The sequence below is a fragment of the Gymnoscopelus microlampas genome (genome assembly GCF_963454915.1).
Source record: "Gymnoscopelus microlampas genome assembly, chromosome: 17".
In the NCBI taxonomy this organism is placed as follows: Eukaryota; Metazoa; Chordata; class Actinopteri; order Myctophiformes; family Myctophidae; genus Gymnoscopelus; species Gymnoscopelus microlampas.
The window spans coordinates 13,974,328-14,046,416 of NC_139954.1; the positions used below are offsets into that span (position 1 = coordinate 13,974,328).

A 72,089-nucleotide genomic window follows, 5' to 3' on the forward strand; every position below is an offset into this window, starting at 1 on the left:
TTTTTATTTATTTATTTATATAATCTGATTTTAATTGATTAGTTTTATTAACAGTTGCACCTCTACTATGTTGTTCTATAAAAATCCAAACTATATTTCTTCCTAAGTTTTCTCTGTTTGTATTTTTTGCACAGGAGGTCCAATCCCTGCTGAATAGAGGGGCTGACATCACACTGTGTAACTATAGCAACCAGACAGCTCTGCATGTGAGTCCTCCTCACCTCCAGGGAGCAGTGTTGGGGTGGATTTCCAGGCCTAATCTGCCTCCCCAGGCTCAGCTACTGCAGGCAGCCTGGCAGGGAGACCTTCACACCATACAATACTTTTTGGTGAGGCCAAATATAACATGTCTACAAAATAGGATATATTATGAAAGAGCTTAGTACTCTGTGAGTGTCTGTGTGTCTTCTTGGTTGATCTTGGTCAAATGTGTTAATCCTTGTTCAGTTAAGGTGTAACTCCAATTAGGGATGGGCGATATGAGTTCAAAACTATATCACGATTATTTAAAACTTTTGCCTCGATTAAGATTAATGAACAAAAATAAATGTAAATAAGACCTAGTGAAAATAGATCTACAAGCTCACAACACGGCACATTGTGACCTTATAGATCGGCAATTATTGCTATATTTGCATGCCACCATTGTTCAATGACAGGTGTCCCGTCGCTCCAACTCTTTAGTAAACAGAATTCCTTTTTAGGTCAGGATACCAATTTCATCTAAACAGGAGTGAAAATCCATACAGGATACAGGATAAAAATTGGAAGCGATGAAACAAATAAATGAGCAGACAAAATTGGAACCCGGAACACAAGCTGATAAATGATCTTTGTGGGGTTCTCCTGATTGGATAAAATGTGTCAATTGTAGCCCACATGAGAATGCATTTTGTTTAGGGAAATCGGAATATAGAGCTTTAACTTTTTAACAATAAACGTTTTGTTTTAAAAGTATCACACGTTTTATGAGCCTGGGGCAAGGCATTATTCTCTTATTTTGAAACATATGTTTTGAAAGCAATGTAGCCTATTTATGACACTGGTATGTGCAGGTTACGGGTCTATTTGGTTACATCTGTACTCTCGTGAACACTGTGGATTTTACTGTGTATACGTTGGCCTGGTCAACCTAGCCAACAGAAAGTCTTATCCAGCTCATTGTTTCCTCCCAGCGTTGTGTATCAGGAAATGTGATACACATCATCAGGTGCGTTTCGTACAATGGGCTGAGTCTAAATGGCAGGCTCTGTGTGTGAATGCTGTCTGTGTGTGTTTGCCTCCCACCTGTGGCTCTCTGTTGAATGCAGTGAAGAGTTGTGTTCATTTCTAATGGAGACAGTTTTCTTCTCTTTGTTTTACTCAAGTACCCTAAAAGTACCAATACCACAATGTAGACATTTTGTTACAAGTGTTAAGTCCTGTAAGGTATTGGCATCAAGACATACTCACACAGTAACAAAGGTAAAATTAGGTACTCTTTATGCATTAGCAATGCATTAATGTGTTCATCACTTTAATGTTGCAGTTGGTGAAGGTGGGACTGATTTTAATTACTTCATGTACTGCTGGCTGGGTAACTTACCCTATTATAAGAAATCATAATTTATTAGTCAAGTAAAAAGTACAATATTTGCCTCTGAGAGGTGGTAGAGTAGTATAAATTATCCCCCCCCAAAAAAAAATATATATATTTGTCACTCACTCATACGGATGGACAGACGGACAGACAGACAGACTATCCATTAAAGAGGTGGTGCCATGGTTTTGCACTTTTTCTGTTTTTCATGTGTCTATGAGGTTGACAGAACTTGATTAAGCCCCCTGGTGGTGTTTTTATTGTGTTTTATGTCTTCTCTGACTATTTTGAGTTTCTACCTGGAGGCTGAAACCTTTAGGGTCAAACGTGCCAATAGAAAAACAGCCCTTTAGTGACATAGTAAAAATATACCCTCCCCCTCATTATCATAACACAACAGGTGTGGGCATGAGGAGGAGGAGGGACTAGGACAGGTGGGTGGTGCTAAGGTGGTGGAGGAGGTTCTAAGGTGAGAACCAGGTATACTTAATGAACGTGGCGTGTCCACATAAAAACATAATTTTAACAATTTCTGTACACTTTTTTGAAAAAAATCTTCCTCCTAGTATAACCATAATACCTGATGATTATGTTTTTGGGGGGGGGGATCACTGAAAATCACGGCACCCCATCTTTAACTAAAATTACAATCCTGGCCAACATGAACATCGCATGTCATTTGTGTGTGTATGTGTGTATAAAGTATAAAGTGTATAAATGTGTTTGTCCTATAGGCCGAGGCAGACATGGTTGATGTGAATGTTTGTAACGGTGACGGGGTGACACCTGTGATGCTCGCTGTCAGGGACATTGACCTGTTTGAGGGCCTCGCAACGTCGTTGCCTTGGGAACACAGACCTGTGGAGGTGGTCAAGGAACTGTTGGCTCTCTCAGCGTAAGATTATGCATACAGAATACATACATTGACATGAATGTGCATTATCCACTTAAAAACCCTATAATTAGTTGACTGGATTACAAGGGCTTTATACTAATAGGCCTCCTCGTGCTTTCGCCAGTGTGAATGCAGCATCAGAGTCAGAGTTATCTCTCTGTTCCCAGTGACCTGCTGAGTATGCAAGACCACAGGGGGTGTTCACCTCTCCACTATGCCCTTAACATCAACAGTTCCCTGAAGGAAGAGATCATTCAAATGATGATTGGAGCCCTCAAGCACACAGGTAGGAAACACACACACACACACTCACACACGCACGCGCACACGCACACGCACACGCACACGCACACGCACACGCACACGCACACACGCACATACACACACACACACACACACACACACACACACATGCGCGCGCACGCACACACACACACACACACACACACACACACACACACACACACACACGCGCGCGCGTGCAGGCACACGTACACATGCATGCACACGTTCACATGCATGCATGTGCGCACACACACAGCCGGATATGACTCAGGCAAGCACTTGTACAATACTACATTTTTAAAACTCTTACATGAGCAAAGAGATACATAATATTCAGTAGAGCGGAGGAATCATACAATAAAATAACCATAAATAACCATTTAAAAAAGAATGCATAATTTGACACATTGTCAAATATTTGCATTATCCTATCTTTCTTCTTTCTTATATTAAAATTAAAATATACTAAAATTGGCTTAAAGGAGGACCGGCCAGTGGGCCGGCCAGTTGGCCGGCGGACCACTCGACGCACACACAGCAAGGACTCGAGGGTGTGCGGTGCCCGACATCGAGTAGTTCGGATATCCAGTTGTGCAGAACCACTGATATGATTCAACCAATATCCCCATATGTCGACATTCCAATGGGCATATACTGATGCCATTAGGGATCTCCATATATGGGCATAAAAGGGACACAGACAGACAGAAACAGACATCTCCATATTCTGTATGGGCACAAAAGGCACACAGACATGTGGATGCATACGTGTACGTGTTCTGTCCTTACACTGTAAATAATTGGGTTGCTCTTGATGTAAAAATGAAAAAATCACATAAAAACTTTGGTCACAATAAAAGGGACACAGACGGGTACAGTGGGAACTCTGACAAAGCCCCCAACACTATGACTCAGACATATTGGTCAGATCAGCGGGGCAACGAAGGTGTGAGGGCCACATAGCAGACCGAACCTCTAGTTTACTTAAAACCACTTAAGCCCTGTATACTTAGTTGACTGGGGTCCCCCAGAGGTCTATACATGGTCCCCTCCTTTTTTCTCTCTATACCAAATCTCTTTGCCGAAAATAGACGATAGACAGTATGACATCTTTAACTAGCTGCATATTGCTGTAGAGCTACTATTTCCGCTGGATTTCTGCCCCACAATAGGGACACTACATGAACATGAGGTTAACTCAATCACCTCACATATGTCTTAAGTGTCGTTAACTTGGTTATCGATTCTTCTCCTTATGGTGTTGTTAACTGTTAGCTTGGTTACTGATTCATATTGATTGAGTTACTCATTAAGCCATGCATAGTGAATGCAAATCACACACACACACACGCACACGCACACGCGCACGCGCACGCGCACACACACGCACACACACACACACACACACACGTGCGCGCGCGCGCGCGCACACGCACGCACACACGCACACACGCACACACGCGCGCGATCACAATCTCAAGCAAGCATAGATAATTCCCAGTTCATTCATAACCATGTTTTTCATAAGAAACCTCTGCAGTCGCCATCAAAGCCTGCACTTGTAAGGCCAGAAGGGGGTGTGGATGTGTGAGAAGGCCTTGTTTGTGTGACTGACCATGCCTCAATAAGAGCCTTCTAAAGTCAGTGTGCTTATGTGCATAATGTCAGTTCAGGTGGAGGTTTGTGTTACAAAAAGACAGACAGGAGAGGTAGCTTGTCATGTGACATCTTTACCTAGCTGCATATAGTGCTGCTGTTAGACTTTACCCTTGTTTTTCGTGTTTTCATCAGTTAACTATTTTTCTTTTTTTGCGTTTGTTTTACCCCAGAAACCAATACAAAAGGAATGACAGGCACACTGAGTGGCTTGGGGAACACCTTATTTTCTTCCACAGTTCTTTTCCTCATTCTATCCTGGGTAAACAGCTTATTTCCACACTTCTGGTCCACGTGCGCCTAATGCTTCATTTACACAGGGTTTAACTCTTGACCTGGTACGTTCATGAGTATCAGCAGTGGAAAACCAGATAGTCTGTTTTTGTCCCCGGTAGCAGCAGGGCTCTAAGGACGGCAATGTTGGTCGCTTTGGTCCATCCAACACTTTATTCACAAACAAGATATCTTGAAAACTATGGGCCATAATTAATGATAAATAGACCTATTTCAAGAAAAAGCGTTTTAATTTCTAGGCCCAGTAGTGAGGATAAACTGCCACTGGATTACATCTAAATAGGGACCTTAGTCTTGTTTACCCATGTTTAGGGATCAACATGAAGTGTGTATATGTGCTACAAAGGTTTACGATCCAAATTTGTTTTGTGTGTGCATGTGTGTGTGCGTGCGTGTGTTTGTGGATACAGCCTCAGTCCCACCCCTAGCTTTGGTAAGAGAACCAGACTCAGAGCTTGGAGACCTGGAGATGGAGTTGGATCTGGACAGCTTTCATCCCACTCAGTTGTCAGCTGACAACCCCAGCCCAAATCATCACCACTTTCTGCTACTCAACCACAATAAGGTAAAGGGGTCATATACACTCAGTGGTGACACACTGTGACTTAATCAGACTGTCACATGTACACACACACACACACACACACACACACACACACACACACACACACACACACACACACACACACACACACACACACACACACACACACACACACACACACACACACACACTAAAATCCTCAGTGAGACACATGAATTGCAATTTTTGTTTACAAAGCCCCAAAGCCAAACAGAAAAACACAATGAAATCGTTAATCGCAATTATTTGTATGACAATTAATCATCGAGTAAAATGTCATGAGCGTAATAGCCCAATCAATACAGTCCTCAGAGAACCGTAATCGTCCCAAAGAGCTTGGTTCTTTAGAGACCACTCTGTCCTGAATCAATGGACCCTGTTGACCTATGGCCTGGGTATTTACTGTAATTAGTGTAGTATATAGTCATGTGTCTCTGTGTGGTTGCATACAAACAAACAAACAAGCAAACACACACACACACACACACACACACACACACACACACACACACACACACACACACACACACACACACACACACACACACACACACACACACACACACACACACACACACACACACACACACACACACACACACACACACACACACACACACACACGCACACACGTACCCAGCCTGAGCCTGACTGTGTGTAGGCACAATTTGTTAATCACAAAGACAATTACTCAAATACACAAACAAACAAAGGACATGCAGACAAACTGGCCACCCACCCACTAGCCAAACATGAATGTAACGTATAGCTGGCTATGTTGAAAGTGTGTGTGTGTGTGTGTGTGTGTGTGTGTGTGTGTGTGTGTGTGTGTGTGTGTGTGTGTGTGTGTGTGTGTGTGTGTGTGTGTGTGTGTGTGTGTGTGTGTGTGTGTGTGTGTGTGTGGTTTAGCGTGGAGGAGGGGTGTTTTGTGGGGCTGACTCCTAGTTATAGCCTGGCTATCACACTATACTATACTACATCTACATGTGGCACACAAGCAGGGCAGCTGGCTAACTGACTTAATGGCCCTACTGCCTCTGATTGAATACGAAGGAAAGGGCAGATGGTCTATAGAGGCAAGCTGTATCTCAAAGAGCTCACACAAGGACATGAGATACAAGAACATACATAGTAAACGCTGGTCCATATGGTTCATTTGTACACTCTCAGAGTTACTACTGTGTATGGGGTGTTAACATACATATGCATGCAAATAGGGATGCTTCCATCTTGCACTGCAGAAATGTCCATGGCGATACACTTATACCTAACAAATATAACAGGTATATTGAGGCAGTATTTTGTTCATGTGTACCATTCAGGACGTACTGGAGTCTTCAGAGAGTGTCCCTCAATTGGAACATCGTAGAGTCACCAGCCAAGGTAAAACTCCCAGAATGCTTTTGCTGGGCGGTGGAGGGGAGTGGTGTAGGGTGTTCTTAACCATTTTCTCCCAAATCCGGTGACCGGACCGAATGAATCAGCACTCTGCAGATGGGAAAGGGACTAAATGATAAATGGTGCATTTAAATAAAGCGCCTTTATCCAAGGCGCTTTACATTCACCCAGTCACATACTGATGGCGGAGGAAACCATGCAAGGCACCATACTGCTCATCTGGAGCAATTAGGGGTTAAGTGTCTTTTACTCAAGGACACTTTGACATTATCCCAGGGGGAGCCGGGGATCAAACCGGGACCCTTTCCGATTTCCCAAGCGGCCGCTCTACCTCCTCCTGAGCAGTGATGTAAAGTAACTAAGTATATTTACTCAAGTACTGTACTTATGTGCAATTTTTACTTTACTGGAGTATTTAAAATTTTCAATACTTTTACTTCTACTCCACTACAGCTCAGAAGCAAATATTATACTTATACTCCACTACAATTATTTGGAAACTCGAGTTACTAGTTACTTTGAGGATTTTGATTATTATTACAAAACATACCTTAATCATTTCAGCGCTATATACATTTCGGCCATTTGAAAATAGCCGATCTACGAGCTCACAATGCGTCGCATCTATTTTCAAATGATTCTTATACATTTATACATTTGAAAAGTTGTGAAATGGGACATTCTGCATAATCAGTACTTATTGCTTTTGGAACTTTAAGTACATTTTTATACCAACACTTTTACTCAAGTAATTTTTTCATTCCAGCCATTAACTTGTAACAGAGTATTTCTACATTGCAGTATTGATACTTTTACTTAAGGAAGACATGTGAGTACTTTTTCCACCACTGCTCCTGAGCCACTGCTGCCCTAAGAGAGGGTGAGGAGAAAGTGGGAGGTGACAGAGGGAGGGGAAAGCAAAGGGTGGCAGGCTGGGGGAGGGCCGTCTCACACACACACACACACACACACACACACACACACACACACACACACACACACACACACACACACACACACACACACACACACACACACACACACACACACACACACACACACACACACACACAATGCAACCTCTCAGCTGAGAAACCTGCCCGCCTGACTTGTGTCACAAACAGGACAAGAGTACTAGCTGAGAAGCAAGAGAGAGAGAGAGAGAGATGGGAGTTAAAAGTGTTTAGAAGAAGGGTCACATTCCTAACCTCAGCATAGAACAAAGCGGGAAGTGCTGTTTGAGGATAAAAGAAGCAGAAAGATACAAACACATGCAGGAGTACAGAGAGAGAGAGCTCTACTAGGTGAGCCCTCCATCTGTCACCCTGTCATTTAAGCTGGGTCCCTATGAAGGTAGAAGACTGGACAAACAGGCTCAGGAACAGGTAATGTCCATTGTTTTCATTGTAATAATATAACAGCATATGCACCGTGGCCCTAGTTTGACACTTGGCTTGCACTGTATTCTAATTCATAGGACATCATTTATTTGATGTAGAGCTCCTGTGTAATACTTGTGTGGGTATACAGTCACTGTGTGTCAGTGGTGGAAAGTAACTAAATACATTTACTCAAGATCTGTACTTAAGTACGGTTTTGAGGTATTTTGACTTTACTTAAGTTTGTATGTCCATTTTTCAATACTTTATACTTCTTCTCCACTACATCTGAGAGGCAAATATTGTACTTTACTCCACTAGCCTATATATTTGACAACTTTAGTTACTAGATCTAGATTATTATTACAAAACCGTATTTTATATGTCGGCTATTCGAAAATAGCCGATCTACAAGCTCAGTGTGTGTGTGTGTGTGTGTGTGTGTGTGTGTGTGTGTGTGTGTGTGTGTGTGTGTGTGTGTGTGTGTGTGTGTGTGTGTGTGTGTGTGTGTGACAGATAAGGGAATCCCCTTCGGTTTCCAAAACGCCATGGAAACGCTGAGAGACATCAGGCAAGCCTACCAGGATGTGGGGAAGGGGAGCAGGTGGGTAGCAGCCAACACACAGACACACACACGCACGCACGCACGCACACACACACACACACACACACACACACACACACACACACACACACACACACACACACACACACACACACACACACACACACACACACACACACACACACACACTGCCCAATTCTTGGACTTCCACGTGTGGTCTTTCAGAAGGTATATAAGGCTAATTGTAATTGGAAAAAACAACAGTAACCACAATACACTGAGGATGTTGACGCTGCAGGCTCATGAGCACACGTCAACAATCACCATCTGTTCATACGTATACATAACAGCCACATACACACAGGCGTGTGGATGGTGACGACACCCAAACACCAAGGCAGTCGACACACTGTCCCTCACTTACCCAAACAAACCAGCACACTATTCAACTTGACTCATTTTACAACTCTGTGTGTGTGTCACACACACTGTATGCACAGTACACACACACACACACACACACACACACACACACACACACACACACACACACACACACACACACACACACACACACGCCCCAAACTAGTCAGCACCTCCCTCTCACTCTTACAACAGTAGAATTGTGTCCTATCCTGTTACACTGACAGTCCAGTTTGCTCCTGTGCCTCAAGGACAACCTGTTCCACCCAAAACACTGGAGCTGCTCTGTGAAACAGCCTATTGTCTGTGTTTTGTGGTGGTGCTCTCATCACGGAATCAAGTCTCCCAGCAGTCTCTCCTTTCATAGAATAGACCCGTAGAAAGTCAGAACTGGCCCTTACGTTCAGAACTGCGTACTATTCTACTTATTATTATTCATTATGCTATTGTTACTGAGCCTCCATTACTTTTCTCTGTCGAGTGTTGACATCAGGGGTTGGATTTGCTGGGGGGGTATAAACTCTTCTTCAAGCTCTTCTGGTCCATGTCTACAATTCAACAGTTTGCACATAAGAAATGTTCCTTTTCCTCTTTTCTCCTTTTCCATCCTATGTCTCTGCTCTTGTGTCACATCAGTAGAGGTTTATGTCCCATGTCTCTGTTCTTGTGTCACAACAGTAGAGGTTTATGTCTGCCCAGCCTGAATGACAGAGGCAGACCCTGGGGTCATCTGGATTTGGCATCCACTTACTGCTTGCAGGGTACCAAGAGCCCCTGCCTGCCTGAACCCCCCAGACACAGGTAGGCCTACTATGTGCTATACAGCTTTAGATACGGATGCACAAGTCCTATTTTAACACGTGTGGTTTACTATTATTCCATTTACAAAAGAAATGATACTGTTGTTCTGTACGTGACGACCTGTAAATTCAAGATTTTGATTGGCATTGTTCATTGTGGTGTGCTCTGCCATCACTTCCGTTAGAACGATTTTTAAAACACTTCATTTATAGGTATAGTTATTGGTGTGAATTACCAAAGTTTAGTGTAATAATAGATAGTAGTGGATGGACGGGGGCAAACAAATGGTTAAATATAAGAAAACATTTATAGAGTTGTAAAAATTCCTACAATCCTGAAAAAAGGACAGAAAATGAATACCGCTAATCTCAAATTCTCCTTGCTACCAAGAAGGAAGAACCAGGCTGTTGGATCCCCTCGGTCCTCAGGCCTCCTGTCTGTGCCTCAGTCCTGCCAGTTCAGTCAGTCAGCCCCCACTGTCATGGAGCCATTGCTCCAGAGCAGGGCACACACCCAGATCCGTGAGTACACATAGCTGTATAGATTATAGATCAGTGCATTTCATTATTGTTGCAACATTTATTTAATTATATTTTTCGTCGTTTTTTTTGTTGTTGCCTAGAACAGACCAAAGAACGTTTCAATTACAGTATAAAAAGGAAATAAAATTACTTGGACTTTTAAAACTTCATCCAACAGTTTGTGAGTCATGTATTGGGCCGCAGATTATTTTAGGAATCAGGAAAACTTTCAATGCTTTGAATGAAACACTACTATGCCTGTTAGTATATTTATCATATCTATTTGCAGGACTTGGGTCTGACACAAAAAGCAATGGAAGAAAGGTGAGTCATGAGCTGAACAGCAACACTGTTAAATTCATAACACTTTAGTTTTTGTTATGTTCATTTAAATGGATTTGACCTCGCCTGGCAAAATCCATGTATGACTAGTTCCTATACATAATGTCATTTTTCTCTAATTTGCTCAGGGGTCCTTGCCCGCCTTGTGCCCCAGTATCCCTCCCCGAACCCCCAAGCTCTTGGCTCCATTGGATGGTAGGCCTAGGAATGGAGGAGGCCTACCTGCATTCAAGCACTATGCTCCCCTGAAGCCCATAAGTCAGACCTCTGTGAGTTCCATGGCCCGTCTAAGGTGCCGGAGGCTATCCTGGGGCAGTCCACGTAGTGGCCCTCCCACCACTAGGGGCGGCAGTGAGGAGAGTGGCTCCAGCAGCAGCCAGAGTTCAATTGATCTTGAAGATGAGGATGAGGATGAGGAAGAGGAGAAGGACCTCCATGAACAAACTTCAGTAGACACCTGCCCAAAGACAATCAAAGACAGATTGCACTTCGACGTGGAGTTGTCCGTGCGTTTGAAAGCTGTGAGTTACAGTGAGCCTAGAGAGGCCCACGGAGTTAGGAAGGGAAATATGGGACCCCATGTTAAGGTTATTAATCATGCAGCACTGACTCACAACCCTGTAGACAGTCATAATGAGGAAACTATCACGCATACAAATTATGGACAACCTATAAAATCACACTGTGAAAACAAAGACAATGTGAAACATATTGAAGAAAACAAACATATTAATTCACACTCTAAGGAAGAAAAGAACAATAGGGCGCGTGCTAAAGAAGTTATGGATGAGATTTGTCACATCACTGTGTTTGACCTGAATCATGACCAGGATAATGCCATCATTTGCTCTGATGGGGATTACCGAAATTATGAACAGGTTGTGGCACAGTCAGAGGTTTGTGTTGAGAATGTAAAGGTGAACAGTAGCACCTCTGCTGTGGAGAAGAATCGACATTTGCCTCCGACTGTAAATCTCACACTATCAGATGGTGTGATGATGAAACCTACTAAACCATCGAGGAACAGAGAGAGGAGATATAGCAAGAACCACGAACTGCCAAATCATTTTCAGACCAACGAGTCTTTCAATGTACTGGCAAACAAAAAACGCAGCATCCCAAATCGGACACCCAAGATCAAAGGCAATCTGAGGACCTCTACCACCACACAAGTCAGGAAAACCACTGATCTGATTATTAACGGTGAGGCCACAGCCTCTAAAGTCAAATCCAAGCTGAATGCTGTTAAGGATGCACAGCAGAGCACCAACAGAGCATCTCCACGAAAGAAAGTAATTGAACTACACCATCAAAATAGCAAAAGACCAACACCCGACAAGATGTTGAGCAGCAACAATAATACTCAAAAACCAGAGAGGGAGCTGAAAAGTGCCAGGCAGCCCAAGAGAACTGTCATAGCAGGGACAGCCAGGTCTAAATCCGCTGTGGATTATGTCACCTACAAAGACATGTTTCAGGAAATACAAAGCAGGGATGAGGGACCAGCCATCTATGAGATGTTTGCAGGTCCAGTCTACGACAACCTAAGAGTCTCCAGCTCCTGTGAGAAGCGTAAGGACAGGCACGTGCAGTCTGCTCCGTCTCTGAAGACACGGCAGAATCACAGAATCAAACACAAACCTTTGAGGAAACAGCCAGAGAGCAATAAGCTGAGGCGAAGTCCAGTGGAGAAGGCAGGGATTTCAACCAAGGGCAAACTTAAACCAGTTACTTCCAGGGCAAAGCCTTGCCTCACAGCTCCACCAAGGAAGGAGACAGACAAAATGGAGGACGTCACTAGGCTGGATTGGCACACAGATGCCGAGCTCGACCTCAGTGAGGACGATGTAGAGATTTATCCTAACAGCTCCCAGGTCCAGAGTGAAGATCCCATGTTATCTGTTATAGAAGAGGTACCGTCCACATATGGATCTGAGATGCTGAAGCCAAGTGACAACCTAATAACTAGTCCAATGCCAAAGACAGGACACACATCTCACGTTGTATCTCATGACAATTATAGTCATCACATGCAAGGAATGTTGAAGAATTCCCTAGACAACCACCACAGGAAAAGTGAGACAGAAAATCCGGACCATCCAGTTCCTGAGCCCATACCGTCTCAAAGCCCAGTGCAAAGGAAGATTAACACCTGGACCTCAGGCAGCGATGGTCGAACCATGTCACCAGTTTACCAGAGATTTCTGGATGAGGCCGGGGAGGGCCCGCTTACAGATGACCTGCTTAGATGTCTTGCAGAGGAGCTGATTTCACTGGATGAGAGGGACGTGTCTATAGTCCCATGTCCTGAGGATTATGAATCAAACGGAAAGCAACGCAGCCAAGAAGATCATGCAATAGGAAGTGAGATATTGCCGGAGGTAAATTTTGTATAATTATTATACTTGATTGATCCCTGTGGGGAAATGTATCCTCTGCATTCATTTAACCCATTCTAACTTATCAGTGCCTGGGGACAGAATTTATCTCAAAGGCACTGGCATGAGTATGAAATTGTTGTGAGACCCATGTGAACTCAGTGAGAATATGCAAACTCCATACATAAAGGTCCCAGTTGGGTTTGAACCAACCCAGGGCATTCTAGTTGTGGGGCAGCAGTGCTACCACAAGTGCACAAAATGTATTAAATAATGCTATTTATATTTATATTTATATATATATATATATATATATATATATATATATATATATATATATATATATATATATATATATATATATATATAGAGAGAGAGAGAGAGAGAGAGAGAGAGAGAGAGAGAGAGAGAGAGAGAGAGAGAGAGAGAGAGAGAGAGAGAGAGAGAGTTCTTTTTTTCATCTATCTTTGTTTTTTACAACCTGACTTCAATGGGCTACCTCCACTGAGAGGGAGTTAGAGTGATTTGTTTTCCCACATATGAATCCACTAAAGAGTTTCAATCCTTCTCAGTTGAGCATAATCTGTTTGGAGCCTGCTTGTAAACAGTGTTATGCAGAGCACCTTTGTAATCCTCTCCTATGTCTATTGTGTTTGGCAGGACATTACAACACATGGTGGAGTGCTGCTCAGTGGCTTGGTTGTGGACGACACCATCACCTGGACAAAGGGGGAAGTGCTTGGCAGAGGAGCTTATGGGACGGTTAGTTACTACCATTAGTACACAAATGTCAATAGACAGAATAAAGAGATTAACTGAATCCCATGCACAACAGAGCCTAGAGAAATATTGTCCATCATGCATCAAAGCTCTAAATATCTTACTACAATACTGGGTTTTAATCAAAAATGCTGTGTCAAAGTATTTTGACCAGCAGAGGACAGCACATGCAGGTGCTAAAAACACCCAGGTAAATGTGTCATGAACCCTGAATGATGTTTCCTACGTTTTTGATTAATCGAATTATCGAGAAGCGCTCTTTTTTGCATATATTAATGGATCAATGCAAAAAAATTCAAATTCTAAATTGATTAGTCTAATTCACAACTTTTCGATATTCATTCTTTTTTGGAAACTTTTCTGCTATAATTATTTTTACAATTGTATTATAATCAATTAAAACATGTATTATTCATTATCTAAGCTTGTTTAACTGTCGCACGGTGAACTCTCTTCTCATCAGGTATACTGTGGCCTCACAAGTCAGGGCCAGCTGATAGCTGTGAAGCAGGTGTGCCTGGATGCCTCTGACCCCGAGGCTGCAGATAGGGAGTACAGTCGTCTTCAAGAGGAAGTGGAGTTGCTGAAGAACCTCTGTCATGCCAATATCGTGGGTTTCCTGGGGACCTTGCTCCGTCAACAAGTGGTCTCTATCTTCATGGAGTACGTCCCCGGAGGATCCATCGCTAGCATCCTCCACAGGTTAGGCTGGCTATTGTTGTAATTGAATATCATTTCAATGTACTTCTTGGGGACAAATCAGTAATTGTGCTGTAATTTAAGTACAGTCTATTTTTTTACGTATTATATTCGACTACTTTTAGAAAGGCAACAATTACAGAGTAGGCTAGTTGTGCTGTTATACACAGCCAGGAGGATATTCCATTTAAGTTTATATAAAGAAAAGATCGTCACCACTTTGGAGAGTTCAATCCCTGGACAGGGATCGGATGATAGAGGGATCCATTGGCTCTTTGACTGTGACCATGTAACTACCTCTTAAGCCTAGTTCAGACCAAGAAATGGTTTTAAGCCCCATTTATACCTCAGAATATTTTGTACTTTTACTGGAGTAGTTGTCAACACAAGTAATCCACTTCCACTTCAGAACCATGTACTTTAAGTCAAGTAGGATATTCTAGTACTCTTTCAACCCTGCCCTGATGGTACCCATGTTTTTCCAAAAGTGAACATTTGCCCACTTTCACTATTAAGAACATGAACCTGTGTACTGTAAATAAAGATTTTTCTTTTACCAAATGTCAAATTCAACATATTTCCAAGCTCTCAAACTGTCACTATTTTTAAGCGGCATCTAATCATAAAATATAGAGCATTAGAACAACCACCACAGATGGAAATGAATTAGGACTTAATGAACACAAACATCCTTTGCACTTCAGATTCGGTCCTCTGCCAGAGCGCGTCTTGTCCCTTTACACCAGTCAGATCCTGGAAGGGGTGGCCTACCTCCACCTGAACAGGGTGATCCACCGTGACTTGAAGGGGAACAACATCATGCTTATGCCCACCGGCGTCGTCAAGCTCATCGACTTTGGCTGCGCCCGCCGCCTCAGCTGTGTCAATCACACTTCCAGCAACAGTGGAGATCTTCTCAAGTCTGTCCATGGCACACCTTATTGGATGGCACCAGAGGTAGATATGGGTCCTCAAAGCACTTTGACATCACTAGCTTGACTTGTAAAGGAGGAAACTTTGAAAATAAATACTAGCCTCCTAGAAAAGGTGCTCATCGGAGCACAGGTCATACTATTATACTATTGTGCATACTAAGTTTTACACAGATCGGTGCACTTATAGGTAATAACGCGAATCGGCCTGTTATAGCCCCAACATATATAGCGGCAGAGGTTCTGCTCTGGTATCCAGGGAGTGTGCGCACAGTCTGTGCACAGTTTCGCTGCCATCATGCCAACGGTGCCAGAACTGTTCACAGATGGAACCTAGCTCACATGTCACAACTAGATTGATTACTTTCGCTAAATCTTTGTCTACATTGACATGCCCATAATAGGGACACTAGAGCTGTGGTTAAAATACTTTTGTTAATGTTAACCTCCCTACTACTTCCTAGGTGATCAACGAGACGGGCCATGGCAGGAAGTCAGACATCTGGAGTGTTGGTTGCACTGTATTTGAGATGGCAACAGGAAAACCACCACTGGCACACATGGACAAGATGGCTGCCTTATTCTACATTGGGGCTCAAAGAGGGTCAATGCCCTCCCTGCCGGATGGGTTCTCTGTCAACGCTAGACACTTTGTTCAAGTCTGCCTCACAAGGTGAGATGCCTGAAAATAGTTCGGCTATTTTCACAATATTTATCTGTGGAACTGAGTCAAACTAAATGTAAAGCCTACAATTCCAAGTGCTTGTCAGGGTGGGGGTCCCCAGTTCAAATATGTTTATTTCAGGGGGTCGTGGCTTGAAAGGTTTGTGAATCCTTGCTCTAATACTTGGCACGGTTGAGAAAGAGAAGGCAATGATGGTAATCCATTGTAGCAGCTAGTTTGTTAATAATATATTAAATTAAATAATTAATTGCCAAACTAAGACTATGTTGGGAGAACAGTTGAATTTTAAACTTCAATTTTGAACGTGAAGTGACCCGATGAATTTCCATATTTTTGTTCCCCTCTACAGCGACCAGAAACTACGACCATCTGCCAATCAACTGCTGATGCATCCATTCATCCCAGAAGACCCACATACAAAGCATCACTGTTCCCACCCACATGGAAAGTGTGGTTAGGGGGATGTTTCAATGTCAAGAGACATTTAGTCATATCACTCCAAATAGATTAACCATAGCACTACACTTTTCAAGGAGCTTAGAACAACTATTTTGGTATTAACTCTTTTACATATTCTTTTTACAATCATGCAAACAAAGAGAGCACTTTTATCTATTGATCACAAAACACTGACGTGAATACTTCCAGCTGAACATGAGTTTATGTTTCATCAATTTGTGCCAATCATATGAATGCCTATTAGGATGTTTTATATTTAAATTATTTAATTCGTTATGTGTAATATATTAAAACTAGTTTGCTTTGAAATCATCCTAATTTCTGCTTGTGTCTTTACCTATAAGCGGTGGAATAGTTGGTCACATTTTAAACCAAGGTGGTCAGCAGATGCTACTAATTGTTCACCAAATGAGAATCAGGTAATTATCCGATGACTGAGAATAAGCAAAAGCCCAGCTGTGGCCTTATAACACATCAATATCCAGCTTTTTGTTTTTCAAAATGTCTGAGCAAAACAGACCTATGCAGAATTGGTGATCTTGATGTGTTCAGATATTGGGGTTTCTGTTAGATCCCGATGGAACAGCTCCATACAGTACAAGTGTTCAGTAGGTACAATATAATCGGTGGTAAATAAATGCCATATATTTGTCCTTTGTAAATCAAGCATGGAATTTCAGTAACCAATTTCTCATAAGCACCACATCCAGGTACCATGCATCTACAGTATATTTTACCCTAGCTGTTAATGTTAGAATATAACTGAAGTAACGTTAACAGTAGCCGTTTACTTTTAGTTCAAGGATCTGACCCCATTACATTTGATTAGATGTTGTCTCAGCAAGGGACCCCCATCTGATATTAGAGTTGCCATTTCTACTGTAGGTAGGTGGGGAGATAACAGGTGTAAAAAGTTGTGGTAATTCTTATATGCTCAATTCTATCATTGTGAAAACTTGCAGTACACAAATATAACAAAATATATTAAATCGAAATACTGCACACTTTGCTGGGGACCCCCTCAAGGACCCTTGGAGTTCCCCAGACACCACTTTGGGAAGCACTGAAAAACGACTAGAATGTTTACGCAGTGATTTGTTGGTGTATATAAAAAAACTAAAAGCTATTCCCGATTATTCAATTAACCACAAAATGTACAGAATAGTCGCCAAGATGATAATCGATAGCTGCATAACTACTGTTAATTGCATTCCCACACCAAGATAAGATTGTACTGAAAGTGTGAAATAAAAACATTAAAAGCTTCATTTACGCAAAAGTGCAAACGTCTATAGAAATCTATAATTATGTAGAGTAAAATATTTTTCCAGTTGGTTTCAAAACATTCAATTAAATTTTACTAAAAATAATGACATCATGAATTTCTCAAACATACTGTAACTGAAAATGCAGGAAAATTATATAGGCTTTATGTGAAACAGTGAGGGAATGTAGGAAATGAGCAAAAAAAAAACTCAAAACACTGGTATGCTGCTTTAAGGTGTTCTTGGAGGTTCCAAACAATAATTATCAGTACAAACGGCATTGCTCTGACAATGCGACATTGATGAGTCCATTTTTGATGTGCCTGGATTCCTGGGAGGGCAAGGCTCTCTACATGACAGGAGGATAATATCCAATGACGGGGGAAAACACGATTATATGGCGCCTCCTTGAGGGTGTCAAAATCAACTTCAGGGCCTAAGAAGCACACCACTGGAATGCTGCAGCCAGTCACCTGATGATGGCTGGTGCCTACATCAACACGTTACAATTGTCTTTTAAGTCTTTCTTTATAGGTATATAGACATCTTGTTATACGTACAAGCAGCTCCAAACCTGAGTATTCATGTTACAGCTTTTTTTTTTTTAAACATACAAAAACGTATGTACATTTATCTCCACTTTCTGTAAACAGTGAGTCAGCGCTCTGCTTTTTTTAAATCCCTTTGATGATTGAAAACATGCACATCATACATACAGTATTGAAGTATAAAAAAAAAAAGAATGCAGAGAGGGAGAAAGAAAATCACTAAGAAGAGATTAAACTTCAACTAAAAAGAAAAGATCTGCTCCCATTGACTGTACAGGGAGAGCCAGCAAACAGAACAGTTGACAGTTTGCCTCCATTACAACGCTGGATACTGGCTTCCTTGGTATAGCCGGAGAAGCACTACTCAATTAAATTACTATTTAAAAAGGGTGGAAAAAAGAAATTGCACCATTCCATGTCTTTTCGGTATTGATCATACTTAACTTTTGTTTTCTCGCATTAAGATGTGAAATTATAAGGGATGGACCCCCCAAAAAATACAAAAATACAAGCTCACGCTCACCCACACACAAGTTTCTAGACCCATTTGTAGACTATGGAGAACGAAGCAGCAATTTGACATACAAATAGAAGACAGGATTGAGAATCACTGCCAAGAGATCTGACGATCAGGAAGCATTATATTTACTTTTTTTTATCTGTTCTCTCCCAGAAACGGAGAAGTCCAACAATACTTTTAACGTCATTTTTTTAATCTTGCTAAATAACTTTTTTCATCTCAGACTTTCAATAAAATGGGATTATCATGATTATTATTATTATACTTTTCTGAGTTTTTTTCCAGGTAACTTTAACAGGGAAGTGCTTTTGTCCAGAGTCTTGACTGCGTGTTTGTTGACGTAGCGGAGGTCACATGATCATTGAGCGGTGAGACTCAGTGTCTCTGGTCTGTCACTTCGTGTGTCGACTCACTGGGAGGAGGAGGAGGAAGGTACTGCTGAGAGGATCGCAGCCCACCTGGGGTGTGACAGGAGGGGAGAAAGAAGAGATAAGGCGGAGGGAGGTGGTTAGCCATAGAGCTGAGAGACCGATGTGACACACTGCAGTACAGGAGAGAAGCAGGGAGGAAGAAAGCAGGAAAAAAGAAGAATGTGAAGTACCTGCAGAGCCAGCGCCACCCTTGGAGCTTTTGCTTACTTTGGAGAGTGATGAGGCAGAAAGGTGGTGGTTGTGGCTCGCCTCATTGTATGGCCTCTTGCGGGATGAGGAAGTGTTAGACCCGGGTGGAGCAAAGGCTGTTGGCCCTTCCATACCAGCCAGGCCCAGGGGACTGCGGAGCAGCCCCCCTCCACCGCCGAGTATCTCTGGGCCCCCTCGCCCGTTTCCGCTGTGCACGTGGGGGTGGGAGTGAGTGTGCTTGTGGTGCCGATGTATGCCGTGCTCCGATCCCCGGTGTAGTTTGTCCTTGCTCACCAGTGGGCTGGAATGTTTACCTTTACTACTGCTGCTGCTGTTGTTGTTAGCCGCAGCACCTTCGTCGGACGAGCTGTGGCGCTCGGATGATGAAACCTTGATCTTCATCTTTAGATCCTCCTTGCCTGGCTGTCCGCTTCTGTCCAACTGGGAGCCACTGCCGCCTAGTGCGGGGGCAGGGAGGCGGACCTTCAGTGACCCTGCCCCCTTGTCTCGTTTATCACCATGGTGACGCCTGTCTTGCCCCAAAGATGGGACCTTCATTTTCAGAGGGCTGCCAGTGCTGCCGCCCCCATAAGCATGCTGAGATGTCAGGTTTGGCTGCGAATGTTTTCTATGATCTACTTGGCCAATGGAGGAGGATGCATAGGGATCACACTCAGTCGGATGCTGCTCTTGCTTAATGCGTTTCTGTCCACCGGCAGCTAGCTCTGTACCGTGTTTCTCTCTATACTTGTCCAGGGACAGCTTCTGAGCACTGGCAGTTACTGGTGGAGGAGGCGGAGGGGGCGGAGGGTAGGAAGGCTGAGGTGGCTGTTGTTGGTGCTTGGTCCCTCCACCCCCACCAACTCCTTTGTGTTCGTGTTTAACAGGGTTGAAGTCTACGTTTTTGCCAGTCCTGTACGGTAGGTGCATAAGTGCAGAAGACGAAGAGGTCGAAGTTTGTAAGGACAGTGCTGGCCCTTGATGAGGGAGGTCAAGGGGTTCCTGCTTCAAAGTGGTGGAGCCATACCCTTCTTGGTGGCTTTGGGGCCAGTCACTGGGGAGGCCGTACGATGACATCGAGTCCAGAGAGTGGCCGGCCATGGGGAAGGAGGAGCCTGCTTTGGAGAAGGTTGGGTTGGATGATGAAACTCCTGTGAGAGAGGAGTCACCCAAGGAATGGTCGAGCATTGAAGGACAGGTGAAGGAGTTCTCTGCAGATTGGCTGCTTTCTGTCTTGGGCTTCTTGGCAGCTTGCGTTGCCTAGATGGTTGAAAAGGAGAGGGAGATGTTTTATGTTTTATTTTGAGACCGACTGTTGAGGTTTCCACCCCAATTTAGTTGACTCTCTCTCTGCGTCACGTCACACACTTTCACACACGTCTTTCATAAAGAATACAGACAGTTGGTCTCTTCTTTGGAGAGAAATCAAAGTTAAACTATGTAAAAATGTGTGTATAAATATATATATAAATAAGGAGGTTTTCCCAATTACCAAGAAGCAATTACCAAGAAGCATCAATGCAAAACCTAGTGCATTGAAATGATAAGTTGTGTATATATACATATACACACACACACACACACACACACACACACACACACACACACACACACACACACACACACACACACACACACGGTCTTGTATACTCGCTCACCTATGCATTAAAATGTAAGAGAATTAGCATACCCTCCAGTTTCGTATCCTTTTTAATCTGCTGGGCGTCTTCTCCAGAATCTGCAGGAATTCATGAGTCAGCTCTACAGGTGTGAGACACACGAGAACAGCTTTACTACTCATGTTACACTGGTAATGTCATTCAATTATACCGTAAAAAAATGCTTTTTTTTACAAAGTTATACAATATCACATTTGACTAAAATACTGTAAGGGCAGGTACACACGACAGTCATCTGATCGTTAAGCATTTCACACTACAGTCTCTATCTCCCTCTCTAATAATAATGCCCCCTCGAGCACGCTCGCTCACTCTCATTCTGTTTTATAATAATGTATAACTTAATACAGGACTGGACGGTAACTATGCAGGGGATCTGTTTGTTGTGGTCAGGTGACAGGTCCAGCGACCCTCCATATCGTACAGTGTGTACCTACCCGGCTAAGTGCATGCAAAGTCGTTGTATGTGAGAGTATCGTTAAGAGGTCTGTCTACAGTAGATATGCACGGATTGGCGCTGACATCACCCGCCTCCAAGAGTAAACATAAATCATCATTTCATACGGAGTTGACCTACAGTAATGCGAGACGCCCAAATTAAATTGAAATGTCAATTTTTTCTGCAGTAATCTATAGCCCTCCCCACTGCAGGCATGAAGCTCTCCCACATCATTACGTAGCCCCTTTCGGGACCCTGTTTACCTTTTTTGTATTTGGGAAGGCGGTGACTGACAAGCTGCGCGTCCTACGTTACTGCCTCTGATTGGCGAGCTCCTACATGCTTGCATGACTATCACAACGCGGGGAGGCGGGACATGGGCAGTGGAGCAGAGTGTGAGAGAGGAGCTTAGGTTTTACTAAATCATTAAAAATGTTAAACGGCATCGCCGATCCGTGCGGATCAATGCAGCTTTCTGGCGCGCTACTATTGCTCTTGTGGGTACCTTTGAGAAATCTCTGCAACTTCTAAACGACGAGCTATTAGCCCGAGACCAGACAGTGGTACCCGCGACAGAGAGTGGTTTGAGCGACAAGGGACCCTGGATACCGCCTTCCCAAATACAAAAAAAAGGTAAACAGGGTCCAGAAAGGGGCTAATCAATACGGAGAATAGAAGTTTATTCAGGCTTCACGGTTAGTGCTGAGGTTAGGGTTACGATTTAGTTTTAGGGTTAGGCATTAGCGTTAAGATTAGAGTTAGGGTTAGTTTGCGAACGCAGTGGACACATCCCTGACTGATCGTGTCTGCATGGATGGACATTTAAATAAATGTTACACTGTCAGTCCGTAGTTATACAGTTATACAGGTGGATATCAAAGTCTTCACATTGCTGTGCTGTTCACACTACTCCTATTTAAAGTACATAAAAGAGGCCTTTTATAAACTGCTCAATGATAAGCATAATCTAGTTTTAAACATTAACATTTTTGTTATGATTGACTGCAAATTTCAAGAATAGCTCCCCCCCCCATTATAATATACTGAGACAGTGTGCAGTATATTATAATGGAAAATCCGATTTAAAAAATATAATATATTTATTAATCTCACCATCCAGCAGCTCCAGGGTGACAGAGTTGTCCACATACTCCCACCAGTGTTTCCCATCAGTAGAGACGGGGATCTCCCAGTTGGACCACTTACATGCCAGGTGGATACACACACAGGCTATGACCGTGGGCTTATACTGCAGGCAGAAGGTAGTGAGGTGTAGACTGTGGTCAGGAAGGGTGGGTCGCACATGGGGAGAAAAAGGGAGAGAAAACAGCACAGGGAGCAAACAACGTTAATCTACAGTCAGCTTACACAGAAAGAACACACAAAGCAAACACGCTAGAAGGCTACAACAGCTACTCTGATTAGTTTTTGACTTGATTTAAGACGTTTGTGGTTGGTGAAACTAGAAGCAAAGTCAGATCCTTCCCTGTAAGTGACACACTGAACCATGAGGTAAACCCATATGACAGCTGCATCATTTGAAAAATAAAGGGAGTGGACTTAAAACTCTCTACAGTGGGATGGGGTTCCTTTAAGTTCTCTGTATTATAGGCAACACACATATGCAACATAAGACAAACATGAGTACACATCATCCTATCATTTGATTTAGGCTTATGTGTGCTACCACTGTGAAAGAGCAAAGGGGCATGCAAAAATAGATCAGGGTTAGAGTCACATTACAAATAACATTAACATAAGAGACAAAACGGCTACCATCCAAGAGTTTACCGCAGACATACAGTAGTACCCATATACAACTACTACAACGACACTTTCAACACTTCTTTTCAAGGTGGACACAAATTCACCTTGAGCCAGCCTGACAAATGAAATTACGAGCTAGCACGTTTTTTTTGTTGTAGTCAGAAAGTCAATTAAACATAACTTTCCGTCATCCAGGCATCTTCATCCATAATTAGATACTTATATTTCTACATGATGCCATAGATTTTCAGGGCAAATCTGGTCCATGATAGGACTACAAGCTCAGCAGCATGCTGCAAGATGTATACACAAAATACATTTTACAAATAAAGCTTTAAAAATACATCTGGTAATAGCTGGATGGTAACCTTGAAATAACTTTGATAATATGTACAATGTCTGGAGTCTGATATCCGACAGTCACAGCTAACATTTACAGGTGTTTGGCTGCTCTTGACTTTAAACCTGATTCAAATACACTTTTATCTTAGAAAATAGTTTCTCTTACTTAATCGTCTCTGGCGCCTGAATTCCCCCCGTGGGATCAATAAAAAGTATCTATCTTTAACTCAAAACAAATTGAAGTATTCATTTAGTATTTTTTTTTAAATGTTTTATCCCACGATTTTGTAACCCTTTTTTCACCCTGTGCCAATTTTCTACGTGATCCTGGGCGCTGCACTCCCCCCACAGCCTAGGGAGCCCAGGTCCGAGCTCATGTCTCCTTCAATGCATGAGAGCCAACTGACCTTCTAGTCACGGACGTAGCACGTGGAAGGAACACGTTATTCCAACCAGTTCCCTTCCCCTCCATCAAGCGCCCCGGCTGTCATGGGGGAGGCGGTATAGCGACGAGGATTACTACATGTTTTTTCTGAGGGTATTAACTACCCTAGGAGACACGGGGAGAACACGCAAACCCCACCCAGGGTATGGGTGCTGATGACGCGGAGGAGAAGACACGTCCCCAGCGCCCACAGAGTCCCCGGCGGGAATCGAACTCAAGACCTTCTAGCTGTGAGGCGACAGCGCTACTGACTGCGCCACCGTGCCCCTATTCAGAGTATTTCTAAGCCAAGTGAAATACATACCGTGGCCCCCTATGTCACCTATGCATGGATTAAAGCTAGTTTAAATCTCACGACTGAAAATGTCCTAATGTGCGATTTGTGAAACCGTGTGAAAGGACACACACTAGCGCCAATTCCTAAACAAAGAATACAATATGTACAATTAGGATGCTTTAGTAATATTGTTCCTGCTGTTCTACATACTGCCAACCATGTGAAGAAATCACAGATTGAGGCTTTAACCTTTGCTTTTATATGAAATATCTGAGACGATTAAGATATGATGGAAGATGCTTCTGAACATATTGCTAGTTTGACCACTTCAAATGCTCTAATCTGAAAATAACCGAAAATAGCCTTTCTACAAGCTCTCAATGCGTCGCAGACGCATTGAGAGCTTGTAGATCGGCTATTTTTGCTGCGCAACATGCTTACATAAAAGACGTGCTGGCTTCCATGGAATCGAAATGACTGAAATCAGTCTTGGCGACTGAGAACTTTAATCCATGCACCTATGTCATGAACTAAATTATGCCTTGAAATATGCAAGCTGGGCACAAATCCCATAATACTGCTCAGTCAGGGTCCAGACATTGTACCTTACGTCAACAGATTTTCAAATTTGAGACAAAATGTTATCTATTAAAACATTATCAAAAACAATCTCTTTCTAGACACGGCTACTTTAAAACAAACCCTTTAAGGACCCAGTCTAACTTATAGAAAGCTCTGTCAATGTTAATTTTTCCCTAGTAAAATAAATGCTAATAGCCACCAATGCATCTTGAAATAGGACAAATATAAGCAAGCACTAATAAAATGATGTGGTCAATAATATAATATGAAATAAATATTGATTAACAGATGATTTGGGAATTTAAGTTAGTCTCAACCACAGGTCCTTAATGGGTCACTGTAAAAAAAAATATATAAAAAGCTCTAGAGTCTGCGTTGTCAACTTATGAATGGACTAAATAAATGCACGAATGAGTTTCTGAAAGGTCTGTATGTTAAAACAGTCAAATACTGAGAAAAAATGTAAAATGTTGAGCGATTTACTGTATTTAGCACAAATATGAAAAAAAAAGAAAAAGGAAAAAAACAAAAACAAAGTTGTGGTACTTACCGGAAGGACCTCTACGAAATGTTTACATCTGTGTAATCTTTAGCTGCTATTCAGGCTACCAAAGTGTCTTTTCTTTTAGACATATGCACTTTCGCAACCGAGCAAACGTGTGGGTTTCAAGCGCACCACTACACTTCACATCTTGCATTCAACCCATCTGTGCCAACACTTGGGTCCCTTGTACAATACACCGCACTGCAACCGAGGCCGGTAACGCTACAAGCCGCCCTGTCCCACCCTCCTGGGACAGGAGCTCGGGGGAGAGGAGGCAAGCGTCCCAATAGCCATCGGTGCAAGTAGGGCCCGTTGGACACTGAAAGGGTACCCTGCATTACAGGAAGCTATGGTGTGCAGTCACAGTGCAACAAAGGAGGTTCAGGATAACAACCTGTTGGTAGCCATGAAATAGGAAGTCTGTGCCAGATCCTTGCTTGCTGTGAGGGAACAGAGATAAGACAGACACACAGAGAAAGAAAGAAAAATAACCATTACTATTTTGGCCTGTTATTGAGGTTTAAACTTAAAGGAGCTGAATTGTTGCCTTTTGATCATTTTTCTACAGTGATTGAACCAAGACCAAGACTGAAAATAACCTAATCATACTTGAGTGAGTTTATAGTGCATCAAGGACACTTGGAAATCTGGGACAACTGCACAGACTAAGCCTCCTAATATGACGCCAAAACAATGTGATTGTCCATGGTTATGGGAATTTGTTTACTTTAATCAAGGACTAAATATAATACAGTACAAAACGATCTTCTACTTGAGCTCACTAACAACTTCATGAGCAGACACAAATACAACAGTTAAATGTAATAATGTAAGTGTATCAATAGGGACCACTAAATATCACACAATTATACCTCTGTAGTCATGTTACAACTTAGATAATACATCTAAAAATTCTTGGAAAACAAGACAAAACATTTAATTAAAAAAGACCCTTTTACCCATAGTCTATTCTCAATGTAAATTCAGCCTTGGCCATGGCTCAATCTGTGCCGGGGAACAACGCTTCAATGAAAAGCTGCTAACGGGACAATGGACTCGAAAGGTCATCAACAGAACAGGTGAGTGGTTATGTAAACATTACATTGGCAGGTTTTTTCACCCCCCCCTCCCCACCCGTATCTAAAGGTGGGACAGACAAGAGCAGAGGGCACAAAGAACAAAGAAGGAATCCTCTACCTCGCACTAGCTGGGAACATTTCACCACATCAGTGTGTGGGTGATCAATAGTAATTTCAAAGCCTGGAACAAAATACATGACAGGTGAGTTCAACACAGACACAGTTGGGAGGTGACATGTCATTCTATGAACAAGTAAATGAACACAACTCTGAATTTTACGCCACCATGTACAGATTCTAATGAGAAATCTTGTTTTCTACACTCAGCGTAAAAAATAAAGAAGAAAAAAGCCATGGTGAAACTTAATCGATAATTACATTAAGTAACACAGTCTAAGTGGGGTGTTTCCATGCTTAAAATAAGCTCTATTTTCATACAGTTGGTTGCAACTGACAAAAGAATATGCTGTCATAGTGACTACAGCTTAGAACAGAAGTTTCCTCTGGAAATTCCACTTAAGCAATTTGAATTAGCATGTTGTTTAGATTTAATTGTCAGTGCTGAGAGGAAATGACATGTCACCTTTACATGATTCACTCAAGATATGTGCTAAGACAAGTAACCCAAATAACAATTCATGATATAACCTTTGACGATGAAAAGGCTGCAATGGATAAATCAACAGGTCAGTCATAACACAATCGATATAGCCAAAACACAGTAAAATCCTAGCGTTCATTTAACTCTGGGAGAGTACAAATGGGACCAAATGGACCCTATCCATTTGGTTCCATTCGTACACTCTCAAGAGTTAGATTAACACTGAGGATATTACAGTGAAGTAATGATTATCAGAAACAAAGCACTACCTTGCTCTCTCTTTCTCAAGCCATCCACTCCAGTCACCGTTACTTACCGAGGGTCTGCAGCACTATGGTTTCAAGTATCACCAGCTCTTGAGCTTGCTGGAGGTATGCCTGAAGTTTGATAGACAGTCATTACATAACAATTGTAATGAGTCTATTGATCAAACCCCCTAACATCTGATTTGAAACTGGCAAAACTCCAAACAGAGAGGCTCTATTATTCTTAAGTGCGAGCGGTGGTGGTAGGCGCAGGTGTTTGGTACACACCAAAAACAGGCCTAGAACAGGCCAGGTATGTCCTTTAGACAAAGCAAGGGAATTCTACAAGGCCAATTAGACATAGGCAAAGCATGACCACTGAGAGAACCAGAGAGACAGACAGGGAAGGAAGAAAAAAACAAAACTACAATACCCAGATCTACCTGAACTTACATTACTTTTAGTGTCTAGCGGCTGTTCCTGGGGGTTTAGGCAAGCATGTGCAACTTTAATCACATGCTCAAGTTTCCGAGGTTGCTCTTCCACTTTTGCAGCCAGGAATAAGGTAGTTGGAGAAATTATCTGTAACAAAACAAACATAGGCACTTAGACATAGCCACATCCGACCTGGTTCCGGTTCCAAGCCACAATGTGTAAACTGCATACAAAAACAACAACAATACTGTATCGAAGAATACTTACATTTCTGTGGAATTTGGTGAAAGAGTGGTGCATATAAAATCTATGCATGTAAACAATAGCCGTATTTATTGTTAATTGAGAGCTGAAGGGGCAGTAAAGGAAAAGGCATTTGGAAAAATAATTCAGAAAACGCTAGTTAACATCAGTGGTTCTCAAAGTACCGTTCGGGGACCCCCAGGCAGAGCTCTTTGAAGGCAGAGCTGCCAACTCTCACCCACCTCTCGCTCCAGGAGTCTGCGGTGCGTGGTTGACAAATAAAAACCTGGTTGGCCAAAAGCTGTTTTTTGAAAAATCTAGCTGAAGAGGGTGAATCAGACTTGAAATGCAGGGACAGAGAGGAGAGAGTTCCATTACTGAGGTGAGTGATTAAAGGGATTTGACAATTTAGAATAATAATTTGAGATGCAGTCTGTCTTTTAGCCATCAGACTTTTATGGAAATCAATGTCAATATGACCAATAAATAGGAGTCACCATCTCTACGGTTACACTGACTGCTACTGTCACTATACCCTTATTATGACTGTGAATACACTCCATTCATTCCCACATACTGTACAGTAGCCTATACACATTATACTCCATGTGATACCTAAGTGATACATTCTAGTTTAATTTGCGTGTGGTGGTGACTCCATGGGTCTAATAATAATAATAATAATGATGGCTGCACACGCCACCAAAACTCTCTCCAAGGTTTTCTGGAAAGTTGGCAGACCTGTTTGAAGGGTTTCCAGGGGGAAAAGGAGTTATTGTTACTATAATTTGACTGGTTAGATCAGTGGTTCTCAACCTTTTCAGGCCGTGACCCCCAAAAATAATCATAATAATTTGGACTGGGGACCCACCCCCCCCACCCTGACAGGCACATGGAATTGTTGAGTCATTACATTTCGTTTGACCCAGATAAAATTGTGAAAATAGCCAATCTACAAGCAAGCTTGTAGATCTGCTAAGTTTTTGCCTCTTTCTATTTTTTGACAATTTGGCTGTTTACCAGTTTTTATAGTCTAGTTTGTTGATTATTTTTGATGCAGTAATGGTCTTTTTCTTTTTTATATTAAAAAGGTCTTTAAAAAAAGTCCTTAAATTGTCACTTCACTGTCATCTGGGGACCCCCCAAAAAAATCATGTGGGGACCTCCCTGGCGGTCCCGACCCACAAGTTGAGAACCACAGGGGTACATGTTAGCTCACTGTCTCCACTGTTATCTCTCCACATACAGTATGAATGCACCCCCCCCCCCACCCCGCAGGGAAGTCCCCTGACATGAAAATGTTTGAGACCCACTGATTTACAAGCAGCTTGTGTAAACATTATCATGACAGGCGAGCAGAATTTAACTAGCAAGAACAAGCAACCTCACTGAAGCCTGATGTATTTATTTCAGACTTCGTCCTGTACGGTGGTGGTGCCGTAGCAGATGTACAAGCTCACGACGCGTCACGGATGCGACGCATAGTGAGCTTGTACATCTGCCATTTATTTCGGTTACAAGATAGCGAGTAGCGATGGCTGCTGCCCAAAGGCGTATTTAGTTGACAGTTGATAAACAGTAGGCGTTAACATTACCAACTAGCAAATACATTAGGTAAAAAAAAATGGCAAAGACAAATAGAAAAACAAGCATAATTGTAGGTTTTTTTTTCTTTAATTATCGCGACACCGTTGACGTTAGCTAACGGCCCGTAGTGTGACCCGCCTGTGGGCGCCATCATGTCGAACTGCTAGCTTCTCCAGTTTGTTTACAAAGGATACACGTTGAGTCTCTGGCCCATGTCCTGGACGAGGTTCGCCGCCTGTTGCCGGTAGGAAAGCTCCCGGTCAGGTTCGACTCCGGAGAACCGAGATGGCGTGTTTTCCAGCTGCTCCCGGGTGAAATACCACTTCGTCGAGGAACCCCGGCACGCCGCCATTGCTGTCCAAGCATTCACTCAGGAGGCAGGAGCTCAGGAGGAGCAGCGACACGGCGGATGTGATGTCACTGCGTCGCACAGGAAGGAAGGAACGTGCACACTTCTTCGATGGTGCGTTGGGGTGGAAAATTGCTGATCCGGTCTAAAGGGCGGGCTTTAGACCGGATCTGACTGGTTTAAAGCCAGGCTGGTTAAGTTGTGTACAATATTAGAATGATAATACTATTTATTATGACATTACATTACATTACATTACATTACATTACATTACATTGTATTGTATTGTATTGTATTGTATTATAATAATACAACAATTATGAACACATAAATATATCTAATATTTCTCCCTTGAAGTGAAGTATTAACATTTATGTATTGCTTGGGATGTAAGTTTGAGTATAATCTCCAATGTCTACAGAAATGCATGTGTTCTTTCGATTTTCTATGTCACAGGCTTATGGCATTCAGATTCAGACAAAATTGCCCTGTGACATCATCCATTTAAGGACTGGAATCACTGGCTTAATATTCTAATAGATTACCATTGCTGCCTGAGGAAGAGATATTCTTGAAACACGTTGCTGAGTAGTATGTAAGGCATTGTTCTATTTTGCGTATAAAAGTCACTGTTAAAAGGCATTAAAACAGTAGTATGCTACAGTGGTCTCCCTCCTTTTTTGTTTTTAATATTCTAATACGACCACAATGGAAACAAGTCCCCAGGACTTTTTTTGCGTTATCCTTTTAGCATAAGTGCTTTACTGTACCTACATGCTGTTTACATTTTTGACAAATAAAGTATTCAATCAATCAATTAGGACATTCACATTCACGAGTAAAATGTTTTATTTAACACAGTAATATTCTAACAAAGAATTACTTACATCAGGCTTATGAGATACTTTAAAAACATATTCTATTTGAAATTGATATTATGTGAAACATTTTGAAATCCAGTTTGGCAGTTATGATTTTTATATTACTCAAATTGTTCTCTGTTGAGACCCAAAAACTCCAATGCGTTCCTGGCGAGTAGTTTATCCTGCAAAGAAAAAGTGCACAGGGCATAATTAATGGGTTTGCAGATTAACTTAAAACATAAAAGCCTATGAAATAACATCTGACATGTACTAAGTATTAAGTATGGAACCTTATGAGGGTTAGCCAAGAAAATCCATTAGCCACTACCACTTTCAACCTGGCGTCTCTATTTTGGGCATGTCATTATACAGTGGGTGAAATCTTCAAATGTCCGATCTACAAGCTCACAAAGCTTGTAGATGGGCTATTTTCTATTAATTGCAGCATATACTGTAGGGCTTAGGTGGTTGGTCTTCACTGATCAATTCTAGGTCACCACAATCAGGGCATAGTAGCCTATAGTACAGTAAATACTATAGGGCCTGTAGTATTACCTACATTTTGGGCTTGTATATGCTTTTGAGTTTATTTGCTAGCCAAAGTATAATGGTATCATTGTAAACTCATCGTAGTTTCAAACAATGACTGTACCTTCATGGTCTCGTCAAACTCATCCATGGACTCAATCAATGATCCAGGCTGTAGCTCACCCAAGGGGAATGGGTAATCTGTTCCCAGCATTACTTTATCCTAAATACAGAGTAAGTACATTTGCATTAATATTGTGAATTAATTAAATTTCTCTGACAGTAAGTAAGTATTATATCACAGTATCGTCTCCGATTTCTTTATATCGTAATATCGCTAAAAGGCATACGTTTTTTGCCCTGATTTTAATCACTTACACCTTATCTCACACTTTCAAAAGTGTTCAGAAAATAATAAGAATATGTGAAAAGTGAAAATAGCCGATCTACAAGCCCACAGCGTGTCGCAATATGACAACACGCATTGTAGATCTTCTATATTCATTATTTTGTAACAAAAAAAAAGAACTATCATCGCAATTCGATATTATCGCCACACATGTTGATATCAAGGTATTTGGTTGAAAAATAATATATATTTCTTTATTTTGTCCATATCACGCAGCCGTAAATCCCTTAGTATACCCTACTTGAAACTGTAAAACCATTTGAAAGACCTTTATGGCATGGTTAACAAAAAAATCAGCTCACTTTTCCAATAATATCAATGAGCAGCTTAAGGGCAACGGGGTCATGAACTAGGGAGTCGGTGTAGAAAGAGCCAAGGTATTTCCGAGGGCTGATCTTATTGTCCACAGCACACAAGTCAGGACGAACTTTGTGTCCGTGTTCAATTCTGCCTATGGTGAATGGAAAAGAACCTCCTGTGAACAGACAAATGAATAAGCATCAGGGACCACATACACAGTCAAATCGTATGTGTTAATTTAACTCTGACAGTGTATAAATGTACTTGCCAATTTGATTACATTTGTACACTCTCAGAATTACAAATTGATAAATTAACTCTTTTACTCTGTATCGTCAATAAACCCATTCAGACCCGAATAGAAACCTCTCTGATAGGCAAAGAAATCAAATGTAGGTTTTAAGAGTCCCCTTGGCAATTTGTGTAGGATTCCATTATTTTCCAAAAGATCATAAAATCAACTAAATACGATATTGATAATGTAACTGAAATTATTTTTGCCATCAACAAGCATGGAAACAATTTGTTTTATTTGCCAGTGAGGTTAAACATCTTATATTGTCAAATTTGTCACGTCAAATTACAGAACATTCCCTCTCTCTTTGTGAGAGTGCCCACCTTTCTTCACCCTTTGAAAATGACTTGCATTGTCCTTTTTTGGCTTTATGGATTTTTTTTGTTTGGTCTATATACTATACCTCCATGAGCAAAGCAGACCTTCAGTTTAGGAAATCTCTCAAAAACACCTCCAAATATCATCGAACAAATAGCCATGGTCGTCTCTGAGGGCATACCTTGAAACACAAAATGCAATAGTTGTAAAATGTGCAAAATGGCCTTAAGCTATTTGAACCCAAGCATGCCTATATCCGGGGGGAACATTTGCTAAAAAATAGCAGATCTACAAGCTCACACGCGATGCGTTGTGAGATTGTAGATCGGCTTTTTGAACTATTTTTAAATGTTTTTCAAAATAATAAAATATGCCTAATACGATTAGGCATAAGGGATATGGCGCCGTGTAAGATAGGGCCCTTAAGGAAATGGACCAGCAAGGGCCTTCTGCTAAAATACTTCTGACCTTGGAGCACATTGTATTGCTTGTATGTCTCGCTGTTTTAGTGCACAGTTTCAAGAAACTAAATGAGTAATCTGGTTTACACAGCAAAGGCCTTCTCCATTTTCTCCAATTATGCAGTGTAAATAAAACATGCATCCCAACACATGCTCCAGTCTAGGAAATGGTATTGTATTGGGTATTACAATGCACATCGACTGGTCTTGGCGGCATATTCGATACCTGCTCTTCCCTCTCCCCCTTACTCACCTACCAGCCAGGGCAGCCAATACTTAGCCATCCTCCCATCTGTCTGCATGTCCCAGGGGTGGACGAATAAGGAACAGTTCAACTCCTCTGCTGCCTGTACAAAAGACATATTGCACATTACAGTACACAGTACACACAATCTGGTACAACCAAGGTTAGGGCTGTTCCATGAGCAAGAATGCCCTCTGTATACACAGAGGAATGGAATAAGAGCATAGCACAAGTACATTAAGTACAGTGCAGCCTATTTACAGTAGCTACCTTCAAAACCTGCAGGCACATTTCTTTTTAGACATCATTCATCTCAGTGCAATATTGCCACCTTGTGCTCCATGGGGGGCTTAGAGGAAATATACAGTATATAATTACAGAATATAAATGTCTCACAGCATAGACAGGGTAGAGTTCAGGGGCGTTGAGTTCCCAGTCATTGATATGGGAGCCAATCTGCACGCCAGGGAAGCCCAGCTCCTTCACACAGCGCCTCATCTCCTGCACAGCCAAGTCAGGGGCCTGCATGGGAAGGGTGCCCAGACCCACGAATCGCCTGGGGTGGCTACGCACCGTCTGGGCCAAGTCATCATTCAGCAGTACACAGAGGTCCAGGGTGTCCTGGGGTTTGGCCTGTAATCAGATAATATACTAGAAATACTGCATCGCGGTTGTATGCCTCCACCAACCAGTTGCTTACATCCATGTCTGTCCAGACTCATATAGTCTAGAATAGATTATGTATTAGTCTATGAAGGAATTTAATGAACATGTTTTGTGAGATCACAGTGACCCTGACCTTTAACCACCTACTTCTAGCTAGTTAATCTTTAGTCCAAGTGGATGTGTCTGCCAAATGTCATGAAATTCCTTCCAGGTGTTCCTGAGATATCGCGTTCAGAATGTTGTACAAAAATATAATGGAATCAAAAGAGTCAAAGGAATTTAAAAAATCAAATCATGTGGATCTCAAGATCAACATTGGAGTGGCGTGTCTTCGTGTGGATCTCGGACTGTATGTGACCAGCCTGTGCGTCAGTTGTCTATGGTGTATCTATGATGTAACTACTGTATAATGTATGACTCCAAATTTAGGCAAGGTTTCAGCCCGATCCAAGCCTCATTGACTTCCATTATAAAATTAAAGTTAAATATTTCAAAACATATTTGACAGGTACTTCATTGGCCTACTGGTGGTGTGCAAAATTAATTTGGCGCTGATCATTAAAGCAGTATGCGAGATTAGCTCCAGATAGCTCACACAGACAGACTTACGTCACATAGACGGCTAGCCTCCTGCAGAGCAACATCGTACAAACTAACTGATGACAACAAACAAACAAGTTAACTTTGCAGACTAAGATGTGGCCTTACCCAGTAACTGAACATCACAGGAACAGTGGAAAGCGCTTGAACTGTAACCCCTGGATGCAAAAACAAACAATCATATATGTTTGTACATAAAAGCTATAGTGTCGACGCATTGCTGTCGATGCATTGTTCATGTGTTTATTATTTTTTTACACTTTATTTGAGCAGATCCTAAGAGGCTGGGAAGGAGACTAGCATAGAGAGACAGTAGGAAGACAATTGTCCATATGTAGCACTGTAACAGTGTAGCCCTGACTGAATACCAGCAGCCTAATATTTCCCTTGGCCAAGAGAGGATTCTCCTTTGGGTGAGCGCTAGATGTTTGTTTTCCAATGCAGGAGACCTGGGTTCGGATCTGAGGTGGTCACACATACGTACCATATTGATCCATATCCTGTATCCGTGCGTTTGCATCCCAGCAGTTTTCTTGGATCACTCTAAAAAGTTTCCCATCCTTCATCATCTGTGCTTCACCCTGAAATACAAGAGAAATCTGTGACACCATCCACATAGACTACATACACTATGGTAAAAGCCTGCAAGTTGAGAATTGTTCTCAGTCAGTGTGTTGCACTGTGAGGGTTATGTGTGGTTGTGGTAATGTGGTATGTAATCACACTGGAATATGGAACACAGCATAGGAAAGAAAGAACATTTTATCATTTCAGTGTTGCAACTTGCAAGTGGATAAGCTTTCATGGCTTTTCCTGTCAACTCTCAACATCTCTCTGCAGCCACATGATGGCAGCAGAAGGCTGATTCATGTTTCTCTGACACTAGCTGAACATGAAGAATCTTTTTTTTCCCACCTTAATTTCAGTGTAATCTGTTATTAGAAACTAACTGTAGGTAAAACCTATATCTAGTGATAGGGCCTCAAGGCTCATATAATTACACATACAAGCAGTTTGGGAAAAATCCAACCATATTGGGCATATTCGCAAGTGCACTTAAGTGTGTCTTTGAGCCCAGGCTGTCTATATCAAATCTGGATCATGTTTTTTATCAGGTTCAGGGTTTTGTAATGCCCAGGTCTCTGTGTCAGAGGCTATTTTTACTGCAGTCGTGCTGTGTGTCATGTCATGTATATAAATATATGTCCTTATGCTTAGATAGATCATGCCAAAACACCAATGACTGATGGAAAAAGTTGCACTGCCTCAGCAGATGCCTGAGCACACTGTATTTGCTTGTGTTCTGTTCTGTTGCAGCCCAGTTCAGAGTGAATCATTGCGCTGATCCAGTAACTGCACGCTGAGTCCTGCAGCTGTTCCCACAGCGAGACCCAGGATGACAGGGTGAGGTGCATGGAGCATGGAGCTAGCTACCTGCTGTGTCTGCTCACGTACTGTAGCACACGTCATGCAATTGCATGCATGTGCAAATGCTTGCGTCAGCGTGCACACACACATAGATGTGACGCAATATAACACACACACACACACACACACACACACACACACACACACACACACACACACACACACACACACACACACACACACACACACACACACACACACACACATACATACAGTACACATACACATACATACAGTACACATACACATACACATACACATACACATACACATACACATACACATACACATACACATACACATACACATACACATACACATACATACACACACACACACGCATGCATTTTACACACATTGTTAAATAAAGTCACATCAAGACTCACCTTGCAATGATGGTGAAGTTGAACAAACCCACCATACCCATACCTCTGAAACACGCACAACCAGAGATTTAGTTTAACAAAAGTACAGGCTATTATGTAGTCTATTGGACTACAGCTGTGTAGAAGAAGATGGGCATCTATACTATCCCCATTTCACCAAATTCCAAAGTCAACATAGACCCCTGAAGCTTTTGCTAGGAATTTCTGCTTTATTGCAGCAGGACATGCAGCAGATATCCTGAGGCAGGAATTGAACCCAGTATTTTGCGGTCATGCATTAACCACTAGATTACCCCAATATTTCTGAGTCTCCTTCCACCATGTTACTAACAACGAGCATTACTCAGCAAGGCCATAGAATTGCATAATTCTATGGCGCCTGGACCTAGCGGTCCTGGCGCATACCACATACGCTGGTAATCCATCTTGACGGGTTCGACTCCCAATCCCGACGACCTTTGCTATGTGTCTTCCCCATCTCTCTACCCATTTCCTGATTTCCTGTCAGCCTACTGTCCTGTCAAATAAAGGCATAAAAGCCCCCCAAAATATCTTAAGAATGTCCATAAACTGTCATGTATTCATTTAGGGATAATTCATCCATACCTACAGGCTACTTTCTGCACTGATCAGGGAATTTGAGAGAGGAGGTTTAATGTTCATCCTTAAGCACATAATCCCACTCCTAGCAAGAAAGAGATCTGAATCTGTTGAAATGTCGACTGGTATGCATACAGATGAGCCCTCAAATCATTTGTATGTGTGCAATGCAGTCTGTGAATCCCCATCTCATACCCTCAGAGATGATTATAACTGTGCACTTCGTTTGGAGTCGAGAACAATGCAAAGTGGATTGTATAGTCCTGAGCTTTCAATGGAACTAATGTATATCTGTTGTTGTTTAAGGTTTTTAAAGGTTTATTAAACTAGAGGTTTGGGCCGCTATGCGGCCATCACATCTAGAGGTCAGGCCGATATGTCAGGCCGATATGCGGCACTCACACCTACGTCGCATAGCCATATATGGAGATCGCTGATAGCATCAGTAGAATATACTGAAGATGACTCGTTAGTCCCAAACTATAGTCTTCCTATATTAAAATTGTCTAAAGGGCAGGCTGTCGGGGCCGGCGGGCCGGCGCACCTCTGACGTTAGTCTGACGTCACTCTAAGGAGCTGGCTGATTTGTTTGCGCCTGATGCCATGACGACCCATTGAGGTTAGACAACACACTCCATATTTGGGCATAGCTGCATTGGGAACTCCTTATATGGTTATGGCTGTGTCAGAGTGAGGTCAGAGTGAGGTCAGAGTGACGGCCTGCCCTCCCATTAGCCAATTTTAATATAGAAAGACTATGGTTTGGGACTAACGAGTCATCTACAGTATAAAATTAGCATTAGCAGGTAGTACAGTTAGGCTAAATGTCTTCTAAATGTTTTTGCATTTTTCCAAATTATATTGTTGAACAGGGGAATGCTTTGGATAATGTGCTTGATGAGCACACTCCATCCTTCCTTCCCACAAATGGAACTGAAAGCATGTTCAAGACAAAAATAAAACTATATGTCTTCAATAGGCTTTGCCTCAGTCACTGAGACTATAGATTTCGATTACAGTTTTGAACTAAAATATTTGAACAGTTCTGAATGGAGGTAGTTTAGAAAAGCTAAACTATAAGTTAAGCATAAATAACCATCTTTTACTACTCTGTGTCCATAGCCGTGTAATCAAGGTGGATTAGCCCAGTGGTTTTGCAATCTGGGAACCCCCAGGGGTCCGTCTTGAGAGAGGATTGCAGGGGGTACCCAGACAAATGAGGAGTCGTTTAATGTCACTATAATTCAATTCACTTGAAATGATTACAAAACAAAGCAAAATGAATGACTGTCCTAATAATGTTTCAATATCACCACTATGGATCTACTGTATTTCTCTGACATTCAGACAATAAAGTCAAAAATATATTTCATATCAGTGTTCCAATGTTAAAATGTGGTTCTATGGCCAAATGAAAGTCAATTTGGGGGGTCCCTGGCATACAAAAAAAGACTTCTAAGCCTGATGGGGCGAGGGAACAAGACAAACTCCCTCTCCACTCCACCACCAGTGAACTTGGCCAATCATTAGCCAAAGCCTTGCATTCATATTGACACAGACAGTGGAACAGACGCGACAGCACAGCCAGGCTGGTGCCAGCAGCCTCTGATTAAAGTTTAACCAGCCAGAGAGAACACAGATTTATGGGGTGGACCGACCGTGGTCTATTCCAGTGGTTCTCAACCTGTAGGTCGGGGTCCCCATATGATTTTGGGGGGGTCCAACAGTGAAGTGACAATTTATGGACTTTTAAGACCATTTAAATACCTTCTTTTTTTTTAAAGAAAGAAAAAAGACCATTACTGCATTCAAGAGTAATCTACAAACTACACAGTATACTATAAAAACTGGTCAAACATTGGCCAAATTGTCAAATAATATAAGAAAGAGTTCAAAATTGTGAAAATAGCCGATCTACAAGCTCACAATGCCTGAGCATGTATGTTTTGTAATAATTACTTTCCACCACTGAGGACTAGCCTACTCAGATTTTTGGGGGGTATTCTTTTCTTCCAGTGCCTACCTGCTTCAAATCGGGCCAGTCCTTTGGTAAAATATGATTATGTATATCAATCTTCATCCTGCTGATCTCTTTTACCGGCTTCAAGTAAACGTGGATTCTGTAACAGGTGTTTTACACAAAGTCTGCCAAAACAGCTTTACAAACGTGTAGGTTGTTCCCCGCCCAGCTCCCCTGTCCTGTCCTTGGCACGAACCAATGAACTGATCCGATGTAGATACACCTTCAACCTGCTCAAATATAGGCTACAGTGGTGGGAAAAGTACTATTTTCTTTTACTTAAGTAAAAGTAGCAATACTGCAATGTAGAAATACTCTGTTACGTAAAAAAAGTAAAAGTCCGGCAATCAAAATTTACTTGAGTTGAAGTGCAAAAGTATTGGCATCAAATTATACTTAAAGTACCAAAAGTAAAAGTACTCATTATGCAGAATGTCCCATTTCACAAGTTTTCAAATGTATACATTTTTTTTAAACTTAAAAATTAAAAATTGTACTTAAGTGCAGTACTTGAGTAAATGTACTTAGTTATTTTACAGCTGACCACCACTGTGTTTAATATCAGTATGGACCTGATCTATTCCAACTCTCCAAAAGTCATTGGAACAGGGGTTATCATGCGTAAATGTGCGCCACCTCGTGGCCAATTGTTATGCTCGTTAGCATACCACTGTGTAATAATGATAACAATAATTATTATTCAAGTTTACATAACTTTACATTAGCAAACTCTCTCTCTCTCTCTCTCTCTCTCTCTCTCTCTCTCTCTCTCTCTCTCTCTCTCTCTCTCTCACACACACACACACACACACACACACACACACACACACACACACACACACACGAGTAAGAAAAACACATGGAAAGAGATTACTTGAAATAGCATTACTGAAAGCGTGATGAAATAATAAATGCCCAACAATCCTTCATTAAGTGGGGCAGTTAAGAAGTCAGGTGTTTTAGGTCAAACGTCACTCGTGGTGTTTCACTTATACTTTCAAATCCCCATGTAATTGAAATCTAAAACAAAGAGCGTATGGAACCAAATTGACCCATAGGTTCCATTTGTACACTCAGAGGTCAATTAGCAATCAGGATAGTACAGTGTAAAACTAAAGCCTAGCTATGGACGGTAGTCTAGTATATGGGAGTTGCCAGTGGTGGAAAAAGTACTCAAATGTTGTACTTTAAGTAAAAATATGAATACTGCAATGACATGTAGAAACACTCTGTTACAAGTATATGTCCAGAATAAAAATAATACTTGAGTAAAAGTTCAAGAGTATTGGTATCAAAATGTACTTAAATGATCAAAAGCAGAAAGTACTCATTATGCAGAATGTCCCATTTTACAAGTTTTCAAATGTATAAAATGTATAAAAAAATCTATGGAAAATAGCAGATCTACAAGCTCACAATGCCTTGCAATGTGACTCATTGTGAGCTTGTATCGGCTATTTTCAAATAGCTGAAATGGGTTGAAGTGGTTTATTTATGTTTTGTAATAAAAATCTACAAAGTATTACAAGTTTTCAAAGAATTGTAGTGGAGTAAAAAGTACAATATTTGCCTTTGAGATGGAGTAGTAAAAGATTAAAAGTACTCCAGTAAAGTAAAAGTACATCAAAATTGTACTTAAGTAGCCTACAGTACTTGAGTACATTTACTAGTTACTTTCCACCACTGTAGCCTAGTATATTATGGGAGTTGCCAGGGGGCTGATGGAAGAGGTAGGGAGAAGGAGAGGGATAAAAAAAACAAAAAGAACTTGCTGGTACCGCCTTTCAAATCGACAGCAGATCAGATCAGATCAGAGCGGTATCGCATCGCTGCATCTAACCTTACAAGTAGCTACGTGTTTTTTAATAAAGTCACTTAGACAAACAATTCAATTCAAGACACTATTATTCTCTTTCTTTTTTGTTTTATTGGCGTGTCCTCTCGTCGAAAAGAAGGGGATAGTTGGGTGGGTAACCGGCAGACCCAAAACACGCTCACCCCCATTTATTTTTCGCGGACCACCGGTTCTTGTATTCTAGTATTTGTTTTACTGAGGATAAGGTTTGGAATAAGGTCAGGTTTAGGCATAGTTTAGCCTGAGTTTACGTTTAAGGAATAAGGTCAGGTTAAGGCATAGTTTTATTGAGGTTACGTTTAGGAATAAGGTCAGGTTTAGGCATAGTTTACTGAGGTGTATACGTTTAGGAATACCAGGTGAATACCGCCGGATTTGCCCCGGGGCGACTGTGTTTTGGGGCGAGCGTTTTGGCATTCGTTGTGTAGCCGCTGATGCTGAGGAGATAAAAGCCCCGTATCTCCAATAACATCTCATCTCATCTCTTCTCGCCATCTCCTCTATCTTACCCCCTGCGTTGAGTCGACACACCGGTGGCATCGCTGCCCCTGGATGGCAAACCGGTGTGATTGATTTTCTGCCTCTTCCTTGGACTTGTTAATCCTGACAATAATTAAAGAACTTCAACAATGTCAGATCCGACGACCCAAGACGAGTCCTACCCCGCTACCACTGTCCCAGACCCGGCCATCGTGGACCCGTCCTCGGCAGTGCGGAACGGCCAGTGCGCGCAGGATGGCTTCGCCAACAACCACCACCATCCACCTAAAAGAGGCAGCCAGCCCGACCCGTTCATGATGTCGGGCCAGGAGGAGATGAAGATCAGCGACAGCGTGGAGGGAGAAGGTATAAAACTTCATGTTATTCCTCCTCCACATGCTGTTTGCTGTTTGATCAACTTATCCCCCCGTGTGGATGTTTTAAGCAGTGGTTCTCAAACCTTTTTTAAGTCAAAGGACCCCCAAATGTACATGTATTTGGCTGCGGACCCCCATCTGAAAATGTTTTGTGCCAGGGACCCCCCAGAGGAAAAGATTTGTGTAAAAGAAAATCAAAAATAGCAGATGTGACGCGCTGCGAGCTTGCATATCTGCTATTTTTTGAATAGCCAAGGTAACATATTTTGTTGGGGACCCCCTGGAACCCCTCCAAAGGACCCCTAGGGGTCCCCGGACCCCACTTTGAAAACCAATGGTTTAAAGCCCAACACAGGAGTTATTTTTAGACGAGGTTATTCTTAGCCATCCAAGCCCCGTTTCTCATGTGAATTTGAATAATTTATGATAGCCAGAAATCAAATGTTATAGGCTTCTGCCCCCCCATACAGAAGTTGAGGGAGTTCACCAGTTATCATTTATCTAAAAGCAAAATCATATATATATATTTGTATATATATATATATATATATATATATATATATATATATATATATATATATTGTATAGTTATATATATAGTTGTGGTAAAACAAACTCTCTCACACACGCACGCACGCACGCACGCACGCACGCACGCACGCACGCACGCACGCACGCACGCACACACGCACACACACACACACACACACACACACACACACACACACACAGTATGGTCAAGCCTTTCATTAGATGGTCATGCCTAATATAAAACGTGTGTGTGTGTGTGTGTGTGTGTGTGTGTGTGTGTGTGTGTGTGTGTGTGTGTGTGTGTGTGTGTGTGTGTGTGTGTGTGTGTGTGTGTGAGTTTGTTTGTTTGTTTTACCACAACTGTCAAGATGTTCCTCCAGTCATGCCTTTTCAGGGAATTATGTAAGCTGTGACAAGAGAGGTGATATCCAATACCGCACTCACGCACGCAGGCACGCACGCACGCAGGCACGCACGCACGCACGCACGCACGCACGCACGCACGCACGCACGCACGCACGCACGCACGCACGCACGCACGCACACATACACACATCAGGTCTTATTAGGCTACATGTGACCATCTAAGCCTATGCCGCAACATCAAATTCACAGTGTCATTGAACAGTTGCAAAAGCAAAAAATGCCAGAAATAGGCGAACATTCAGGGAAATATATATCCAATCTACAAGCTCACAACACTTCACATTGTGATGCATTGTGAGCTTGTAGATCATCAATTTTTGCTATTGACAAAGTATATAGGATTTAAGACAAGTGGTTACAAAGTCTGGCCAGTAGAAGAAATGGCAGCATTATGTTTTGTCTGAATGAAAAATTCAACATCCCTGTATGCATCTACCTCGACATAATACACCAAGTACACATACTGGCGCGGGATGTGATCTTTCATAACTCACTATAATCTCATTCATTATCCTATGTTTATAGCTTGCCTATGAGATCACAAACAAAGCATTCCCTCTGTGGATCATAGGATGTTGTTTGTCTTTCTATAGGCTTGAGGTATTATGTCGATCTAGTATCAGTACTTGACTTGATTGCAAAATATGCTATTAAAGTGATTATTATCCCAGATTCCCATAATAATCTTCCATATATCAGTATATCAGCATGTTATGACTTGAATAACTAATCAATACAGAAAAGATTATTACATTACCCTGACTGAAACCACTATAGTCTGTACAGCTATCCCCAGAAGGCTGAACATGAGTTTTCCTATACCAATTCCTTAGAGCAGCCCTAAGGTGTGGCAAGTGGTATATTCAATGAGGAACAATTAGTTTCTTTCTTTCTTTCTTTCTTTCTTTGAAAGAGATTCTTGTAGCTCTATCAGTGCAGTGGAAGTAACAGGGAAGGCTAGAAGTCATCAATGGTTAAATATGCCACAAAGGTCATGGGATGGAGCTGAACTTAAAGAAACAATATGTTGTGTGCAAAGAAAGACCATTAAATCACCAAACAAACACACATCAAAAGCATTTAACTCAAGGATCAGTTTTGGGTCTTCATATTCAAAGTCTTAGCGATTATCTTAAGGGCTTTAGGGAATCAGGCTAAAGACCGTTTTTAATGATTATAATATGCGTAATTATGTTATGTAATACATTTAAAAGAACACACTAGTGTCTCATTTTAGGTACCAGGATACAACCAGGTCCACTCTGCTCATTAGGTGATGTTAAGGAAGTATCGTTAAGCCCAGATGAGTGTGAGGCATACAAACTCATAGGAACTATTATAATGCACCAGCAAGACATGAATGAAAGGAAAGGACATTAAGGACAAAGCTGTTTGGCATCTACAGCAGTGCTAGATGTTTGCGCCTGTCAACACGCACGCTAACACTAACTAGAACGAACACACACACACACACACACACACGCACACGCACGTGCGCACACACGCGCACTTGCACTCACACTCGCACTCGCACTCGCACTCGCACACACAAATACAGTCAAGCTCTCCCTTGTGCTCTTGTTCAGTCTGTCTGTACCAGCCTTCCCTCCAGTTTTCCTTAGAAGTTGCATCAGTCTTTCTCCTATTTGCATAAAAGTTTGTGCTATGTGGCTCATGGAAAGCCTCTGCAGTCATCTGATCCTGCCTGCTGTATGCCTGGGCTTTTCAAACTTATTTATCGGATGACCCACATTTAAAAATAGTTTTCCCCGAAGCCTAAAACAAACTGTTATCATTTATTTGCCTAAAGCAAAATGCTCCCTTTGAGATGATATGAAATGATTCTTTGAACCAGCTAATCTGGAGAGTTTTATTCAGCATACCATCACATTGTACATCGTTATGTCAGGACAGCTACAGAGACACTATAGTGGACCTTAACGGTATAACGGTCCCCGATGACCCCAGAATTGCAGTGTGCTGCTGATTTGCAAACAACACACCTTCTACTGCACCTCTCATCCTGCACTGGTGCATGGCAAGTCCCCAAAATACCAAATAAGCAGGCAGGGACAAACACACCACTTTGCCACCCGAATTGGTCAACTCACCCATTCACTGCACGCTTCACGCCAGTCTTCCTGCACCCAAATTCTTCGAGACATTATTTGGCATTTGGTGGAGTAGCAGAGTCTGCCATTGTCTTGGAAGTGCAAAAAACACAGGTATCAGGATTAGGCCTGTCACAATTATTACATAATCTTCATAATCGTTTCCATGTTGAAACATTTTCACACATTTTCAAATATTAAAAAAGCAGAAATAGCTGATCTACAAGCTTACAACGCTGTAAGCTTGTAGATCAGCTTCATATGTTCCAATGTTCAATGCCAAACACACAATTAAATCGTTAATCGCAATTATTTGATTGACAATTAATCGTCAACTTAAATTTGTAATCGTGACAGCCCTAATCAGGATTGAGTTTGTATGACAGGTCATATAAAAAATGTTTTATCTCCTAGCGCAAAACAATGGCCAAGTATCATAGTGCAGGGAACTGCAACATTTTTCAAGCTCCCTAGCCACAAAAAGGAACCAAATACACGCAAGAAGCACCTTTGTTTTCACTTCCACACCCATGTTAGATCGATTCCCCTATTCGCACATGAGTGTGACATCATTGTAGCTGAAAGAATAGGACCCTGTATTTGTAAAAAATGTACGTGTGTGTGTGTGTGTGTGTGTGTGTGTGTGTGTGTGTGTGTGTGTGTGTGTGTGTGTGTGTGTGTGTGTGTGTGTGTGTGTGTGTGTGTGTGTGTGTGTGTGTGTGTGTGTGTGTGTGTGTGTGTGTGTGTGTGTGTGTGATGGGGGGCTGTAGTGGTAAGTCAGTCAGACAGCATGGTGGAATGTTGCCTCAATCTGCTCACATGATCTATGGCTGGGGGATCAGCATAGAAGGCATGTGCTTTACACTTGCACGCACAAGCGTGCACACTCGCTACACAGACACCTCTCTACCTCTTGCTCTCTTTCGTACTCTCTCCCTCTTCACAACCTTTTGGATCTTTGTGTAGCTTTACAACTTACAGTGGAACGGGCAGTTAATTGTTTGTTAGAGCTTTTCATACATGTACAGTATATGAGCCTTATTTTGTCATAGTGCTGACTATTTCATACTTAAAAAATTGTAGATCTACAAGCTTCACAGTGAGCTTGTAGAATGTACGCCATGGTTAAAATGTATTTTTTTAAATCGAATTTGCCTCTGTATTGGGGAATTAGTGTTCACAAAGTACTGATATAGTAAATTAAAAGGGGATTCATAATTTTTATATAGCTGAATATATTGAAATAATAATGTGTGGTTGTCGCACACCTGGACTTGTCTCACGGCACGCCCTTTGGGAACCACTGGCTTAGATTATACACCTTTTTTCACTCTCGGAGCACTCATGACACTAAAGTAGTTTTCACACAAACTGTCTTTGCCTAGTGTTAACAGCACAAGCTTCAGAAAGACAACATCACAGACTAAAGCCTGAGTTATATTTGGTTGCACAGCGGTGTCACACAGCCATCAGGCATTTTACAGCTCTCTTTAGTTTTTTCTGTTATCTTTTAGAAGTGAAGGACTCAAATCAACAGGAAAGGCCTTTTGGTTTTGTCTTGTTTTTGTTACATTTTTAGCCGCTCTAGCAGCAGAGTTCTAAGGATGATAAAAAATGATGAATAATAAAATAATAACGCAAATAACCAATGGTTAATACATCCGACATAGGAAGTGTTTCTGAGTTAAACCCAGTTCATAAGACCAATCAGCAAATAATATAATGTCTCAAAATCTGCTGCACGGACCTAGGTCTAATGCTATTCAACAAAAATGTGGAATGCCCCACCAAAAGGAGTAAAGGAGTGTGAAACCCTACTCACTTTCAAAACTGCCCTAAAGATACACCTTCGGGAGGCTGCAATTCGAAAATGGCCCCTGTCTAAGTCTTAACCTACCCCCCCCAACTCCCCCCCTCTTTTTTCTTCTCTTGTACATATTTTTCACTCTTCATACCAGTAACCTGTAAGCTGATTGTATGACGTTCTGTATAGTAGTGTGTATATCTGTCTGTCTCTTATATGTCATCATGATTTGTGTACATGGGGATCTCATTTTAAACAAGCTTAGTGCTTTATGAGACTTCCAGTTTAGTAGACCTTGTATTGTGAATTTGTACTTCCATGTACTGTTGTTCTCATGTCTTACTAAATACAGTACATCAATCAATCAATCAATCAATCAATCAATCAATCAATCAATCAATCAGGTGGGCATCTGCTCAGAGTCCACTTTGGGTCCTCTATCAGTGGTTCTCAACTTTTTCTGAGCTCTGGAGTCTGGACCACTAGCATATTTTGAATAATGCTCAAGGACCACCCCACTCCACCTCTGTGTCTGACTCTGCTCCCTGTTTTAAACACTACTTAAGCATCTCATGAAACGGTTCAATAATGTCCATCGATGAGCCAAACAGAACAAATATTGGTTCTCGTTGATCACAAAATTGCAGTGTGCTGCTGATTTGCAAATGACACACCCCTACTGCATCTCTTCTCCCACAGTGACGCCCCACAAAATACCAAGCACACACAGTTGGGGAATATCACGCCACTTCGCCTCCGGAAGCGGTCAATTCATCCATTTGTTGCACGCCTCACGCCAATCTGCCTGTAACACAATAGTACTGTATACTCATCTTATGATATTGAGTCTGTCATTGGAGCAAGAGGAACTGTACCACATGATTCCTCTCTGTCTCTCTCACACACACGCACGCACGCACGCACGCACGCACGCACGCACGCACGCACGCACGCACGCACGCACGCACGCACGCACGCACGCACGCACGCACGCACGCACGCACGCACGCACGCACGCACGCACGCACGCACGCACGCACACACACACACACACACACACACACACACACACACACACACACACACACACACACACACACACACACACACACACACACACAGAAAGAGTGGGAGAACCATGAACTTGTGACTGTATATAGCAGTACAGATGGACCTTACCCTCAGACACACAAATCATGTGATCTTCTTTGAGTTTTCCTTTCCTTCAAATAAACAAATTACTTCTTGATTAATTGATTGCACAACATTAACAGTCACAGAGAGCAAATCCAGGATAAACGAGTGGAGAGCCTGTTTCTGATAGATTCTCATTATGTCAACAGTAAAACCTTTTAATGAGGCTGACTCTTAGGATGGTACTGAAGTTAAATTATGCACCCCAAGATGTTTTAAAGAAGACACCCGTCCTGACTCCTGTACTGAGTGAGCTGAACTGAAGCAGCGTGACAGCCAGAGGGGAACGTTCACTCAAAGTATTTTTCTAGATAATATAACTTTACTGATCAGGGGCTGGAAAAAAATGTTGGAAAAGGCTTGAAAAATGTTAGGATGTATGTGCAATTCTCAAAAAGAGCTTAGGCCATATCAAAGGGCCTTGCATTTATTTTTTATTTTTATTGTGGTATGGTTTTACATTTGCTTGTACTGTGACTTAATCAATCTCTGCTCGTATTGTCCTTCAAAGCATAGATAATATGAGCACAGATACAGGAGATGCAGATAGTACTTACTACTTACAGCCAGATTACCAAACTCTGTGATGTCACAGGGATGTACAGCTCCATAGAGAATGAATTATGAAAGCTTGCCATGGAAGTGAACAGGCCATTTATTGACATTAAAGGCTATGCGTTGTGGTGTAGGCCTATAACTGATCTAGTTAACGTAATAGCTCATCTGGATGTTAAAGTCCACTCTCATTAACATAGCACAAGTCCACAAAGTAATCTTTTCATTGGGTGTCACAGCAAATATCAGAGTTCTGTCGTCTCTGATGTTGGAAGAAGGCTGTTCAAATCTGTTCACTAGTCCGTACAAGCATTGCAGTCCATACCCAGTTCGGTTGATCGGATTTTCAGTAAACTTCGGGAACTTTCTGTTCAAAATCGATCACCTGGGATGCTTAAAATGGATATTAAGGAAGTTACTGAGTTTCTCTCCGCCCTCTCTGCAGGTCTTCTGGAGAGCAGCATGCGTCTGAAGCCCCACGAGGCTCAGAGCTACAGGAAGAAGGCTCTCTGGGTTTCCTGGGTCTCCATTGTAGTCACACTCATACTGGCGGTGGCAGCTTTCAGTAAGTACATTTAATCAGGATCATTTCATCCATTCACCTGTGTGGTAAAGTAAAAAATGATTGTCCTAGCACATTTCTCCAACGGTGCTGTAGTTGGAGCCTTGCTATAGGGAGTTCAGGTGAATTACCTGCTGTATGTTGTGTTTGTTGATGCTAAAATTAATCAGATCTGCTCCATGTCGGCACCTAGTCGATGCTCTTCCATTTAGAGTTACATCCTTTGGGTGCCCTGGTGGCTGAGTCGGTTATAGTGACAATAAACTCCTTGAACCCCTTTCGTAGTTGCAGTATTGTGTAGGTTTGGCTCATAAGCTGGCTCATAAACATGTTTCCTGTCTCTCTCTATTGTATGACTGTGCAATAAAGCAGAGATGGCGTAACAATTGTGCAATATTGACAAAAACATAACATTTGGCTTAATTGTTGAAAATTCTTCAGAAATTGAAAGAGAATTGTAAAAATAATTTATACAGTATTATATATGATTGATGAACCAGTGTGATATAGTCCCTCTCTCTTACAGTATATGCAATGAAATGCTGCCTTTGCTATGTGGACATTGCTGTAGATAATATTGTTATTAATTGCTCGGCCCTACTTAAATAGATAATGTTTAGGAGTGAAACATTTCAAGGACACAAGGTGAAATACTATATTTTTTTAATATTTGCAATTATGGTGGAGTAAGCAGTTTGTTCACCCATTCTGAATGCTAACTTATCTTATTTAGGCTGAAAAAATAAACATACGGAAAGTGTCCATAGTTCTGTCTCGTTTTAACAAGATACCATTGGTTAATAAGGTTATAGAGAAGCTTGCAGAGAAGCTAATTCCTAGTAGTCAGTATTACAGTAAAGGGCAGACGTCTCCCACCATGTGATTTAACATCCGATATAACGGCTCATACACTGACACTATAGCGACCAGTGTGCTATCTTGTGACTGCAGTCATGTCATCGATGGAATCATTTCAAAAGCGCTTTTCATGAATGGGTTGAAACAGCATCATCATGGTCCTCCTCTCTGCTCATTCAAACTCGTGTTTGGGTATCTTCTTGAGCTGCGTTGTGCTGCTCTTGTGACTGTTATGTTGATACCTGATACAGTACTAAAAGTGTGATGTCGCTTTGTTATTCATGTTCATGCTTTGGTTTCAATTCAGTTCTGCAGTTTACAAAACCTTCTTCCACTGGTAGCAGTTGGGGATTAAGTGTGTTCCTGTGCAAATGTGATCTTCATTCTTCTAGAATCTCCCAGACAGTTTGGGAATTTGAAGTGGCAAAGTGTGGACCTTCAGCAAGAGTCTTAATCCTGTAGGGTTCCTTCTTGTTTTATATCCTACCAAGTATTTGAGTGCTTTTGATTGCTTTGAAAATAAACCTTTTGTTTACATGCCAAAACAATTACCAATTAAATTTGATTTATTTAATTAGCTATTACTATTACTTAATACTTGTATTACTTATTGGTATTTATTAAATATAGTATGTAGTATAATTAAATATTCACGATTCAATGATTCACCAGGAGCCTGGATGGCTTGGTTCCAGGCTTAAAATAATTCATATAAATAATTGCAGAAATCTCTATGGGAAATGTATTAATTTTCTGTGGCACCACAAAATGGCCGACACTGGTATGCCCTAAATGGCCATTACTCAGTGACCATTGCTCTGCTCAGCGCAATATAGGACAATATTTGAAGGCAGTGTAGCAGCCTGAAAATCTAGTTTATAAACCCACAGACAGATGTAACCACTTTCAAACTGGTGCCCCTCTTTGCGCATATAATTATAAGGCAAAGATTAAAACATTTGTTCTAAAACCTTCCAAAATAGCAAAACTATCTGATCTACAGGCTGACATCACGCTGCCTCGCAAAGTGCTTGTAAATCAGCTGTTATCGTAGTCCAAGTATAAAATAGGGCATTCTTTTAAAACATAAAAAGATGAAATATGGAGAAGTTCCAGCCTGACAGTGGTTATGTATTTCAACAGTCAGTGTCATAAAAGCGTCTTTCAGAATCTTTCTCGGAGTGTGTCTATGCAAGCTCTATAGAAATTTAAATAATAACGCTAAATCAGAACTGTCTTAAAGAGGTGAAGAGAGAGAATGAGAATGTTTGCGAGTGTGTGTGTGTGTGTGTGTGTTTATTTATTTGCTTGTGCATGCGTGCGTGTGTGGGCTTGTGTAAGTAGTAAACAGATATTTTAAAAATATAAGTGAAAACAAGTGAGGTCCTCCCACAGAAATATGACAAATATGATAATATATGTGTGTGAGAGAGAAAGAGAGGGAGTGTTGTAGAATCCAAACAAGGAAAAGTTCTGACTGCAGTCCCAGTAGTGGGGTGGGGGGGGGGGGGGGGGTACCAGGTTCCAATATGAATAAACTAAACATTTCCCTCCTCCTTATGCAGACAGGATAGCGAGAGAGAAAGGGAGAGAGAGAGAGACCCAGATAAGACACAGAGAGGGGGTGGAGAGAGAGAGAGACTGGGACATTCGGTAAAGCAGGGAGGAAGGCAGACAGACACAGAACTCGGCGATGAAAAACAGCAGAACAATGAGGCACAGACACGATCAATAAATGTAGAATACATTAAACAAAAACAAAAAAAAACGATAACAGATGACGATAAACAGAAAAATAAAGAGAGTTGAGGGACGCACAGACAGAGAGCTAAAATCCTAAAAGGTGTGAGGGCGTCGGGGGGGATGAGACAGAATGGGATGAGGCGTGACAGATGGACGGGTAGGCAGGCTGGAATCAGGGATTCTGTGGTGGTAGTGATGTCTCAGCTTTAAACAGCAGCACCCTCATCCAACCTGTGTCCTAGTTTGAGAAGTTTTACTTCTCCCTCTCTCTTCTCCCTCACTTCTTCTCTCAGTCTAGTTTTCTATTGCCTCGTATTCTTCTCAGTCTGCACTCCCACAGTCTTTCTCTCCCCCAATCCTCTCTCTCTATCTCTCTGTCTCACACACACCCCACGCACGCGTGCACGCAGGCATGCATGCACGCATGCACGCACGCACCAGGGGCGCAGCCATGGGTGGGCCTGGGTGGGCCGTGGCCCACCCACATAGAGAGCTGGCCCACCCAATCGATTTAGCAAAAAAAAAAATTGGGGGGAAATCTTTTTTTTTTTTTTTTTTTTTTTTTATAATTCATTTTTGGATAAAAAATCGGTAAAATCAGGCAAAAATAACCGTAACCCAATATCCGCGCAATAACCGCAAATTTTCACGCGCGCACAGGTCGGGAACACATGCACACGTGGATGCGTGCCCACCCGCTCCTGCTCAGGCCCAGCCTATACTAGCGTACTGGCTGCACCGCTGGCACGCACGCACGCACACACGCACGCACGCACACACACACGCACGCACGCACATAATTCCATAAAGGCCTGCAGACCCTCTGCCAGTCTTTGGCCTTTGGCAACATTCTAACATTTTAAAAGGAAACTGGAAAGGGTTCAGCTCGAATCCTTTGTGGCGTTGTTTTCAGTGGTACAGCTGAATAACATCAATGGTGGCTCAATGATGGTGCTTGCAACCTTCTTGAGATCTGCTTCAAGCGGATGTCTTTTCTGCTTTTACCTCTTAAAGTGTCTTAAACCAGCCCCCAGAACCGAGAGGGAGCAGTGAAGCGTAATGGACATGCTGGTCAATCATAGGTACTGCAGCTTATTAAGGTTGGGGCCAGACACATGAATGGGGGAACGGTTTCAACCAATGGGCTCGACTCACAAGCTTGCGCACAGGGCTGCGCACGGAGGTCACGCAAAACGCATCACATAGGCCCCAAATAGGCCCCGCCCGTCACATTTCCCAATCCGGAAGAAGGGGCGAAAAGGGAGTATGCGCTAGCTGCGTGAGCAACTCCATACAAGTGGATGGACGTGGATTTCCGGTGCCCTCTCTATTATTTTTTAACTCTATGGTTAAATGGTTTAGGCTTAAAGCCTAAAAGGTCTTCTCTGTGTGATCAGGTGTGGCCTTGAGAAGTGAGTGGAGCTGCGTTTGAAGGGCAATGGGTGGACGCGCTGCATCTGTAGATCAAGCTGAGGTTCTTCTTGTGCGTTTCGCTTTTGATTACAGTTCCATGGTGCAAGTGGCTGCAAAACAGAAAGGCCTTAAGATTGCTGTCACAGTTTTTTAAGGTGTGAAAACTCTGTGTACAGGTAGGATTACATTGAAGCAGGGGAACATAAGGTGACTAAAGTCAATGCGAGATCGTCAATCAAAACCTCAAGGTGATCTGCAATAGCGGTGAATAGGGCCAGTGCGCGTGTGCGCGCGCGCGCACACGCACACACACACACACACACACACACACACACACACACACACACACACACACACACACACACACACACCGCACCCAGCCACCCACATACACACCCACACGCACAAACACACACACACACACACACACACACACACACACACACACACACACACACACACACACACACACACACACACACACACACACACACACACACACACACACACACACACACACACACACACACACACACACACACACACACACACACACACACACACACACACACACACACACACACACACACACACACACACACACACACACACACACACACACACACACACACACACACACACACACAGACAGACAGACAGACAGACAGACAGACAGACAGACAGACAGACAGACAGACAGACAGACAGACAGACAGACAGACAGACAGACAGACACACACACTGACACACTAATGAAGCTGTCATTATGCATTTTATTTTATGCTACATAAATTGTGTACAGTATACATATAAGACCTAAAAGATTTATTTGTGCTTCCCATTAATCTTTACAACAGATATGGATCAGAATTATTGATCTTGTCATGTATATACTCCTCCAAAGAACTATGTGTGTTTTATGTGTAGACAATACATCTACACATGTTGTGCAAGGCTCATATCTGCTGCTGTAACAGAGTTAAATATTTAGTTTCCTATATTGAGCAGTACTGTTTTTGTTCTTGGGGAGCGGGGCTTGAAGATATGCAGCGGCAATTTGAAGACAAATTGTGTACTATTTGTCTTCTGCACAATAAACTGTGAAAAGTGGTTCTACCTGTGGCGTGACCTGGATCCAGTGTAGCGGATCTCAATCAATCTGTCAGGGTAATCTAAGGACAGATAGAACCACTTTTCACAGTTTATTCTGTAGAAGACACATTGTGTACTATTTTTCAAACAATTGCCACAGAATATCTTGAACTAAATGTTGAACTAGGGTTACGCTGTTACACTGTGTTTTGTTGTTTTTGTTTGTATAGTTTTATGGAAATGGTACTTACTTTACCCCTTTCCTGTACACAGTAAAATGATCTGTGTTCATTTATGCAATTGTATCTCTGAGAGTACAAATGTAACCAAATTGACCCAAGGGGTACATTTGCATACTCAAAATAAATTAACAGTGTACAATGCTATTGCTTCCATAGTAATCCGAGTTACTTCCATAGTGTTACAGTTTCTCGTTAGTTGCAGGGCATTAATTTGATCACCTGAAAGTTCCTAACTCATGTCTGTCCACTCACTGTATTCCTCTTCTTCCATTATAAATCTCGCCCTCCTGACATCCTCTCGATATGGCTGTAAACAGAATAGATATAGCCTCATTAGTGGGTAATGGATAGTGGATTTCCTATATTGTGCTGAAGCCAAACATTTGATGTTGTGCGTTTGTGTTGTGCTTGCTAAGCAAGCCACAGGGATTGCTGTTCTATATTCAAACTGGAGGACGGGAGTCCGCCTCACCAACAACAGCGCTGATTTATTTAACTGTTTTCTCTTCAGACTGCCTCACATACCTTTTAGTATGTGACTGTAGGAGCTTGTTGGGCTGCTGTCCAATCAATCTCTTGGACTGTCCGAGAACCATTTGATGTTTGCACGAAGAGAGAGAGAGAGAGAGAGAGAGAGAGAGAGAGAGAGAGAGAGAGAGAGAGACAGAGAGAGAGAGATAGAGAGAGAGAGAGAGAGAGAGAGAGAGAGAGAGAGAGAGAGAGAGAGAGAGAGAGGGGTACAAATAGAGAGTGCGAGAGAGAGAGAGAGAGAGAGAGAGAGAGAGAGAGAGGTACAAATAGAAAGAGTGTGAGAGAGAGAGAGAGGCGGGGGGAGGATGGAGACGAGGAGCAGCAGCACGATGGGTCAATTTCTACACTCCCAGTGTTAAATTAACATTCAGGATTCTACTGTGTAGGAATGGTTAGTGAAAGGACACCTGCGGTCCTTCCACGCTGGGAAGGTTTACATTACCATATTGTGTGGGCGGGCTGGCTGAATGTGCAAAACAATTACGGTGTCTAAATGGCTATTGTGAATGCGGTTCTGTGCTTAACCACTTAAAAGGACCACTTCACCCATTTTCAACCTTACCCTCATATACGTACACAATTGTTCCTTGCTAATAAACAATTTTCGTCTATTCACTCTGTGCCTCATTTGTGGGCTGTGGACAGTTCATGAACCTGCCTACCAACGACATCATCGATGGGGATTCCAAGCTAATAGAAACTACGGCGGGATATTTTTGAGTGTTTGTTCATATGAACATTGTAACTGCTATCCTCCTATAATTCGACAAAGCTCTGTAGTGGTGAGCCCAAAATCTTTTCTGCCCGGTTCTCCTCAGTGGCTGGAGCAATTGATCTGAATTTGCACACAGCCGTTGACCATTACCTTGTGCACGGAACAGCGAAGCCCGCTTTTCACTTTCCCCAAATGTCAGATGTTTATTAGCGTTTTTGTGTTCGCTGGCTCCCGGGTTGCCAAACCATGTGCGCATTTCCCCCCACGGGTATGGTCTAGTACAGGATAGGCATAAATAAACATTGAGCTTCCGCCTATGCCTTTTCGATCAACCAGAAAGAAATGTTGGATTACAGTGTGTAATGTTTTGTGATGCTGTGGATGAGGATCGACATAAACAATCCAAATCTAAATATAACTACAGCCTTTCTTTTCCTGGAAAGTTAGCCCAGAGCAAGGAACTGTCCCCTTGGACATGACACATGCAAAGACAATCCCTCTTTTTAGGAAGGGAAATAGGTCTGACCCCAGAAACTATAGACCCATCTCCATACTCAGTGTCACTGAGGTGCACCAGTACCAGTGTTCCAAGGTACTGGAGGAAGTAATTCATGAACAACTTTATGGGTACATGATCAGTGACTCCAAACTACTGTATACTTACAGTCTGGTTTTAGGAAGTCCCACTCAACTGACTCATGTCTTCTCTACCTTACTGATTTGATCAGATCTGAAATGGAAGCTGGCAAGCTAAGTGGAATGATCCTAATTGATCTCCAAAAAGCCTTTGACACAGTACACCACGGCTTACTTTTTAACAAACTTTCAGCCTTAGGCCTAAGCTCTTCCAGCTTAAAGGGATATTCACCCCCAAAATGACTTTCTTTCTATCCATTAGTCACCCCATGGAGACTTGAATTAATGGATATGTTTTAGTTTTTGTTGCATTCCTAAGCCAATAGTTTGATGACCGGCAGCGGTTCCAGTAGGAGTCTCCTTTGTGTCTCACCGCTGCCTACCGGTCCACTGGTCATCAAAGTAATGGCTTAGGAATGCGACAAAAACAAACAAATATTCATGAATTCAAGGACCAAATCACAGACATTCAAGGCCATCTCTCAAAGGCTCTGCCTGTGACCTGTGGCGTCCCGCAAGGGAGTGTCTTAGGCCCCCCCCTGTTGTTTATAATATTCATAAACGACCTCCAAGCTGCCTGTTCTGTTCATTTGTTCTTGTACGAGGACGATTCAGCCATCCTAGCCTCAGATGAGGATGTGGAAAAGTTGAATGACACCCTTGTCAAGGAATTCAATAGCATTAAGACTTGGCTCTCAGACAACAAATTATGCCTTCATATGGCCAAGACTGAGTATATTTTATTCGGTTCTCAGCCCAGGTTGCACAAACTGGCCTCAGTGAGGAGTGGACCAATTATATGACGATACGTTGTAAATTGGTGAAGTAGTCCTTTAAGCTTGGGCACAAAGGCCCAGACCTTGGTATACCTACTGTTTGTATGGAGCAATACGTAACTGTACGGGTAGTGATCCCATGCAAAACGGATACCTTGAACGGTACACAGCGAAGAAGAAAGAAGGTAGAAGGAACCTGAAGAAATACAGTGCTAGGCTAAAGCGCTTCCAGTTTAGAAATGCACACGTTAACATTTGTGTGTGTGTGTGTGTGTGTGTGTGTGTGTGTGTGTGTGTGTGTGTGTGTGTGTGTGTGTGTGTCTGTAAATGGTGCATTTATATAGCACTTTTATCCTAAGCGTGTGTGCGTGCGTGCATGCATGCGTGTGTGTGTGTGTGTGTGTGTGTGTGTGTGTGTGTGTGTGTGTGTGTGTGTGTGTGTGTGTGTGTGTGTGTGTGTGTGTGTGTGTGTGTGTGTGTGTGCGTGTGTGCGTGCGTGTGTGCGTGTGTGCGTGCGTAAACATGGGCTAAGCCATTTGCAGGCTATCCAGGGCTTACATGTTTGGGGCTATAGGCAAGTTGGACAAGTCTGAAAGCACCTATGGAGAGAAGTAAGACAATGTTGGGAAAGAGAGATATACAGAAATAATAACTAACAGATGTGAGGAGAGATTCAGAAATGCTGTTGAGCCAAAAACATACAGCAACCAAAACCCTGCCAGTCTGTTCTGTGGATCCCATTTGACTGTTGTATTTATGTGTGATCCAAATGGTCCCCAAGTGAACACAGAACACTCTCTCTCTCTCTCTCTCTCTCTCTCTCTCTCTCTCTCTCTCTCTCTCTCTCTCTCTCTCTCTCTCCCTTGTGTAATTAATGTGATTTAACCCAGATACTACATATAGAGCTAGGCTCAATGTAGTTATTTATAGACATTCAAACCTATCACATTCCAGTGACTGCTCAATCCAGTTGTGGGGGGTCAGGGGGTAGAATAACATACCAATGATTAGTCAGTGATCACAATCATGCAGAAGTTTTTCAGAGTCATGGGGCCCTTGAGTCGAAGAACAAGCACTGTCCGTGAAACAGTTAAGGTCCTTACACACCGGGGGACCGATTGTTTTTGACTACCGGTACATCATGTTTTATTATGAAAGCCCATGAGTGAGGGATATTAGTCTCTCAGTTGAGTCAAGACAACAAAAACCTTCATCGGTCCATTGGTACCTGGGGATTTGGTTCAAAAGACACACTACACAATGTTCTCTGTTCACAACTAGCTGGTACATTGCCATGGGTTCTTCATCGGCACGGGATCCAACTAATAAAAGTATAGTTTTTCTTGACCCAGGGCTGTTAAAATGCTGTCCCAGATTTACAACCTACTGCATCATAGCACAAGATCTAATTAAATAAGATATCCAGGCACAGAATTATCTGAATGTTGGAATATGGTCATCTTTATGGTAGATGTTGTGAAAAACAGACTCCTGGTCAATTATTAAAGCTGTATTTCACATTAACATATTAACATGTTTTTTAGTAGTCATGTCGATTCCTGGTAATTGGCAGGCCCTGCAAACTCAACGTCATATGCTATTTCTGTCCACTTGTCTGCAAATCATATGGCAAACACTAAGCAAAGACACCAGAGCCATCCATCAATGAAAAGCAAAACTAACACATTGACTTTTGTCTGTCGTTTTCTTGAATTTCCTCCTGTCTGCTTATCTTGCTCTTTCTTTATCTACCTTTATCTCTTTATTTTTAGCTCTTTATTTTTATCTTTCTGTGATTTGTTCACCCAGCTACTACATACTTACCTATATCATGATGATAACTTACTTTCTCTCTGATGTTTCATGTTTATAACATGATCTGGTTCAGTCTGACCATTAGACTCCCTCACAAACATCCTTCTTTCATGCCGTTTTTTTCTATATATCAGTCAGCCAGTCATCAATCAATCAATCAATCAATCAATCAATCAATCAATCAATCAATCAATCAATCAATCAATCAATCAATCAATCAATCAATCAATCAATCTCATTCCTTTGTCTTCCCATCTTCTCTTCACCAGCCTCTCTGATATCTCACCCTATCTCGCCTGTCTCTTGCACTCTGATTTTATATTTTTTGATATTCTTTCTGCCTTGTTCTCCATTCCCTGTAGTTGTCACCTTCTAACCCAGACTGATGTCTTAATGCAGCAACGTTCAAAATGAGCTGGATGATGTTTGACTGTTTCTCAGCCCACCCTCAAGGGCTGTGATAGATGTACTTGTAAAATATGTTCAGGTAGCCAAAGTTGATGTAGAAGTCAAAAAGCAGAATAGCACAGAGTAGAATCTGCTAGAATAGAACAGAACAGAACAGAACACAACACAACACAACACAACACAACACAACACAACACAACACAACACAACACAACACAACACAACACAACACAACACAACACAACACAACACAACACAACACAACACAACACAACACAGAATTGAACTGCAACTACGGTGAATCACACAATCCATGGGATGTCTGTGCCGTACGGTGCGACCATTAACAATCCTTTCCACTCTAACCCGCGACCTGATAACCTTTATTTGTGCAGCGCCTTTCAAAAAAGCTCCACAAACCGCTGCGGTGGAACAAATCTTGCAAGAGGTGATACAATACAAAGAGAGAAAAGCACGGAGATGCTAGATTCTCACAGCTCCCCGTCCTCCTGCTAATTAAGGGATGATGCATTTCCCAGCTCGTCGCCACCACTGCTGCTGTTCTAGGGCGTCTCAGTGGACCGATCGGCAACAATAATAGTCAAATCTTTAGTGCTAATGTAACCCAAGAGAGTCTACGGGTCCATTTGGTTCCTATTTGTACACTCTGTGGGTTAAGTTAAAGGTATAGTTCACCCCCAAAATGATTTTTTTTCCAATCGATTACCCCATGGAGACTTGAATACATGGATATATTTTTGTCGCATTCCTAAGCCAATAATTTGATGACCGTCAGCGGTTCCGGTAGGAGACTACCGGAACCGCTGCCTACCGGTTCACTGGTCATCAAATTATTGGCTTAGGAATGCGAAAAAGAAAAAAAAATCCATGTATTAGTCTCCATGGGGTGACTAATCGAATAGAAAAAAAGTCTTTTTTTGGGTGAACTATCCCTTTAACACTGAATATTTGACTGTGTGACCCAGGCAGAGGAGTGAACAGATGATGAATCACAGCAGGCAGTCCATACAATGAAGATGTGTGGATTCTGCTGTGCACTGTTGTCTGCGGGTCATTCATCACATCTGCAGAAACATGTTCTCACCTGCCACACCACCAGTACAATCCCCCCCCCCCCCTCCCCCCCATCTCACCTCCTCTTCCTCGCCTCCTGGGCTCCTTCTCATTGACTCCCTCTATCCCGCTGCACCTTTACCATGCCTCGCTCCTCTCTCACGCCATTCCCCCCCCCCCCCCACCTCCTTCCCGTTCAGCTGTGCAATCTCCTCCTCCCCTCTCTCGCGGTCTAATTCCTCTCCCCTAAATTCCTCCCTCCATTTTTAATATCTCTCCCGCCTTCTCTCCATCTCTCCTTCTCTCTCCCCCCTGAATCCATGCCTCCTTCGCTCAGTCTCTCTCTCCCGCCCTCGCTTCCCCTTTACTTCTCCTGACTCTCTCCCCCCTTTTCTCCACCCCCCCCCCCCCCTCTCTCTCTCTCTCTCTGTCGTCCTCACCCTCCGCCCTCCGCCTGTCTTAAGATGGAAAGCTCAATTATTTATTCATTTGATTTCCTTCCAACTACAGTCTATTTTTACGGGTAAATACCAAGTAGCCAGCAGGGAGGGAGCGCCAGGCCACACTAGTGTCAGAATCAGAAATGGAGATCATATACTGTAGTTCCCATTTCTTTCTTTGTTCCTTTCTTTCTTGGCCTTTGGACCAAGTCTTTTTCTGTCAGCAATGACAGTTCTGTCCTATTAGTCTGACTCCGGTGGTGCTGTTTTACCATAGCTTTGATGGCTAATGATGCTGGATCTCTGGTTCTGGTTTGCGCTGGTCTGAGCCAATTCTTCACACACACACACACACACACACACACACGCTGTTTCCTATTCATCATTAAAGCTGTAAAATGTCCATGTCAATGAGTGGGGTGTTTAATGTGTGTGGGAGGTTAGGGTATATATGTTTGCTACTTTGGTGTATTTCGCTTGTTTAATAACGACTTAAGGGATAATGTAAAGTGAGACGGTCATTATCTGGGAGTGTGCGTGCAAAGTTTCACGGCAATCGGACATAATAGTATCAGTACAGTACAGAATGAGAGACGATTAGACTATACAGTAGGCTGAGCGGAGCGTTGTTGTATATCCTCATGGCTACCGGCACAAAGGACAGACATCGTTACTCTGCCGGGGGAAGATGAATCTGTCATTGTTTAGTTTAACCCCTGCATACAGAGCCAGCTTTCTTCACCAGCTTGTTCAGTCTGCTAGTGTCCCTTACGTTGCTGTGATGCCCCCAGCATGCAATTGCAAAGAAGAGGGCATTGGTCACTACGGACTGGTAGAACGTCTGCAGCATCCCGCTGAACACATTGAAGGACCTGAGGCTCCTCAGGAAAAAAAAGCAGACCCTGTGTGAAGGAAGCGGTGCCTTTGGGGCGGGGCTTAACTAATTTCAGTTCGTCCCTATTGGTGGTTTTAGTCCATGTACAAAATTTGTACTCTGTAGCATGCTGCGAACTGGAGCTGTTTAAATGCCGTGCTCATACGCGGACGGACGGACGGACAAACGGACAGAGTCAAATGTAGAGCGGTTGGCACCGCTAAAAACAGCTTGCTCTGTCCCTTACTGTAGAGGGCGTCTGGCTTTGGCCGTTGGGGGCGTGTTCTCTCCTCCGTGTCATCAGTGCCCATACCCTAGGTGGGGTTGGCGAAAGGGCCGTTTGCATGTTCTCCCTGTGTCCCCGGCCTATAGGGTAGGTACCCTCACAAAAAAACATGCAGTAATGCTGGTCTCTATACTGCCTCCCCCACTGGGGCGCCTGATGGAGGGGAAAGGAACTGGTTGGAATAACGTGTTACTCCCTCCTGTCAGGTGATAAGAAGCGGCCTGCTCACTCCTCATGCATTGAAGGAAGCATGAGCTCAGTTCAAGTGTACAGCTAGGTACTTGTAGGTAACCACAGTGGTGCTGAGGACGGGGGGTGAAAATGAATTCTACCATTCGCCCCACAACCAGTTCTACTCATTTGCAACCTGGACCTGCCCCTCCTGTCTCTGGTGTGTATTCAGAACCCATTAACCCATTAAGACCGGGATTAGGATTTAGAAGACATTTGTAGAATACCCCCAGAAGCAAAGATTTGAGTTAAAAATGTTTGCTTTAAAAATACATATATATTCAAAGAAATCTAAAAAAGACACAGATGCTTAAAGGCTTAATGATACATTCACAAGCAGAAACACAGTTGTTGTTTATTAAGCTATGCCTATAGTCTCCAGTGTCCGTCTTACAGCAGGCTGCCGTGTTCTGAGCCCGGGGTGATGAATCCATCTTTATCATGCATGGCCCAGTGACTTTATGTTCTGGTTGTAGACATTTAGCCAGGCACGGCTAACTCCCAGAGGACAAACGATGGTCGCCTTTGTCTCTGGCCTTTGTACCCCATGCACAAGCCTTGGACTCGCTGTGTATTAACTACTATAGCTAAGGTTGGTGTGTTTCACTGTATGCTCTGTGACTCCACTATTGGGGGGAAAGGAGGTTATCTATCTTTGTACCTGGTTAATCTTCTTGCAGCTGCGAACGGAGCAAAAGGCTGAATCAGAAAAAGGATGAGCCCCCATATGGTACTGCTTACAGAGCAGAAATCAACATGATTAGTCAAACACAGTTATAGGGGATAAATCGTTTAAAAAAAGAATATGTACGGTGATATGGGGTTTTACAGTATGTTCATTTTTCTTCATTGTGGCTTTGACAGCCTAGGATGAAATATATATTGTTGTTACAACATTTCAGCTTTTTTGGGGGGGAAGGTCTAAGCACCAACATAATATTTGATATGACCTAGTTCTGAGGAATCTGAGAATACACATTTACAGAACAATCAAAGAAATGAAGGGGGATTCCATCTATAAATGCATTCCTTGGATGATGTATTTATTTATACTATGAATAAATGTGTTATGCTAGTAGATTGGATTGTCCATGAGGGAAATTTATTTTGCTCAGGTCAGTAAGGACAAGACGATAAATAAATACGTTGCATGTTTGTCCACCAACATTTGTAGGTTCGGTATAAAGTATATAGATTAATCTTATGGGGAAATCATGTTACATTAGAGAACAAGGTCCTCGCTCTGTATGTTTTCACATGAGGTCCATGATCCAACATGCTTACTCGTCAGTTTTAGTCCGCATACCTGAACAGCGTGACACAAGTCATTTGGGTTCCCCGTTCAATGGTGTACATACAATGTGAAAGAGTGACTGTGGAACTAAGTGAGACTACAGATCATGGCTCTGTGCTGTCTATTTAAGCTATGTTAATTTTTGATGGCGGAGCATCTCATTACTAGCTGCATGTTGCTACTAAAATGGTGGGTTAGAGGTTGGTGCATTGTTTAATAGCACACAGGATGGTATTTGGTCAAGTCAATGGCCTGAACCAATTTCCAATTAGCCTACAAATGTTTAATGGCATTTTTAAGATTTTCTAAATAGTGGGTTTCTCTATATGTTATTGTACTATTGAAAGATGTGGAACAACACAACTCGTTCATGCAACTGGATTGCAATGCTAACATTTAACCACTTAAGCCCTATTTTATACTACGAGGGTATCGCATGTTGAAAATAGCCGATCTACCAGCTGACACCGCTTCATGATATGACAGGTTAGCTGGTTTTGAAAGTTTTTGGAACATTTTGAAAATCTTCGCCTGTAATGACAGGCCCAAAATATGGACACCAGGTTGAAAGTGGTTAATACATTGCATGCATGGCAACAACTCACTTGGTTGGAATGCTAGAGGATTCTCTGTGCAGAAGCATAGATGCTCTTCCCCCTTCACTGTTTGAAAGATAATCTACTGTGTGTCATCAATGAGTGCAAATGTTTTGTTCTGGTATAACTATATGATACGGAATAATGTACAGTGAGCCCGTCATTATTGCAAAATAAACCTTGACAGGCTGATGCAAGACTGTGGAGGTCCTGCTTCACTGCCTGGAATCTCGCCACAGCTGTGTTGTAAGTGCATGTGGCAATAAAAACTTGAAACGTGAGCCTCGAAGGGCGCATCACTGTACTGTACATACTGTAACTGGACACACTGTTGAAAGAAAGTGACACTGTTTGAATTGTGTCATTCTTGGGAATCCCGATTCCCGCAGTACAGTGGATGCTGCCGTTTATCTCCCAGGGCAAAGTTCTGGGTCACTGTCATAATTGACCACTTAAATCCTATACTTATGGCTCTTTTTCGACTATGAAGGGTAACCCAGAACCTTCCATAACCTTAAACTATCCAGGACCCATGAAGTTCTGTCTTTTTCTTTATGTTTGCATTATAACCAGAACCAACCCTGGAGGGGGAGGTGGTACGTCATTAAAAAAACTGGTCCAAAATTGTCTATTATCAGTTTTTCAGTTTGATTTAACTATTCAATGTTTATTTAATGTTTTCACAAATATATATAATAATAATAAATAATAATGCAGAACCTGTGCAACATGGTACGGTACGGCACAGCATAGCTTGCTTAATTGTTTTAGTCAAAAAGTGAGTTGACCGGGGTCCTCCAGGGCTGTCTGTATATTAAGCCGCCTCCTGTCTTTGGTCTGCTAAATTATCTTTGCCAAAAATAGCTGATCTACAAGCTCACAATGTGTTGACTTGCAATGTGTTGTGAGCTTGTGTGTTTGCAGAATGTTCGCCCCAAAATAGGGATGCTGGAGCCTGTAGCCAGAAGCTGTTGCTTCCTCGTCAGTAATATAAGGCTTTTCACACCAGATGCTCATCTTCTCATCTTCCCACCTCCTCTTCAGCACCAGGACGATACATCACACACGCACGCACACACGCGCACACACGCACGCACGCACGCACGCGCGCGCACGCACGCACGCACGCACACACACACACACACACACACACACACACACACACACACACACACACACACACACACACACACACACACACAGTTGCCACCTCCATGTCAGCATCATCATGACATACATTAGGCTAGACTTTTTCGAAAACCGTTGATTTCTCCAGTATATTCATGGGGTAAGATACAATGGCTGGCAAAAACAGGCAAGATAAACGGGCTACAGAAACAGACAATTCGACAAACACTCAAACAAACAAACAGACAGAAACTATAGACAGTGACACAGGTGAAACCAATTAAAGCCAGACCGATATATCGGTCTCAAAATCATGATTTGGCTTTGGACCCAAAAATGTGGAATTGGTCCGACTCTAAACATAATCAACACAGGTGAAGAAATAAACAATAATCAGGGTGGAGAGACAAAACAGGAAACAGCTACAGCTGACAGACTAGAGCAGTGGTTCTCAACCAGTGGTCCGGGGACCACCAGTGGTCCTTTGGGGGTATCAGGGGGTCCCCAGTGAAGTTAGTTAACATAGTGTCACAATCATTTTAACCACTTAGCTTTGGCTATTAAAAAATAGCAGATCTACAAGCTCATAGTGTGGCACCGAGTGCCGTGCTGAGATTGTAGATCTGCTATTTTTGAAAGAACTTGAAAATGAATCTTTGAATGTATAATTTTTTTAAGCGAACATTTCAAATATTTTCTTCTGGGGGTCCCTGGCACAAAAAGACAGATGGAGGTCCGCCGCCATATATCAATTTAGGGGTCCTTGGCATGAAAAAGGTTGAAAATCACTGGACTAGAGCATGACTTCAAAATAAAGGAGCAAAAATGCAGATCGTAAAGGCCAGTCACACCAATGCAACTCCTTTCAACTGCAACTCCTTGCAACCACTTGCAACCACTTGCAACCATTATCCCCTAGCCGCACCGGTCTGCAACTGGTCAGTCCAGACCGCTGCAATTCCTTGCAACTGGTTGTAAGTTCAAGTTGCGACTAGTTGCATTGGTGTACTATGGACTGAACTTAACACACGCACACATAAAACACCCAGTCAACCACGCGCACTGATAGAGCATGCGTGCACATGCATTATGCATGCACGAGTCATCCTCACGGCTACTGACATTGCTGAGAGGTGCAGTAACTAAGGAGTGATAAATGTCTCTGGTTGACTGTATCTGAATAGACACTTTGTGCAGAAAGGTCAAGTATAGTAGCAGTGGAAATGTACCTTAAAGGAGAAATCCGGTCATTTTAAGTGTTATGTTTGATGTGTGTCAAATCACTTACCAACGTATAAATGAAAATCGCGTAAATCCACAGAGCCCCCTATCGACCCCCACCGTTGTCATTGTAGGAGGATATAGAATAGCCCAAATTCGCCTATTTTAACCAATGCAAAGTCTGTTTTTTTGCTTCTAGTACTCATTGTTGAGTCCCATGATAATGTAACAGGCGCTAAAACTCCCGACAAGCTAACGGCTAATAACAAACGAGCTAACGCTGGGGCTGCTTATCTCTCTGAATGGCAGCCCCAGGTTGCCAGGTCGGGAGAGAAACCAGCAACCAGCATTAGCTCGTTCTGTTATTAGCCGTTAGCTTGTCGGGAGTTTTAGCGCCTGTTACATTATCATCGGACTCAACAATGAGTACTAGAAGCAAAAAAACAGACTTTGCATTGGTTAAAATAGGCGAATTTGGGCTATTCTATATCCTCCTACAATGACAACGGTGGGGGTCGATAGGGGGCTCTGTGGATTTACGCGATTTTCATTTATACGTTGGTAAGTGATTTGACACACATCAAACATAACACTTAAAATGACCGGATTTCTCCTTTAAGAAAGCCAGTGAAATGCAGGTTCAGCAAGAGAACTTTTGGAAGTGCCGACTAAATGAACGGTACTAAATCTTTAACACCATAAACATTTGTGTATAATAATGACCATATTTTATGTGTGTGTGTGTGTGTGTGTGTGTGTGTGTGTGTGTGTGTGTGTGTGTGTGTGTGTGTGTGTGTGTGTGTGTGTGTGTGTGTGTGTGTGTGTGTGTGTGTGTGTGTGTGTGTGTGTGTGTGTGTGTGTGTGTGTGTGTGCGCGCGCGCGCGTAAATCAGCGTGTGTCAGACATTCAGTGTGTATCCCTCATTCCATGCCTTTGTTTTAAAATCTTTATAGGGGTGGGGATAATGTCAATGTTATTAATCTTAGTCTTATTACTTGGCTGCTGGGCCTCTCGGCAGAACAGTCATTTCTCTTCTGCTGTGTCATTCCTCATCTCATGTCCGCTTATTACTCCAGGGAATGAAGCAGTAATTGCAACTGATTTTACATCATTGATATAACTAAGGATATCTGGGTTATATTTATCTCAGAATCTATCTTGGGGAGAATTCAGGTGGGCTGTAGATGGTGTCTCTCTATTTGGTTGAAAACCTTACATATCAAAGGGAGATGCCCTTCAGTTTAATTCAAGTTACTTAATTTCACTTTGATTCACTTCAATTCAGCTCAGTGTAATTCCAATTGTTGGACTTATGTGGGATAAAGACCTAGTTCACATTAGTGATATCACTAACTTTTGTTTTATAGGTCCAATTCTCTGGATAGTTCAGTTGGTAGAACACTTGCCTTTGGAGTACAATGTTCTGGGTTCAATACCAGGCACTGCCTGGTATTGGATGGAAACCTTGTTTGTCCAGGAATATGGGGAAATACCTGGGTATACAATCATGCCTTTATGGTCATTCATTGACAAGTAGCCCTACCTGGAGAGAGTTTGAATGGAAAACTAGCATGAGAGTGTTTAAGAACACTCAAATGCAACACCTCAGAATTATGCTGGAGAGAATGTCAGAAGATTGGTGATCATATACCCACATATTTTGGGAGTGCCCCAAATTATATACATTTTACATTCAGCGGGAGATCAGACAAATCATGGAAGTTGACATACCTCTGAGGCCAGCATTCTTTATACTTGGTGGGATTCCAGAGGGAATATATACCAGAAACCAGAAATATCTACCATTGATCACAAAAAAAGATGATTACTGTCTCTTGGAGAAATTTAAAACCACCGACTGGAGACTAAAAAGCATATATTTTATGGAAAGCATTACAGCTAAACTGATGATTCCAATTTTAGGTGGGCACCAGTAATATTATAACTACTGAAACTGATTAAAGACAACTCTGCAATATCATAGAGAAGGAGATCAACTAGCCCATCTACAGTAAAAGGAGCCCTGTACTCCCAAGGGACTTTGTAAATGTATAAGTAGATATATTAGGATTGCACAATGCTGGTGTAAATGAAACCCGTACTGACCCTCCCTCCGTTGTTATCCAGAGTTTCCTGGTGGTCATGTCAAGAAGAATTGGTGATTATTGTTAGAATTGTGATATTTAATTGCCTGTGTCTCTGATGCTTCTATGAACAGCAAAAAATAAGTATTTATTTATTAGGTTAATACATTGTTTCATTTATAATGCAATTTTTAAAAATATATGTTCATGTCATACGATTACACGATGGATGAATATGGAGTCAAGTTCAACAACAACAACAAAAAAACGTTGACAATAATGTATGAAACTCACAGACAGACTTAACCACCTAAAACTTCCCTATTTTGGTCATTTCATTATCATTTTCAAACATGCATGTTTAAAAATAGCGAAAATTGAAAATCTATGAGCTCAAAACATGAACTTATAGATGGTCTACTTTCACCACTTTTGTGACACTGTCATACAAAGTATAAAATGGGGCATTTGTTTATGAAACAACATAAAAAGATGAAATATGGAGATACAAGGTTTCTGCCTGACAGCGACGATATAGAAAGAGGTGACAGGAGTGTTGGCAACAAAGACAGCTAATCAGAGGTTGTGTTGTCATTGAGGTTGCATTGTTGATGCAAGAATATCGGCCAGTGACAAGACAACGTTGCACCAGCATGAAATATCACTTCCAAAAAACCCTGACGTGAATGAGAATGAATGAGCATTCTGCATCAACTTTATGAAACACACTCATCACTGCCCGCGCGCCACTACCCAGTACCCACTGTTCCTAATGGAGATTAAGGAGCCATCCTACTTTTATACACTAATACTAATCCAGAGAACAGCTCAAATGGCCATGGCAGACAACATAAAGTCCGAGTGACCCAGCCAAAAAACAGGCTAAAAGGTCTTATAAATGCAGCAGATAATAGCCCAGCTGACCTGATCTTGCACTACTAATCTCCCTATCACGTCTAAATACTATCTAAAAATATCTCAGCTGAAGTCTTTAGTGTTGTGTTCACACAGCGGGATTAAATGGATGCAAACATTTGTTTATCCCAAACAAATAAACCCAGTAGCTTTGAGGTTCAGTGTGCATATCGTGTTTTTTGGTGCACTTGAACGCATGTAAAGGGGGTAGGGGGCTTGTTGTCAGAGGGTGTGTTATTGGGCATTGGGGTGGGTAATGCGGGCATATTATGTACATTTTTGTGTGTACATAGCGCTCCAATTCATTCTGAGCTGGGACTTCTAGAATCAACGTTGGCTTTTTGTCGGCTCCAGATGAGAAATAAAATCGAATAAATGGATATAATTAATACCCTTTTAACCACTTAAAGGGGTGTTTCACTTTAAAACATGTTTAAGTTGAATGGGCTTATACTGTACATACAGTAGGTGGGGGGCCTGTTTGATCAAATTAATATGAAATATCTAAATATTTAATCAAGCAAATTCAAAACTGTCTGGGGTGCACACAAAAGGCTAAGACATGAAAATGAACCCAGAAGTGTTTTTTAAGATCTATTTCTGTGTAGCATCGTGCTGCGCTGTGAACCTTTCTAATAACTTGCCCAAAACATTGATACCAGGTTAAAAGTGATTAAATAATTCCAGGTATCTTAAGTTCAAGTCTTTCATTTGCCTTATATTATCTGCAAGCTCCTCACATAGACTCTTGCTGTTACAGTATATGTCAGAGAAGCCTTGGTACAGAATGTGTTTTTTTTTAAATTGCAGGCCAGGAAGTGTTTACTCTGCGTATTTGCTTGTCTCTAAAAAGCTGTCCTCCTGCAATATCATTGTACGATGGTCCCACTCTTGGACTATTCCGTGGACTATTTTTACATCCCCCCGCCCTCCGATCAGCCAAGGGGCTGAGATGGTGTTAGAGATGGTGGACGTGCTTTTTCTGTATGTCTGTGTGTGCGCGTGGAGGGTGTGTATTTGTATTTGTGTGTGTGTGTGTGTGTGTGTGTGTGTGTGTGTGTGTGTGTGTGTGTGTGTGTGTGTGTGTGTGTGTGTGTGTGTGTGTGTGTGTGTGTGTGTGTGTGTGTGTGTGTGTGTGTGTGTGTGTGTGTGTGTGTGTCTGTGTGCGTGCGTGCGTGTGTGTGCTCGCTCGCTCGCAATGATTCTTGTTAGGGCTTAACAGTATACAGTGTTGCTGTAACACCCTGGTTATCCATAATAGAGGTGTAGAATTTCCCAGCCACTCCAGACAGCTATGTCTGGATAGCTGCATATATATATCTGCACACAGAGTCAACCCCATAGAAATGCAAAACATAAAAGCACCACAGAACATGGAGACCTTTCAGCACAACCCTGTATAGAGGCTGTTGTAGATTCTTTATAATGCTGTAACAAACAAATGTTTTTTTCAAGAGTGTTTAGTCGATGACACTTCTTGTGCCCTTCGTGTCTTGTTTGTGGTGACTTGCTTTAGGTAAAATAAGTGTTAGATAGCTCTATATTCCGCTAGTAATCATTGCTAAAAAAGTGTGTGTCCAATAACAGGGGACTTCTGTCTCTCCAGCTCTTTATTAAACAGAAAATAGCAAAAATAGCAGATCTACAACACATTGCAACGTGTTGTGATTGGTTGGTTTCAGCAAAGACATTTGGTGTATAGAGGGGAAAAAGAGGGGACCAAGTATAGACCACTGGGGGACCCCGTCAGTGATGTACTGCACTTTAGGGTCTAAGTGGTTAATCACTATTGAAATCTTGTTGGTGCTGTGTCAAGATTTCCAGTCGATCCATGGTCTCTACCACTGTCTCTCAGCGTCTGGCCTCGGTGTGGTTTCAAGAACAAATGCATTGCACATCCTCCTATTTCGGTGCTGAGCCAAACTGCAAGGGCAGCGAAATCATTAAAGAAGGAAGGGCTCGCAGCTCACTTTGAAATGCTCCAGACTTTATTTAACAAACAGCAATGACGTTTTTTACTGTGTAAATTCTTCGGAATTAAATTAACATGAAATACTTTACTGTGCATTAAGGATTTTACTGTCCCCATGTGGTTCTCTACTTCCATGCCACAGCAGCACCTTGAGACACATTTCTCCTCTAGTCAGATTTCAGCTCACCAAATAGGATTTGTCATCAATTAGCAGGCTATACTCTTTTAAACTATTGATGCAGTGTTTTAAAATGAAATGATTAATTATTATTATTATTATTTCTAATATGTTTTGGCTATTTCAGAATGTATTTATTTAAGCTACAGTATAGTTTCCAAGATGTATTTAATGGTTTAAAATGTACTGTGTCATGCATTTATAAGTGGACTACTGTCACATGGGCAATAATCAACTTATACTTCAAATGAAAAGCCTTGTTTTTGTTTTTTTGTTCTTATAACTACCAAAACGGTCAACACATTGCTGTGTGGAATACATTTCAGCTCCACA

The 72,089-nt window shown here is 42.1% G+C and overlaps 4 protein-coding genes across 8 annotated transcripts in view; 2 read left to right on the forward strand and 2 right to left on the reverse strand.

Moving 5' to 3' along the window:
• The first annotated feature begins 7,809 nt into the window (after positions 1–7,809).
• On the forward strand, positions 7,810–16,887 carry map3k19 (mitogen-activated protein kinase kinase kinase 19). Of its 3 annotated transcripts, none has more exons than XM_084084546.1 (11): positions 7,810–8,075; positions 8,586–8,673; positions 9,736–9,858; positions 10,249–10,379; positions 10,669–10,703; positions 10,850–13,102; positions 13,760–13,861; positions 14,343–14,581; positions 15,283–15,535; positions 15,975–16,183; positions 16,545–16,887. In XM_084084546.1, the coding sequence occupies exons 2-11, from the start codon at positions 8,618–8,620 to the stop codon at positions 16,651–16,653; spliced, it is 3,510 nt and encodes a 1,169-aa protein (XP_083940672.1). In that variant the 5' UTR covers positions 7,810–8,075; positions 8,586–8,617; the 3' UTR covers positions 16,654–16,887. The 3 variants fall into 3 exon arrangements, with proteins under 3 accessions (XP_083940672.1, XP_083940673.1, XP_083940674.1); XM_084084547.1 differs by having other exon boundaries at positions 10,252–10,379; XM_084084548.1 differs by lacking the exons at positions 7,810–8,075; positions 8,586–8,673; positions 9,736–9,858; positions 10,249–10,379 and adding an exon at positions 10,525–10,560.
• Positions 16,888–18,062: 1,175 nt separating this feature from the next.
• Positions 18,063–30,266, reverse strand: ccnt2a (cyclin T2a). Of its 3 annotated transcripts, none has more exons than XM_084085275.1 (10): positions 30,067–30,264; positions 28,310–28,391; positions 28,061–28,189; positions 27,679–27,739; positions 26,880–26,942; positions 26,077–26,122; positions 22,839–23,002; positions 21,298–21,368; positions 19,626–20,867; positions 18,063–19,445 (listed from the first exon to the last, which is right to left on the reverse strand). In XM_084085275.1, the coding sequence occupies exons 1-10, from the start codon at positions 30,222–30,224 to the stop codon at positions 19,380–19,382; spliced, it is 2,082 nt and encodes a 693-aa protein (XP_083941401.1). In that variant the 5' UTR covers positions 30,225–30,264; the 3' UTR covers positions 18,063–19,379. The 3 variants fall into 3 exon arrangements, 2 of the variants coding, with proteins under 2 accessions (XP_083941401.1, XP_083941400.1); XM_084085274.1 differs by having other exon boundaries at positions 19,589–20,867; XR_014602792.1 differs by lacking the exons at positions 18,063–19,445; positions 19,626–20,867; positions 21,298–21,368 and having other exon boundaries at positions 22,863–23,002; positions 25,689–26,122; positions 30,067–30,266.
• A 937-nt stretch (positions 30,267–31,203) lies between these two features.
• Positions 31,204–39,399, reverse strand: acmsd (aminocarboxymuconate semialdehyde decarboxylase; the record flags this gene model as incomplete). The annotated part of the gene is made up of 10 exons (XM_084084613.1): positions 31,204–31,266; positions 31,737–31,835; positions 32,324–32,496; positions 33,020–33,115; positions 33,649–33,742; positions 34,036–34,272; positions 35,014–35,063; positions 35,390–35,486; positions 36,720–36,764; positions 39,343–39,399. The coding sequence occupies 10 exons, from the start codon at positions 39,397–39,399 to the stop codon at positions 31,204–31,206; spliced, it is 1,011 nt and encodes a 336-aa protein (XP_083940739.1).
• Positions 39,400–41,823: 2,424 nt separating this feature from the next.
• tmem163a (transmembrane protein 163a) overlaps positions 41,824–72,089 on the forward strand; it is a gene marked incomplete at both ends in the record, with an annotated part of 95,398 nt that continues 65,132 nt past the window's right edge. Inside the window, 2 exons of the mRNA XM_084083787.1 lie at positions 41,824–42,040; positions 49,118–49,237. Coding sequence (XP_083939913.1) covers positions 41,824–42,040; positions 49,118–49,237 — 337 coding nt within the window. The remainder of the gene's footprint in view (positions 42,041–49,117; positions 49,238–72,089) is intronic.

Bases quoted from the DNA above. Each gene is read 5' to 3' on its own strand.
- map3k19 (XM_084084546.1), top strand. From the start codon at position 8,618: ATGGAAACGCTGAGAGACATCAGGCAAGCCTACCAGGATGTGGGGAAG. The intron at 10,704-10,849 runs GTGAGTCATGAG...TAATTTGCTCAG, and splicing joins CAAAAAGCAATGGAAGAAAG to GGGTCCTTGCCCGCCTTGTG. The intron at 13,103-13,759 runs GTAAATTTTGTA...TGTGTTTGGCAG, and splicing joins GAAGTGAGATATTGCCGGAG to GACATTACAACACATGGTGG.
- ccnt2a (XM_084085274.1), bottom strand. From the start codon at position 30,224: ATGGCGGCGTGCCGGGGTTCCTCGACGAAGTGGTATTTCACCCGGGAG. The intron at 28,190-28,309 runs GTAAGTATTCTT...GTTTTGTTACAG, and splicing joins TCACCAAATTCCACAGAAAT to ATAATTTCTCCAACTACCTT. The intron at 19,446-19,588 runs GTACTTCACATT...GTCACACCCCAG, and splicing joins GGGTGGCGCTGGCTCTGCAG to GTGGGCTGCGATCCTCTCAG.